General features: G+C 51.9%; 2 protein-coding genes across 5 annotated transcripts in view; one reads left to right on the forward strand and one right to left on the reverse strand.

Annotated features, from left to right (window-relative positions):
* The first annotated feature begins 4,517 nt into the window (after positions 1-4,517).
* LONP2 (lon peptidase 2, peroxisomal) lies at positions 4,518-56,665 on the forward strand. The gene is made up of 15 exons (XM_054570308.1): positions 4,518-4,855; positions 11,002-11,236; positions 12,584-12,715; positions 13,821-13,943; positions 16,152-16,315; positions 17,510-17,604; positions 20,572-20,830; positions 25,119-25,260; positions 29,759-29,909; positions 31,433-31,559; positions 34,915-35,048; positions 48,136-48,275; positions 49,478-49,685; positions 50,113-50,303; positions 56,261-56,665. Exons 1-15 carry the CDS (start codon positions 4,623-4,625, stop codon positions 56,480-56,482), a joined length of 2,556 nt encoding a protein of 851 aa, XP_054426283.1. The 5' UTR covers positions 4,518-4,622; the 3' UTR covers positions 56,483-56,665.
* Positions 56,666-60,330: 3,665 nt separating this feature from the next.
* The window catches only part of SIAH1 (siah E3 ubiquitin protein ligase 1), an 18,199-nt gene continuing 8,802 nt past the window's right edge, over positions 60,331-69,727 (reverse strand). For 2 of the 4 annotated variants that reach the window (XM_054570311.1, XM_054570312.1), the window contains exon 2: positions 60,331-62,280. In XM_054570311.1, coding sequence (XP_054426286.1) covers positions 61,430-62,278 — 849 coding nt within the window. In that variant the 5' untranslated portion in view covers positions 62,279-62,280 and the 3' untranslated portion in view covers positions 60,331-61,429. Of the gene's footprint in view, positions 62,281-64,373; positions 64,816-67,775; positions 67,813-69,727 lie in introns of those variants that run through there. The other 2 variants (XM_054570310.1, XM_054570309.1) reach the window with 2 other exon arrangements.

A 69,727-nucleotide genomic window follows, 5' to 3' on the forward strand; every position in this document is an offset into this window, starting at 1 on the left:
GGGACAAGAGTCTCTCAATTTTTTTATCCCTCCTCCTCCCTCCCCCCCCCTTTTTTTTTTAAAGCAAATCAGAGCCCAATTTGGCAGACTAAGTTTCTGGAATATCCCTATAGAGCATACAAGGTAGAGAGACTCCCCAGGAAGGCAGCAGGCCATGAGCTAGCCTTGCCATGCAATGACCAAAGTGGACCTTTCTGGGCTGATACAAAAGGAAAAAGGGAGAAGGAGGCATGTTAGGTAAGAGGGTGTCTGTCGCAAGCTCCTTGTGGAAGGCTCTGGAAAGAGGCCAGGTTTCTGGCTGCCGTGAACCAGCCTGGCTCACAGACACATTCAAGTAAAGTTGGCACAATCCCGTGGGGCGGGACCCGGGGCAGAGGGCCGTGTTTACCGCTGTCCAGTTTGCTCACTATGCAAAGCGTCGAGTGAGGGAACGGGGGTGGGGAGCCCGTGCAGCTGGCACATTCTAGACGGCAAGTCATGCACCCTGGCGCCAGGCTGTGCTCACAGACGCCTGTGTGTCGCTCACCCCTCGTTGCGACGGGTGAGCAAACGCAGTTATAACGTGAATGCTGCTCGACATTTGCTCTACGCTCTCAAGGAAAAGGAGAATGAAACAGCTGGACCTTCACGCATTTGCCAATGGCCTGAGTAGCTGTGCTGAGCAGTTTTCAAACAGCAAAAGATCAGCCCCTTGACTTTTTTGTGTTCTTCACACAGTGTTGGCGCCGGGCGCCGCATGCTGGTCCATGCCTCCTGCATTATGAACGTTGCCCGTATTTCTCAAGCCCAGATCATCAACAAAGTAATGATCAGACAAGGCCTGATTTGCAGCTTTCACTGATTTTGGCGGTGAAAATATCCCCGCCGTGACTGACTTTAAGTCCCGGCGTGACCGCGGAGTGCGCGCTGCGGGAGGGCGGCGCGGTCCGACTGCGGGGTCCACGGTGCAGATCCCAGTGGCATAAATAAGCCTCAAAAGTGCAAAACGAAGTAGAAATAAGTAGGAAGTGGTAAGTCTGGAGCATCCCCTTTGTCTTTGATCGAGGATATTGAGTATATGATTTAATTCTCCTGATGTTTGTATTTAACAATGGGGCTCTCAAAATCCCTGAGAATTTGACAGCCGGTCTCATGGACAGGCCCCAGTGAACCACCGTCGCATCCATCTGGAAAAAGCGGCACTTTTTAATAAATCTTCTCACCAGAGATATCTTTGTCCAATTCACTCCCATGTGCGTTATGGGCTCCTTTTGGCTGTGCGTGGGGGTCACTTTCCTGGCTCCCCTGAGACGCAGGTGGGAGCAAGACATAGCTGGACGTCTGGGAGAGGGCCTTGCCCACGGGGGCCTAGTGGCTGCAAATAAATGAGGCCGCAGGAGGGGACTACGGTGCCGGAAGAGGCCAAGCCACCCTGGGGACACCACCAGGCCACGAGCAAGCCAAAAGCATCACTTGAAGGCTACAGCAGACCCTCCGGTGGCAGTAGGGCCAACAGTGACCAGGGGACCAAAGACGTCATCTGGGAGAGCTGAGGGACCGTGGGCATGTGCCCAGGACCCTGAGTCTGCGACGGGGCCGCCGCTGAGCCCTGCTGCAGGGAGCTGCTTAAATGAGTAGATGTAACAAGATCTTAAAATGGTGAGCAGGCGTCAGCGTCAGCTTTCTCCTCACTAAACAGCAAGGTTCTCCGGAGGAAGGCCAGGTTCTTAGAGAGCAGCTCAGGAAGTTCAGTTTTCTCCCTCCTTTTAGCTACAGTCTGTTTCCTCAACGGGGTTTCTTTACACTCACCTGCCTTGGCAGGCAATGAGGCTGGCAAAGGTGGTCCCGAGAGCGAACACCAGGGAAAAGCAGAACAAGCGACAAGGACGGCGATGCAAACTGCGTCACGGCTGTTTGCACATCGCCAAGGGCGCATCTCGGCGCAGCGGGGGCTCAGCCCCCCGAAGCCTGGGCCGCCTCCCTCCCCTCTGAGGCCCAGCTCCGCCTCCGGACAGGCTGGGAGAGCTCCCTCCAGAGCGTCCCTCCGCAGTTCTTCAAAAGTTCCTCACAGGAGGCAGCCAGAGCGGAGGCTCATTCCCTCTGACTGGAGGCACAGCCATCACTGCAGGCAGCGTGGGGACCAGGGCGTGACAGGGAATCCACGCGAGGAACCACGCTGCCAGCCTGTGTCCTCCCCGCCCCCCAGGGGAACGAAGCCATGGCTGTGAACTTGGTTAGGACATGTGCTCTTTGCGCAGGACGAAATGGCCTGTGAACAGGAAGGGAAGCCCCAGAGCAAGGTAAACTGTGGCCCGTGTCCAAGGCCAGAAGGTGCCCAGGGCCACAGGACAGGGGCCCCCACCAGCCAGGCTCCAAAAGCGCGTGAGATGAGACCTTCCTCTTCCTGTACCCCTCCCGCCCAGGCAGTCCCCGCCCGTGCAGGTTAACCTCAGGCTGTTCGGGTTGCTTCCTCTGCTGCTTCCAGTGGCTTCTGGAGGCCATCGCTGGCCATTTGTTGACTGCTGAGCCCCTACATCCCAGGGCCTGGACCTCTCCTCTGTCCCAGGAACTGGGAGGCTCCTCCCCAACTTCATCCTGATCTCTGCCGAGAATATTCTCTCACCAGCTCCTTGCACAGCTGGTCCACGCTGGTCATTCAGGCCTCAGCTCAAACACTGTCTGCTCTGAGTAACCTTCCCAGACCTTCCCACCTGATCCTCCCTCCCCTCACTGTCTGCGAGAGCAGCTCCAGAAATTCAATTGCTACAGTTGCCTCACCTGCTACATACTTCCCTATGACATTTTCTTTACCTGCCACTCTCCAAAATTGCTATTTCTTTCTCCATTGGTTTATTTTCTGCCAACCTCACTGGAGTGTAAGCTCTTTGAAACCCAGGGGCCTTGTCTGTCTAGTTCGTGGATGGATTTGTGAGCCTGGAACAGCGCCAGCACATAGCAGGAGCGGAGAACATGCCTGATGGTCTCATGAGTGAAGAGATACAGAGCCTGGTGCAGGCAGGGAGCCACATGGACACTAAAGGCCACACATCTGGATTTTGATGTTGGCCCAAGTGGGCTGACATATCCCAGTGCAGAGATATAGGGACAAGGTTGAGAAAAAGTGTTCATCGAGCGACTTAAACATGGACCCATTCCCACTTCACACCTCCTGCGGTGTGGTCTGAAACTGTATTTTAAAAAAATAAATCCAGCAATTGTTATGGGAATAATACACTCATAAGGTTTGTTGATAGTGGAGGCGGCGGGGGTGTGTGCATTAAAAGCATTGACTATAAGTGTTTAAAAAATACACCGCAAAGTTTGTAAGGCGGTATTTGAAGTTCTTTGTTAAAACACTGGGCGCCTCAAAACTGCACCCCCCCCCGCATACCGTGGGAGAGGACTTAATGGAAAGGTCGGCCGCAGTGGTCCTGGGCCACACACATTCATCCCTGAGCCACCCCCAGCGTCTATCAGAGGGTGCATGGTATACACATCCAGAGAAATGATCGAGCGTCTTCGGCTGCCCCCGGACTTCCCTCTAAGCCCTCGAGGCTCGGTCCCCATCCAGGAGACTCCCTTGACAACTGCTGTCCTTCCCTTGTCCTGTCCAGCCCATCGGCTCGTCCTGCTGCTGCTACATTTGAACATGGCCTGACCTCTCAGCTCCTAGTCTTCCTCACTCTCACCTCTTTCCTGGACAGGTGCAACCACCTCCTCACTGGCATCTCTGTTTTTCATCTTAAACCCTTACATTCCATTCTTCACACAGCAGTCAAAGCGATCTTTTGAAAACATAAGCTGGGCGATGTTTTCCTGCAACTTGGAACCTCCAGAGCCTCCTGCACGTCTCCAGTCCCCCACCGGAGGGCATGCGACGCAGTGGTCTTCCTGCCAAAACTAGGTATGGTTGATCCAATCATGAGAAAACATCCGATAAACCCAAAAAGGAGGGACATTCTACAAAATAAGGGACCGAAACACTTTCGAAGTACCAAGGTTGTAAAAGGAAAAACAACGATGGAGGAAACATCACAACTAAGTGAAATGTGGGGTTCTCGGCCAGAAAACTAAAGGACAGTAGCCAGAAAACTGGCAAAATTTAAGTAAGGTCAACAGTAACGCTAAGCTCCTGGTTGTTATAATTAAACTACGATTTTGTAAGATGATTGCAGAGAAACTTGAGCGGAAGGTGCAGGAGACTTCGCTATTAGATTTTTCAACGCTTTTGCACATCTAAACTCAATTCCAATTAAAAGTTAAAAACATTTCCTTTTTTAAACTTCGTTTTATTGTATGTGTCGCCATTACCATTTAAATACGTCTCGAATAGCTATAATTTACACTCGCTTGTCCTTCGAACACAGCACGGGGGCTCGCCGCGCGAGCGAGTCCCACAAAGAAGCGGCGCGGGCAGGGAGATGGGGGGGCGTCTCACAGGTTTGCGCCCCTTTTCGCGTAATTACGGCGCGCGAGCGTCGGGCCGCGAGGGGGCAGCGCGGGACGGTGGCGCCTGCGCCGGGGGGCGGGCCGCGGCCGGGCCGGAAGTGCCGGCGGCCGCGAGCTCCGGGGCGGCCGCGCAGGCCGCGTAGAGCAGCGCGCGCCGCCCGGTGTGAAGTCCCCGGGTCCGAACGGCCGGCGCCATGTCGTCGGGAAGCCCCATCCAGATCCCCAGCCGCCTGCCGCTGCTGCTCACCCACGAGGGCGTGCTGCTGCCGGGCTCCACCATGCGCACCAGCGTGGACTCGGCCCGCAACCTGCAGCTGGTGCGGAGCCGCCTGCTCAAGGGCACGTCGCTGCAGAGCACAATCCTGGGCGTCATCCCCAACACGCCCGACCCGGCCAGCGACGCGCAGGACCTGCCGCCGCTGCACAGGTGGGCGCGCGGCCCTGCCCTGGCTCGGCGACCCCGGGGCGGCGCGGCGCGGCGCAGCTCCGCAGGGGGGAAGGGCGGCCTTCGCGGCCGGGTGCCGCCTCCTAATCTCTGAAGCCGGGGCGACAGGTGTCGGTCCGCGACCGCTCAGTGAGATATTTCCGGAGGCAGTGCAGCGCCACGGTGAACTGTCACTGCGAACCGTGTGATCGGCGTCCCGTGTCCTCGCACCGCCCCCAACCCAGGTCTTAACTTTCCAGGCCGCTCCTTTTCCCCACCTCCCTTCCCTTCCTCCCTGTCCCTTTGGACCTCTTGACTGAGACACTTGCTACCCCGCACATCTGTCCAATTTTTTCTGTCTCATCTTAAACCGCATCGGCCCTGCCGTTAACTTGCGGGCGACTGTCTTCCACACTCCCTGCCCGCCTCTCCTGTCTTCCCCTCTTCGTTTTCCTTCCGAAAAGGGCCTTTCCTGCCCCCAGGTCCCCTTGGCTCCTCTTCTGGCACTTGCTTCTCATCTCTGCTCCTTGTCGCTTAGCATTTCTCCGGCCCGGTGCTTCCCGAGAGAGCCCCCTACCCCTTGGCCCTAGTTGTGTGACTAAGAGTGGGAGACTTAACCTGTGCCTGTATTTTTCTTCGTCTGGTCTGTGCTTGCTAACGTCTGTCTCTTGGGTGTGCTGTGAAGATGAAGCGGAATAATGTGTGTCGTCTGCTCTGCAGTGCCTGGTAGGCAGTTGCACTGTGCAAGCTGCGACCACTAGGCACACCTGGCCGGGGCGAACTCGTGCAAATTGGGATCTGCAGTAGCCAGGTGTTCCGGTTTGCTGAGGACAGTCCTGGCTTTCTCACCGAAAGAGTCCTGCGTCCCAGACAAACCCCTCACCCTAAGTGTGCAGGACACTAGATTTTGAAAACTTAGTATGAAAAACGTTGATTACTAGAGGACTGCATTTTCTGTAGATTACGTACTGGAATGGTACTGTTTTGGCTCGTGGCACTGAAATCAGACTTAAGCATTTGGCCTGTTTCTTTTTCCTTTGTCATGTGAGCACTAGAACGGCCTGTGTGGCCTGCGTTGTGTTTCTGTTGGGCCACGCGCTGGTCCGGGGCTGGCGGGCAGCACAGGCCGGGGTGGCCTTCAAATGCGCGCCCGGCCCCCGCCTCCTGTCCTTCTCCCTCTTGAGAGGTTTCCGGGTGAGAGCCCCTTGTTACCTACAGTTGTCCTTGCTTACAATTACGGCCTCCTGACTCAGTGGATTTTGGGAGGGTTAAGAAAGCCTTATTTTTATCCAGAACCTCATGACTCTATACGTGTTTCAAAAAAGCGAGTCCATAGCTTTCTTCAAATTCTCAGAGGAGACTGGCACCTCTCCCCGCCCCTCCTAAAGCAAAACTGAACAAAATAAACCCCGAAAGACCCAGCAGCCCATTGTTTGTCTGCATTGCGAAAGCCTTGCTTTTCTCAACATTTTGGCTCCCGTGCCACCGGCTTTGGTGATTGCTGGAGTGAAATGGGACACTTTCCAAGGTGCAGCAAACCCTGATAAACTGTCCCGGAGGCGGGCGTTCCTGCCCCGCTCCCCAAGGCCCGGTTCACTTCTCCCACAACGTCCGCTTTCTGTGCCCGGGCACTGGGGCGCCTGTTGAGGCAGAGTGACCGTGATTCGATATCTTGTTTTCTCCCTGTCTTGCCCATATGCACGGTGATTACCCGCGGGCTCAGTGCAAACTTCAGGAGCAGAGTATGTTAGGTTGGAGTGACCGTTAGTTGGTATTATTCTGGCCAGATTTTGGAGGGTTTTTAGATTTCTTTTATGTTAAGTCCCTGTGAAAAGAAAAATAACTGAATGCTAAACTCTCCTGCTGGAAGCATTCGCTAAGATTCAAATGGCGCGAAACCCCCATCCTTGCTGTTCATGTTGCTGCCTTTGTTTTACATGAATAGCGATGTTAAAATTTAATCATTTAAATTAGGAAACACACATTGTAAGAATTCATAGCATTCCAGCATTATAGGGACTCACCAGACCACTTTTCCTGAAAATACCGTTTGCTGCCTGAAAGGTCTCTGTGGAAAGATCACATAGCATTGTTCAGTGTTGGCTTCCAACGTCTTTGTCTCTAATAGGATCTTAGAACACTCTTTACTTGAAAAAATAAAAAACTTCACTAGCACAAACACGGAGTTACCCATAACATTATTCTGTTTCTCTACACCATCGTTCCTGCACGAGTTACCTGCCCTTCCAGATGGCGGCCTCCAGGGGGCGGCCGGGGGCACTCTCTGCTCCCTCCTGTTCCTTCCCATCGCCCAGGTGAGGGAGTCTTCAAGGAACAGGAGAAGTTGGTTTATCCCCTGGGCGCCTTGCCACGCAGAGGAGCAGGGCCGGATGTTGACTTCCAGCACCAGCCCCTCTGCGGCTGCGGACGCAGGCGTCTGCCGCCTGGTGGGGTGCACGCGTGCCTGAGCGCGGCCTCCTCCGAGAAGGGGCTGTGGGTCACCCCCGAGGACTGGACGTGGGACCTGGGGCCCGTGCCACCGCAAGTCACCCTGCTTAACCGGGCTGTATTTTTAGTGGCTCCAGAGGGACCCATTGTTTTCTCAGTGAAAATGCATAATACTTTTTCACACGGCCTTTGCACGGGCCTTTCCCATGGGCCCTTCCACCCTCGCAGTCGTTGGGGCGCAGGCCGGTCTCTCCGCCCGTCTGCACTTGGCGGCGCCTTCACCTCTGAGGCGCGGGCTGTGTTTCCTTGGCATTGTCTCACAAACCCTGGATGCGTTGTACGTAGCAGGCGTACGGTTTATGACTTGGATCAGCGGTCTGTCTGTGTATGACTCCTGTTTCCCTGTTAGCGTTCTTAGGCATTCAAGAAATATTACCAAATAATCGCAGGACTTCAAATTTTCATCTTTTATGTTAACAAATGGGATTAGCCCTATTGAGATTTTCCTAAAGTTGTGTTTACCTGGAAGGAGATCCTGGTTAGGACTTCAAAAGATTCTCCAGACCTGGGGAGAGGACAGCGGTGGAGGCGCAGATGCTCGGGGTTGCGCTGCCCAGAGAGAGAGCTGTACTTATTTGCTGCATCAGCTTGGCTGGGCTTTGAAACCAAAATGTTGCTTTTCAGTCCTGGCTAACAAAGGACTCCCTATTTAGGAAGGTAACTGACTTGATATAAAGTGTACTATGTCTCCAAGTTGGAAGGAAAGTGGGTTAACTGAATACTTTGTCTACTTAATACCTACTCTGCTGTGTAGGCCCTGCCTATTCTGTACTGTGCTGTGCACACCGTGCGGGCGGGGCCGCCCCCCTTCCGGGGGTCTCGGCACCGTTTGCCGGCAGCCTGTGTCATTTCTCTGTGTCTGTCACAGTCATTCTCGCAGCATCTCAGACCTTGTCATTATCTTTACACTTGTTTTGGGATTTTGTGACCCATGATCTCTGATGTTGCTGCAGGAGCTGTTTTGGGGTGCCGTGAGCGGCACCCATGTAAGGCGGGGATGTGGCTGTCGGCCGCTCTTGAAGGGAGGGCACCGCCGGGCTCCTTGCTGGCTTAGTTCGGGAAGCTGCCACCGCTGCCCGGCCGCTGCCGCTGCCGCTGCCCGCACCAGAGATCATCGCTCCCCGAGGGCTCAGGAGGCGGCCAGCGTGCGTCAGCAATGCATATTTTCTCTTTTTCTCCTTTTTTGAGCTGCCCTTCGACACTCTGGGTGAGCCCTCCCCCCGCCCCTCCCCCCAGGCCTCCGGTTAGTTGCACCCTCTCTTCCTGCAGGACTCCCATGGAAGCTGTGTCTTTCACAGTTCTTCTCCCCGCCCCAACCCCTCTTTTTAAAAAATGTTCGTAGACTTGTTTTCTCAAAAGACTTACTGGCCCCTACATCCCTCTTCCCTAAGTCCGCCAGTCGGGAGGGTCACTGGGAACGGGGGGCGCGTGGGGAGCGGGGGCGCGGGCAGGCCTGTCCTGCCCCTGCTCTGGGGCTGGCGTCGCCGCCCTCAGCCAGGCCTGCGGAGCGCCCCGGTGCCCAGGGGACCTCAGAAAGGGCTCCCGGTGAGAACAGAGCTGGCGCTCGGAGGGAGACAAAGCCCCGTGGGATGGGAACGTCCACGAGGGCAAGCTAATATCTCATCAGGCCCTCGAGTCTGTTAGGGAAAAAACTAGAAAGCAGGGCAGGATTTTCTAATTCGCATGTACACACCGTCTTTTAGGACAGAATGCGGCTGCACGCCTCTCGGACGGCAGCGGGTGCGAACACCGTGCTTGTGGGCCCGGGCGACCGAAGCCCTGTGCGGCGCCCCTGGGGTACTCCCGGTATTGCAGGGTCCGCATCCGCACCCGCAGCGTCTCCGAGGGGTGCCTGCGTCACACCAGGGCCCAGCAGACAGCGGAATGGTCTAAATAATGTGGACACAAGCGTGGTCTTTTCTCAGCGCCTTTCCCCCAGATGCCTATCACCAGGTGTCGTTCCTGGCCCTCCGTTACTGCATGGACCATGGTTTCTTTAAAGGGGGGATGTTCGAATCAGCTGTGAGGACCAGTGAGTGCGCTGTCAAAGCCCTGCAGAGCTTGTCCTCTGAGGAGGAGGGCGCCTGCGCATCTCCCTTTCGCGGCCGGCGGAAGCACCGTGTTTGCTTCGCACGAACACTCACTTCAGCCTCTCCTGCCATCGGTGATGCAGCCCACATAAATCAGCTCATTTCCCCATCTGGAGGTTTGGCTTTACCTCACCTCTGTCCCTGGTGTCTATTCTGCAAACCCCGCGGCCAGGGAGCCGCTGTCCTGCCCGTGGCTGTTCCCTGTGGACAGAGTCGTGACCTGTCCGGCGCTGCCCCACCGTTCAGCAACACCGCCTGCAGTGACTGCAGGTCACAGCAGGTCCCTGGCTTCTAGCTGCCGCTGACATGCTCGCGCAGCCTGAGCTGGTTTCCGGGAGACAGGGGAGACCACCCCCGTAGCAGCCACGGCACAGATAACTGTAATAGGTCATTGCCCCGCCATTTCCAGTGTTTAAAGCCGGTAGCTTTTTTTCTCTCCACCAAATTATCTTCCTGCTTTTCTTGGTTTAAGCGGTTGTTTAAATCAGTTTTGATCACCTGTGCATGTGACAGGACTAGAAAAGCGGTGGGGAAGGATGTGCAGCCCAAGGTGACGCACAGGCTGCGGAAGGGAGTTAGGAGGCGGCGGGCCCGCACGCCGCCTGCGCAGGAGGGAGAGCTGCGCCAGAGCTGCGCCAGGGCCGCGCCGCCTGCACCGGCATGTGCCGCGCTCCATGGGAGGGGCGAGTGCCACGTCCTCGCGTTCCCGCTCTCCAGGGCGTTGGGAGCTCTGGTCCCTTTCGATCTTTTCTGAAATTACAGCCTCTCTTCTGGCTGAAGAGAATATACCGTTTCAGCTTGGGATCTGGGAGTGTCTTCTGAACATCGATCGTCCTATTTTGTATCGCTTTGGATGGGACATCCTTTCTGTGAATTAAGCTTGTATGTTACTTGGTCAGCATTGTATGTTTTGTAAGGAGCTAAAACTTAAGTATAATACACCTTTTTCAACTAGTATCGGGCGAGGGGACGGCCACGTTGGAAGGGCACTGGGCCTGCACCTTCTGGGACCCCTCGCTCCGTGGCCGTGTGGGCCTCGCTGCTTTGCCAGCTCAGGGAGACCCTCGGCATTCAGGAGCGCATTGGTTCATTCCCAGATGGGACGCCACTTCGTGTTAGGGGCTCTGTGGAAGTTTCACAGGGTGCGTAAAAGTCCTCGCTGGTAGCAAAGCTGGCGTTGGAATAGAAATTTCTTAGATTGGTTTCTGTCGTGCTGTTGATGCTTAAATCTATTTAAAACGGTAATATTTGTTCTGATGTAAGATTGCTTCATGCCTCCTTGGGAGAATTAAGCTTGTAATTGTCAACTACTTGTTTGTTTTTATGTTTAAATAATCCAAACGGGTAGAAGTTCCTCCCCGATTCCTGAGTGCGACGACGGCCCTGCCCCCAGCTGATGGCTGCGACCAGACAGACCGAGCCTCGGGCGCGGAGTTACACAGAGCAGCCCGTCCTCTGGGGCTGAGGGGAGCTGTCAGAAGAGGCAGCCGCTTCGGAGGCGAGCGTCTGCCTTCACACATCAGTAACATGGGCGCCCGGTGTGTGTTTCAGGATCGGGACGGCCGCCCTGGCCGTGCAGGTGGTGGGCAGCAACTGGCCGAAGCCTCACTACACGTTGCTCATCACGGGCCTGTGCCGCTTCCAGATCGTGCAGGTGCTGAAGGAGAAGCCGTACCCGGTCGCTGAGGTGGAGCAGCTGGACCGGCTGGAAGAGTTTCCCAACGCCCGCGCGGCGCGGGAGGAGCTCGGGGAGCTGTCCGAGCAGTTTTACAAGTATGCAGTGCAGGTGAGTTGGCTTTAGTTTCTCCCTTCAATTTCTTCGGCTCCTTTGCTGCCCTGAGAGAGGGTGAGTTTGTGGGACGGTGACGTCTTTAGGGCAGCCTACATTTAAATGGTTATAATGATATATTAGTTTCAATTCGCTTCTCTCCAGGATTACACCTAAGTCATTCTGGGATATATCAGCCAACCCTTTCCAAAATTTCTCCAGAAAGTATTTCTAGGATTTTCCTTACAACTTCCAGTGTCTCCAAACCAGATAGTTATTAAAAATAAATAACTTTAAAAATTAAAATAGCGCTGTCCATCACTAGACTATCTAGGCACCAACTTACATTTCGTTATCTTGGTTCAGATGTCAAGGTAGTTGCTGTTGTCACTCTGCGCAGCAGTGATGGTGGAAGGTGGAGCACGTGGCAGGCGGGTCAGGGGTTGGTGTCAAACGTGCTCCCACTGTCACTGACGTGGAAAAGGGACGTGTGGCAGACGGCTCGCTCAGTGGCAGGGAGGCTTCTGCCCAGAAGGGGCTGCCACTTCCCCTCGTGTTTATCGGTCAGGAGGCGGCTCACAGCCACGTGCGTATTCAGAGCAGGTGAGAAAGCCGTCCTGCTATGTGCCCCAAAGAAGGCAGGGGGGCCTTTGCCAGCAGCCCCAGTGACGACCACAGTGACCGACAGCTGCCTTGAGCTGAACACCCGTCCCTCCAAGACGCTTCTTGGGAGTTTTTCCCCCAAATCATTCACAGTCCGTGCTCAGGTCCTCACGAATCCAAACGCCCTACTAAAAAGCGGCGTTTCAGCCATCAACCGGTTAACACAATAGCATCCACCAGGTTCAGTTTCCAGAACTTGGTAATCATGCGGTGATTGTGTAAGAGAACGTTCTGTTCTTAAGAACAAGGGTCACGGGGTCTGCCGTTCACTCTGAAACGTTCCGCAGGCACAGCTTGGGCGTGTGGGAGTGTGCGGAAAGCAAGCCGCTGCGGCAGGGTGTTAATAAGTGGCGAACTTAGGGGAAGGACATAGAGTTTATTGTACCATTGCCACTTTTCAATACAGTTTAATTTTTTTATAAATAAAATTTAAAAGAAAATCACACAGATTTCTAAAGCTGTTGGTAAACATGAGTGCCCTCCGCTTTCCTTGAGCCATTTTGGGCCTTCATTCTGACGGACGTTCCAAAAGCCCCTCTCTCTTCCTCGGAGGCCTGTGCAGCCTCTGCCCTGTGACAACCGGCGCCCTTTCAAAAACACACACGCGCGCGTGTGCGCGCTGAGCCCAGACACGCCGCCTGGACGGCAGTCTGATTTTTGCAATTCAGAAATAACCCCAGACCTCTTTCCTCCCACTTGTAGTTGGTGGAAATGCTGGACATGTCCGTCCCCGCAGTGGCGAAGCTGAGACGCCTCTTGGACAGCCTGCCGCGGGAAGCGCTCCCGGACATCCTGACCTCCATCATCCGCACGAGCAACAAGGAGAAGCTGCAGGTACTGCGCCCGCCTTGAAGGCCGGCCTGCGTCGCCCTCTGTGTTTGGGTCTCGGTAGTAAGTCAGCTTGGACCTCAGGTGGCAGGTACTGGAGACTCAACAGAAGTAGTCACGCTGACTTGAAAAGTGAGGGCTTTGATTCCCGTGATCAGTGCTAGTGGTTTGTCACTTTATGGAAGAAGTTAAAGCAGAGAATAGTAACAAAGGTAGGCGTTTATTTTAAATATATAAGTCAGCTGTGTCTCACTATTTTTTAAGCACGTGGAGGCATGATCGTCCCACTGTATATGCTGTTTCTTACACAAACCACCATGAGGATTCACGGTCTGTAATTGTCTGTTTCTATTTCTTTGAAGTGAAATGAGTTTTAAAGACACTTGAAAAACAATACAAGTACAAAAGCTTAGATTTGCATTTTCCCCCAAACCATAAAAGTTCTCTTGCAAACTTATTTTCATGGTGTTCTTTAGTGGTGTGCTTTTTTGAATCTTCCTAGAACATTTACATGAGTTTTCATGGAAACCGCCCTCCTTACCTTTGTCAGTTTATTTAACACTTGAACCAGCCATTGCAACGGCAAGCGCAGCTAATGCAAACAGGCCGGGGCTGCCCGGGAACCCGGTCCAACCAGCCGGAGCTGGGAGGCGCGGGGCGTGCAGTCGGGGGAAGCCAGGCGGAGGGCGTGGCTCACACCGCCTGGTGGGGGGAGGCGGTTAAAATGCTGCTCATCTTTCGTGTGTGTAAAACTCTGAGATTTTGAACCTAGAATGTGTATAGACCTAATACCTAGACCCATTCTAGGCTACAAGAGAATAATTCTCAGAAAGAGTCGACATAAAATGCGTGTTTTGTTCTTGTCCTTGGAAGAGTGCAGTGGCTTCATTTTTAGATGAAACCTCAAGATACTCCTATCTCGTTCGCGTAGGTTCCTGCTATTCATGTCGAACACCCTTGCTGACTTACTTGAGTGAATTCAGTCGTGCCAGCTGCAGAGCCACTGTGACCGCTGACAGCTTGGCCGGCGCCCGGGCGAAGGGCTCGGGCTTGCTCTGGCCGCGCGTGTTTCTGAGCGAGCGAGCCTGCTAACGGCCGTGCGCGTCCTTAGATTTTAGATGCTGTGAGTCTGGAGGAACGGTTCAAGATGACCATACCGCTGCTCGTGCGACAAATCGAAGGCCTGAAGTTGCTGCAGAAAACCAGGAAACACAAGCAGGACGAGGATAAGCGGGCAAGTGCTCCTCACACCCCACGCCTTCAGGCTCCCAGTGGCCTTCGTGTGATGCCGGGTTTAGTGTTTTTGAAGAAAAAAAAAAGGGGGGGAGAATAAAGAAACAAACAGAGAAGAAACGTTCATTGTCTCCTACCACTGAAGCTACTGATAAAATTTTCAATTTTAGTATATTTCCCTCTAGTCCTTTTTCATGCCTGAATCTTTTTTCCCCCCTGGGCGTGTAAACACTTTCTCATTCTCTGGTTTTGTTTTGGTGATCATCAAAAAAGAACGACTTACTCAGCCATTTTCCTTTTTGCCAGACATGGTGTGTTTCCAGTGTTTTCTATAGTTGAAAGATTAGCCAATATCTACTGTGAGTGTCTGAGTATAGCTTTGTTACAGGAGGTGATGTTAAGGAAAGACTACAGGTCCTGTGGGTGGAGTTAAGGCCCGGAAGCCATGCCTGACGGGGTGGGCATGGGGAGGGGAGCTGGCAGGTGCTGCGGAGGCCAAGCGGTGGCCAAGAGGCACGTTAGCGTCAGCGCTCACACGGTGGAAGGGAGGCCTCCCTCCCTGGCGGGACCGGTGGAGAAGCAGGCAGCGGCCCAGCAGGTGGATGGGAAGGGGCGCACCCCATACCCCGGTGTGTGCCCCCCGACCCTGTGCTCTTCCAGGCAGGCCCACTGCCCTGAGTCACTGCTGGCAGGTGAGCAGGCCCTGGCCTCCGCTCTTCGTCTTATGCGGAAGGAAAGAGCAGGGCACGCGTTGGGAGGCAGGAAACTGCGGCTTTACTGTCAGTGACGTCACCATTGTTCAAAATTGCTGCCGAAAATTCTCAAACGAGGGGCGGTTATTTGAAATTAGAGGAAACACGGTAATATTTGGAGTTGGCCTAAATCGATGTCCCTGCCTGTTCCCGGTTCCCTGAGAGCTGAAAACTGTTCTCGTAGAGCCGGGGGTGGGGGAGGAGAGGTAGAGGGGCCGCATAAAAAGGCGTCTCTCTCAACAGGAAAGTAATTGATGTGCTTTATTTATTTATTTTAAATTTACCTATTTATTTTTCAGACAGAAGGGAAGGGAGGGAGAAAGAGAGAGAAACATCAGTGTATGGTTGCCTCTCACATACCATTGGGGACCTGGCCCACAACCCAGGCCTGTGCCCTGACCGGGAATTGAACCAGCAACCCTTGGGTTCACAGGCCGGTGCTCAGGCCTCTGAGCCACACCAGCCAGGGCTATTTCTAACCTCATTTTAAAACAAAGTATTTCGTTTTCAGTTTTTTATACTTTAAAATATTTTATTAATTTTTATCTGCTAACAACTTGTATAAGAATAAAAGTATATAATATTTTTCTTTTTATAAAATTACATTTTTGTTCACTGCTTTGTGTTTTTGACTTCTTATACTTGAATGCATTAAATGGAGAATTTCATAGGTTAAAAAAAAAATAAAATCAGAGGCTTTTGAATTAAATGCCAGTATAACGTTTTGCTCCAGTAACGGCTGGAGCTTGGTTACTATGTTAACGATTGAGAGTTTTAAGAGCACACAAAGGAAAGTTTAAAATGAGATTGTCTGATTGTCTCAAGTGCGGCTGTTGGATGGGCAAAGCCCGCATCAGCACAAAGGAGACAGAGGCCAACGTGGGACGTGCCCAGGAGGGAAACAACCAGCGAGGAAGGGGAGGGGCGGGGGAGCCCCCGGCCTGGGCTGGGGACGCAGAGCATCGCAGGAAGGGGGGCCGCGGGGGTGTGGTGCCTGGGAGGGAGAAGGCCAAGAGCAGAAAGGAGGAAGCCTTCTCTGTGTGTCCAAGGCACCGACTGGCGGTGGGAAGGTCAGAGACGCAGGAAGGTCGTAATGTGGAGGAGGGAGGGCACTGACCCAGCCGCCAAATGGCGGCCGCAACGTGTAGAACAGTGGCTGCGAGAGAGGTAGTCCCTGGACGTTTTCCTTATTTCTAGTGGCCAGTTTCCTGGTTCTTCCATGCAGTGTTGTAAGCAGGCGCCCAAGCGCCATGCCGCCTGGTCCTGGTCGACCGTTCACTTTCTGCCGCCGTCACGCCCGTGCGCACCGGGGTTACCAGCCTGAACGCCAGTTTTTGAAGAGTCAGGCGCTAGCCATAAAAATGTTGGCTCAGCACCTGGGGTAACCTCGCGTGCAGCTAGGAACTTGGTTTCCAATTTGCGTTGGCGTTCGGTTTTACTCTTCCTTTCTCCCATAGGTGATAGCGATTCGCCCCCTTCGGAGGATCATGCCCCTCCCAGGCACTTTAGAAGATGAGGAGGAGGAGGAAGATAATGATGATATTGTGATGCTAGAGAAAAAAATACGAACCTCCAATATGCCAGAGCAGGCCCACAAGGTCTGTGTCAAAGAGATCAAAAGGTAAGCCGTACGGGCCCTCCTGGCCTTCGTGCGTGCCGGTGCCTGCTAATGTTAAAAGGTGCTGTCCACGCAGCAGGTCTGCCACTGGGCTTGACAGGCTCAACGCTGAGTCATTTATCTTATACGCGCCGCTCTTTCTCCTTTCCTTCTCCTTAATGTGCCACAGCCACTCTGTCCCTCTTGCCTTCGCATGATCAGTTCTCAGCCCCCTGACTTGCCCGGTTCTCAGGCTGTAGCTGTGCCCTGGACTACGTTTCCCTCTTCGTCCCTCATCCCGAATCCACGCCTTAGAGTGCCCGCGCTGCCCCCAGGGCGCCGCGCCGGCCCCCCGCCCCCGCCCTCCCGTGATGCTGGCTGGGACCACGCAGCACCTCCCCCCACCCCCGCCACCCCCCTCTTCCCTGAGCGTCGGGTCAGATGCCAGCGCTACTGCCGCTGGTGTTCGCAGTCCCCGGGGGCGGGCTGTCCTTCGTGTGGACAGAGTGTGTGTTTACTTACTGTGTTCTTCACGTGCCACTGTGTTCTTTAGAGGACAGAAACTGTCTGTTTCTCTTTGCATGAGATAAAGTACAGGAAGACCCTGGGGACAGTGTGCGGGGTGATTACATTTTCTGGACACTCGTAACTATATTTGCTTTTATTAGTGAATTACAATAGACCCAGCTTCCTGAGATTCACAGTCAAGAACATCACTACATGTAGTTGGGGGACATTCCATGGTGACCTCCGTTGTGAACAGAACACATGAAGCACCACATACACCAAGGGAGTTGCATTTTGTGTTAAACAGCTGATGCTAGCGTGCTTTTGTGAGCAAACTTTGGCTCTGATATGAAAACGTATTTGTGCATGGTGAGGCACTTAAAAGTCTCACTGTGATAAAAAAAAATTGTGGATACGTGCAACGTGAGACTCGGTGAGGTACTCGCCCGATTCGGCCACATTTCAAGGACAGAATCAGACACGGGTTCCCCACCCTCCCCCCAGTTTGCAGGTATCGCATTAATTTTGTTTTGTAGTGTACCTTCCAAACAAAATACATGTTTTGTTAACTAGACTTTTAAAACTTTTACAGCTCTGTTTGACCAAATAGGTATGACATATCTGACCAAGAAATGGAGATAAGCCTGATTTTTCTGTTTTTGTGGAATTCTTGTCTCTTGAACACGTTTGCTATGTACTCTTTCCCCGCAGACTCAAAAAAATGCCGCAGTCAATGCCCGAATACGCCCTGACGAGAAACTATTTAGAACTCATGGTGGAGCTTCCGTGGAACAAGAGCACAACCGGTGAGGCCATGAACAGCAGCTCGGCCGCAGCCCGAGCGCCCGCCCGGGCTCCGCGGGTTTGGCTGCAGCACTCGCCCTTGGCTGTCTTCCTGTTACATTCGTTCTTGATGTAAACTGTTTAGAGACGGGACGTCTGTGTCCTAGGTCCTGAAAGTCCCTTGTGCCTGATTTTAGAGGAAGTAGAATTTTCTGTAACTGGTGAAGTACGTGTTTCTTGGCACCGATGGGTCCGGGCCGTCTTCCCGGAACTCCTGGGGCCCCAGGCCCCTCGGCTAGACCCGCAGAGGAAGGGGCGTGTCAGCTGCTTGGTGATGGCCCTGTCGCCTCCGTGTTGTGTGTGTTTGACAGGCATCTGTTTGTGTCGTTGGTGGATTTGCAACAGTTCCCTCTTGGGACGACAGGTATTTTCTCGGTAATATTGCCCTGTGTTGCAGGATTCATTTTAACTGATGACATAAGAGAAATGCAGGTGCATGTCGTGTAATGACCCGAGAGCATTAAAATGACAGGTTTGATTCGTGGCTGTTAGTAAGTTGCTTTCAGCTTCCTCCCCTCCCCACATGTCCTATTTATAAGGTGAAATTAATTACAGACCAGGAGTTTTTGCAAGGCCTATGCGGTGTAAGCGTAGAGATTTGGGGGCAAAATGTTTATTTGAACAGAACTCTGACTCCCATTCTTTACAAAAATAGCCAAGACAATGTAAAAACAGGGCAAAGCAATTACTATTTTTACAGCCAGGGAAGGGGGCCACCCTCGTGCCAGAGCTGAGCGCATTCTCTGCTGGCCGTGCCCCCACAGGGGGCCAGGCTCGTGGGCGCGTGAGCCCTCGGGAAGCACCCGTCACTGGGCGGCGGGTCAGCAGAGGGCGGGCGCTGGGGACAGTGGCCAGGACTGTGCTGAGCGCCTTGCGCAGCCCTGTGTGGACCCAGGTGCCGCTGCAGGCTGTGGGCGCAGCGAGGGGGCCGTGGAAATGCCTTCCGTCCTCCTGAGGGGCCGCCCGCCGGGGCCGGGGCCCTCGCTGGCCACGAGGGGGCAGCAGCGCTGGCGGATCTATGTTTTCTCACCTTCCCGCCTGAACAGAAGGAACCAGCTGGGACCGTTTCAAACTCCCAGTCGTAAATAGAAAAATATGTTCAAGTGAGTTTTAAAGATTTCACATGTAGCCACATGTATTATTCAAACTAGGAAGTGTGCATTCTGAATCGTTAGAAAGAATAATCAGAAAAAAATATGTATCCTGCACAGAAAAGAAGCAAAGCAGTAATTTATAGAGTATGGAAATTATCTCTTCTTACACGTTTGAAAGAACTTTTTAAAATTATTTTTACTCGGCTTATTTCTTGGAAGAAATTCCTTCACGGCGTTTTTCATTTTTTGTCTACATAGAATTTTATTTTTAATTTAATTTAGGAATGGCTGTTGTATTATAAAACTGCCTTTCTAGGCACAAAATGGCATTTTGATGAAAAGATTTTCTCCTCGGCCGTGGCGACTTAGTAAACGTGCCGATCACCTGCTGCCGACTGACGCCCTGTGCAGTGGGGACAAGCCCCGCAGGGACCTGGTATTGGTTGGCGGCGCAGCCTGGGGCTGGCCTGGGGCTGGCCTGGGGCTGGCTTTGGCGGTGGCCGCGCCGGGCCTCGGTGTCAGCCCTGTACACGCAGAGGGGACCTTCCACTCTTCCGTTTGCTCCTACGCAGTGTCTGGGTTCTGAACGGAGCGTAATCGCTCAGCCGGGACTCTCGCTGAGATCAGTCCTTCTACGATTAAATTCCATACATTGCTGCTTAGCCAGGGTTTTATAGACAGTCTCAGGAACTAAGCCGTTAGTTAAGGACACTTTTTTCCTGTATAAAGAACACAAGTCCCAGGCACCGGACGGGAAGGGTGGAGCTACGGACGTTCCTCTGGCTCCTCCCCTGCTTTCACTGGGGGTGGGGGCTGTGGCTGTGAGTTGCCCCGGCCGTCGCCTGCCGGGGCGTTTATTTGGGTTCCCTGACCTGGCGTCTCATCTGTGAGTATGGTAAGTGCAAAGCCGTCAGGCAGCCTGGTGAAAGCTGGTCGTCAGAAACAGCCCAACTCACACACTCCGGTGACGCTGGTGACACCGTCAGCAGTAGGACTTGGGCAAGTCTTTCTGTCTTAGTGTTGTGGTTCCCCCTCGCCCCCGCACTTCTGTTTATAGAAGGTTAACCGAAGGAAGGAGTTTCAGGTAAATGTGGAGATTTAGTTAAAAGGATTGCGCTGGGGAGAGTGCTTTGTAACTGTAAAGGCTTGTAGATGACCCAAATGCTTAGCCGTCGGGAATTAATGAGCGAGTGTGGACACTTTAAATGATGGAACATTATGTCGCCACTAAAATATTACTGAGAAGTACCTTTGTCACTGAAAGATGTTCATGATCTGTTCATGATATATTAAGTGAAAAAAACATTTTGTAAAACTTGAAGGCCTCCTAAAATTGCCACGTTGGGAAGCAGGTGCGAAGGATACGCAGAGAACCTGGAACAGCGCCTACCAAAGGGAAGGGAGCGGTGCCGTCTCGGGATGTGAGATCGTGGGCAGCCATTAATGTCATCAGGGTTTTTGGAATGAGCATGTATGACAGAAGTAATAAGGAAAAAGAACACTTAAAAAGGAACAAACGCCAGTACGAATAGAATATGTAGAAATTGTTCCTGTAGAAATAATGTGTATCTAGGAAATCATTCCAAATGCAGCCATGGGAGCATTAACTCCTGGCATCTTTGTGCAGCGCGTGCTATTTCTGTAGATACCGAATCTTCTCAGGCAGAAAACCCCACCAAGTTTGAGTCCTCTCTGAAGGTGTGTTTGGAGGGATCCAAGTCTCTCCTGTATCACATCTCTTTTCTAACAACATTCGGGCTCCGGCCAGCCTTGGAAGGAGCTTTTCCATTGGAAGCTCCCGTGGGCTCAGGTAGTGTCCATCGGCTCCCTCCCCAGACCGCCTGGACATCCGCGCGGCCCGGGCCCTCCTGGACAGCGACCACTACGCCATGGAGAAGCTGAAGAAGAGGGTGCTGGAGTACTTGGCCGTCAGGCAGCTGAAGAGCGACCTGAAGGGCCCCATCCTGTGCTTCGTCGGCCCCCCCGGTGTCGGGAAGACAAGCGTGGGCAGGTCCGTGGCCAAGACTCTCGGCCGAGAGTTCCACAGGATCGCGCTCGGCGGCGTGTGTGATCAGTCGGACATCCGGGGACACAGGTAGGGCCCTCGCCCACTGGGCCTGTTCCTCCCCTCCCCTCCTCCTGACTCGAGCTGCCCGAAGGCAAAGCGGGGCTTTCTGGCAGGGCTGTTGGGGGCACTGAGCGGGGGCGGTGGGGGCGGGCTGGGAGCCTCGCCGTCTTGGACGCTCACTGGCGCGCAGTTACAAATGCGTTGTGACTAGGGGTCCCAGCGTCCTCACAGCGTTCGGGCCCAGTGGCCTTCCATGACTGATCCATGACCAGAGCTCCTCGAGTTTAAAGAGCCAGGGCAGCGTGGTGAGGGCAGGGAGGGGGCGTAGGAGATCCCTGACAGCAAGTTCCTGTCGTGTGCAGCTAAATGTGCGCTTAGGGAGGCTGCTTTCCAGGGGGGATCTGAGGAGAAAGGTTGGGGTCGTCGTTCAGGTTTATCCTTGCGTTACTGACGTGCTCTCTGTAAAAATAGGTCGGCCGGTAAGGACCGAGCTGATTGATCTGACGTGCTGGCGTCGGAGTTGCACGTTAGCTCGCTGTTCCCTGCTGCTCAGGTTGGATGGCCCTGGGCGACGGCACGGACCCCGCCTCCCCGTCGCAGGGGCAGAGCAGCGGCAGGCTATGCAGCAACGTGCCTGCCGTGCGTGCGGTGACGTGTGTCATGCTGCAGTGCATGCTTCCCGAGGAGCGCGGTGTGTTGTTCACCTGGGACTGTGTAGTGATATGTGCCAACTCATGCACAATTTAAACTTTTTAGAAGAAACTGCTTAACTTCCAAAGTAATTAAACCGAACATAAAAGTTCTGTCCTCAAGATCAGACCCTCAGTCATATGGGTGTCAAGGAAACCCAGGTCCGAAGCGGTGGCTCCCACTGGTGGGCGAGTGCAGGCAGTGAGCAGCTGCCCATGGCCAAGGGCAGTTTAAATCCATGGTTTTGGGGCGTGGATGTGGAGACACTTGGGCTGTGGGGAAAACCTGATGCTTTTATGACATCTTATTTTCCATTTGTCTATTCAAAGATCACAGGCCTTAGGCCGGGATAGGAAACTTCAGAAAGTTGCATGAAAAATGGTTCTTTTTAGTCTTTTTTATTTGCTTATTTACACTTCTTATGCATGAAAGAAAACTCATTCCAAGATTTTAATAAAGAAGCGATAAGGGCTGCAGGCTAGTCAGGGAGTGGATTCGGAGCATCTCTTCGGCAAGTTCAAAGGGTCTTTTTGTCACCTAGCCGGTCTTATTCTCACTTGCGCCACTAGAGGCTGTAGTTGGCTTTTGTAAAGAAATGGGCATCTCTGGACCAATTTTGGAGAAGGTGGATCCGGGGCCTGAATCTTCTTGATTTAGTTGCGGAGCTTTGGGGAGGTTTCCCTCGTCCGAGTGACTTGGTTCAGGCACTCGGGGTTGTTCGGTGTGTGTGTCCGTCTGTGGCCCCTCCGTGGTGTTGTACACGTGCGATGGCTGTCAGGGAACGAGATGGTGCAGTTGTTGTCATGTGAAATTAGTGCCCTGGGTGTGTGACACGTAGGTGATTTGACCTTTCTTTCCACACTGGGGCTGACGATGCAGCGAGGCTCTGAAGGTGGCCCCTCAGCGCCCGGCCCAGGGCGGGGTCCACAGGAACCAGCCTCAACTGTTATTTTAGTTCTAAATGCTCAGGCAGACAAGTTTCAATTTACATGTTTCAATACACCTATTTATAAAATTCAGTCTGATTTGAAATTGTACCCCAAATCTCCTGCTCTCAGCATGGTGATTTAATTTGCGTGGCGAAATCGTGGGGAGATGCATGTGCAGGAGGCCTGTTGGGGGGCGGCGTGGGATGGCGTGGTCCTCGGCACGGCCTAGGAACACCGGCTGGTGTACAGAGGTCTCGGCCTTAAATCTACCGATGCTGAGAGAGAAAACCGTGCTCACTTTTTTTCACACAAATATGCTTTCGTGTATGGATCGTTAAGAGAACTGAATCTCAAGAAAATGAGGAATTGTTTTGTGAAAGAAGGTTCGGTATGTGCCTAAGACACGTAAACACAGCTTGTTAGATGTGTGCGGCGGGACAGAGCCTGGGCTCGCTGCCAGGTAAAAAGCGCATGGGTTTCTCCGGGTCACACCAGTGATGTTACACCCCGCTAGTCGGCGCTCCCAGCTGCCACGGCTCGGCACGGGGTGCCATCCAGCATGATGGCCGCCTGCCCTCTGCGTCCCCATGTCATCGTCATGGATGCGTGGGAAGGATTTGCCTTTTCCTTTGAACCCTGCGGGCAGCAGGCAGGGTGGTGAGGGGCGGAGAGCCGGGAGCCTGCGGTGCAGGGGAAGGGGGTGGGGTCACAGCACCACCGTGGGGTGGGGCACGTGGGGGCAAGCAGTCCCAGCGACTCTTGGGCACTGGGGAACCGCCCGGGTCGTGGCATTTAAGCATAGGTCAAGCGCTGCCTAGTGGCGTTCAGGCGGAGTTTTGTTTTTCCTCCTCTGAGCAGGGCTACTGTTCCGCGGTTTTAAAATAGCTGAGGACGGACAGAGCTGCTTTATGTCGTGTTCTCCTTGTCCCCTGACTTGCCCCTCGCTTTCCTTGTTTTCCCAGGCGTGGGGCCCCCGCCTTTGCCCCAAGTGCCTGCCCCTGTGAAGGAAGCTGCTACCACGATGAATTAGGGGTTGGTTTCACCGGTAACCAAAGAGTTAAATGATAATGATGGGGGAGAGGAAAGAAAAAAGGAAGACTTGGTTTACATTTAAATCTTACACTGGGAAAATAATAGCGATCTGACTGATCTGACTAAACATCGGTGGTGTTTTTGTCCCTATTTTGAGTGGCTTAAAGGAAGAATAGTCACGTTTATGCACCATCGTAACTAATGTAATTTTTCAGTCTTCTCGACATTTCTCATTTGGGTTTCTCTCCATTGGGGTTTTTCCGTCCACTTTTATAAACCACAGAGGCTCTGCTACCATCTATCAGTTTTGACAACTTATATTTTTCTATTTAAGTATTATAGTTAAGTACTGTAAGTCAGTTTATAGAAATTAAATACACAATAACTTCTTTTAGGATGAAGTTTTATGAAATCATGTCTGCACAAGAATCTGTTTTTCATTAGTTGTTCCTTGATGAAATATACCAATTGTTGTGCTAGGTCTCAAGTTGGTATCAACTCTTTGGGAATAGTTTACCAGCTGTACATCAGATAATAAAATTATACCATTGCAAGGAATCCTGAGTGTATAAAGAGCATAGCTCGGTGGAGTGGAGGTGTGTCCTGTCTTACACAGCTCCCGTGGCCTCACTCCGTGCTGCTTGGGCACAGAGCTGAGCGTGGCGGGGGCCCCGGCGTGCTTTGCGCATTCGAGGGAGATTAAAATGTGATTATGTTTTGCAAGTGTCGCTATGTTTTCATCATATTCTTATTCCAAAGGGACATATAAAATATATTGTGTCCTCAGTCAGCGAACTGTGCGCTGCCACAGCTCCTGGCATGAGACGAGCACGTTGCAGGTGCTGCCCGTGGCTCGTGGGCTCTGTGGTAGCAGCTGGCCTCTCGCCTTCACCTCGGGGCTGGTGGCGCAGGGCGGGGCGGGGCGCGGTCCCCACGGCACCGAGGGTGCTTGGTGCTGTGAACAGGCGTTTCGAAGCGTTGCTTCTATGAGCCTGAAGTAGGGCTGGGCCCCAGCCTTGGGTGTCCTGGTTCCTGCTTTTGGACTTTTCCCAGGAATCCAGAGGCGGGCTTTCGGTGGCTGTCACCGATGGGAACGACAGCCCGCGTTTCTCCAAAGCCCGCCTCGCGCCTGTTCTGTTCTCCCACGATCCCCGTAGAGTCCATGAGGTTGTCCCTGTTGTTGTCCCTGTTTCACAGATGAGGAGACGGAGGCTTGCGACAAGTCGTTTGTCCAAAGCAGCATGCAGAGGCTTGTATGACCATGACAGCGAGGACGGGTGCCGGTGTCGTTGGTGTGCTGTTCTTGATGGATGGGGCAGGGTGCAGGGGGGCGCTCTGAGAAACCACGGGCGGCAGCGTGCGATTAAATCGTAGGGACAGAACACCTTGGGGTCTCCGGGAGTGAGAATCATAGCTATGTAACGTAAATGCCATGTTTTTCCTCTTCACTAAGTGGCCGAAGCAGATACAGTTGTCCCGGTGCCGTGGGCACTTCCCGCGGACCTCAGGCATCCCCAGTCTGATGAGGTTTGGGCGCGTCTCAGGGCTCTGCCTCGTGGCTGTGACGGCCGCCGGCCCCGGCCCCGCCCCCCGCCGGCCCCGCCCCGCGCCGGCCCCGGCCCCGCCCCCCGCCGGCCCCTGCTCACGCTCGCCCCGCCCCGCAGGCGCACCTACGTGGGCAGCATGCCCGGCCGCATCATCAACGGCCTGAAGACGGTCGCGGTGAACAACCCGGTGTTCCTGCTGGATGAGGTTGACAAGCTGGGGAAGAGCCTGCAGGGCGACCCTGCGGCGGCGCTGCTGGAGGTAAGCCTGGGAGCTCCTGCCCGCGGTGTCGGCAGGGGCGCGAGTGGGAGTCCCACGTGTGGCGCTGTGGGTGCAGGCGCGGGAAGAACTGCGGGGTACGGGCTACAGTCGGAAGCAGCGTGTTAAATGTAAGTGCCTCAGAGATTTCTCTTTCTAATTCTGATTTTTTCCTTTTTTTTTTTTAATCAAATAGCGTATCCGAATTTTATGCCTGTGTATTGTTGAGAGACCAGTAATCTTGTGGGGTTATGACAAAAAAGAGCCTGCACGGTTCCCTCCCCCGGCCCGCGCACGCGCCTTCCGCTCCGGCCCCCGGGCCCCCCAGGACGCCGAGGCGACCGCGCTGCTCACCGCGGCCCGGCGGCCCGGCGGCGGCTTGATTTCGCATTTTTGTCCCTGTCTCCCAGTAGAAATGTTACCCTGATTTTAACTCATTATTTCCATGTGTATAATTGCTTTTCACACCTGAGTCATACGGTAAAATCACTTTTCATTCTCTGTCTTCCTGTCTGTGATTCTGTACATGTTTTTAAAACCTTTTTAGAATTAATCGTCTCGCCGCTCTTGCGTACTGTCACCGCTCGTCTGATTTGTGTTCCGAGACAGCCGGACACCATGCGCCCGCGGGACGGGTCTCCTGTAAGCCGCCCGGTCTGAGCCAGGGCCCGCGGTCTCTCTCCGTGGCCCGCCCGCCTCTTTCTCTCTGTGTCCGCCCGTTTTCCTGGCCTGATTCCGCCGCTGCTTCCTGAGAAAGCGTGCGTGGGTGGTAAATGGTTTTCAGTTGCGCATATCTGGCCGTGTTTTTCTGTTTCCCTCTTATCTGATGGGTAGTTTGACTGTGGTAACGAACCCGAAAGTTCCTCGTGGGGTGGTTGGGGGAGTCACTGCTGTGAACTTGCGGCCCGGCAGCCCCCAGGCCTTCTTCCCTCTCCTGCTGCCCTGCAGGAGGCCCTGTCCGGGAATCCCACCTGGAGCCCGGGTCCCAGCCCGGGCCCCTGTCCTGTCTCTGCAGGGACCCACGCTGGATTGGTAGTAAAATAAAATAAAAAGCAACGACGACAACAAAAACAGGCACCTGAGAGAAATACAGATGGTCGCAGTGACTTGTCTTCAGGGTCTGCTGCTTCCTTCTGCCGCTGGAACTGCTGTTAGACCTTGCAGTGAATTGTTTTCCTTTGTAGACCCTTGGACTAGGTTATGCACTATCATTCCATAATTCCTTTTATCTTCTACTTGCTACCGAGGAAATATGTTAATAATTATACTGCTGCTTTGCAAAAACTTCCAAATGGCCTTCCTTCCTCTCCCCATTCCTGTCAGCAGAGTACATGGGTCTCTTGCTCAGCCTGAAGTTTTCATTTAAGCTACCATATTTCTCAACTTTCAGATCTCTATTTGTTTCTTTTTTTTGTAATTCCTCTCTCTTACGGATCTTCTGTTAGAGCATGATCCCCGTAGTTTCCTGTAATTCTTTAGGCATGGTTTCCTGTGGTTTTTGTTTTTTAATTGGGGTGAAATACACGTGACATAAAATTTGCCCTCTTAACCATTTGAAGGTTACAGTGCTATTAGGTTCATTCACGGTGTCACACAACCAGTCTCCAAAACGTCCTCGCTGTGCAAAGCTGAGACTCCGCCCTCGGTGCCCAGCAACGCCCCGGTCCCCTCAGCCCGGCGGCTGCCTTCCTCGCGCCCCTTTTTCCGTCCCTAAATTGGCTAATCTCTGTTAATTCCTCTGAGTAGAATGGTGGTATTTGTCTTTCCATAACTGGTTTATCTCACTTTGCATAACGTCTTTAGGTTCATCCATGTAGTAGCATTTGTTTTTTGAACATATTGATAACAGCTGACTGATACTCTGTGTAGAAGTCTCCATCTGGGCTTTGTGTTTCTTCCTGTGTCTTGTAATTTCTTCGTTGTAACTGAACGTGTTAAGTGTTGTCATTATACTTTAATAATAGAATCAGGTCCTTGCCCTGGTATTTAGTGTTGTTTCTATGTGTTCAGTGATATCCCTGCTCGCGTTCTGTGGGGTCTGTAGTCTCTGTCACGTGCGGCCACCAAAGCTGCTCGCTTTGTTTAGTGGTCACCTCTTGATCTGACACTAATTTACTTCCGTGCCCGGAGCAGTGGGCCGCCGCCCTTTGCCAAGGGGCTGTGTGCACGTGCGCTGAGCTCTGCCGTTACCGCTAGGGCAGACGGTTCACAGCTCCGCCTTAGCCCTCGCTTCCTGCTCCCACGCAGCCTCAGTGCCTGCCGGAGGCGAGCTGCCAGGGTCTCCTCAGACCTGTCCCGGTCACGCCGACAGCCCTGCCTGATTGCATGACCTTCTAGATTTCTCAGGAACATTTCAGAGCTTTTGAAAGGCCCGCATGAGTATCTCGTCCCCCAGTTCTTCCTTTTAAGGTTTGTGATCAGCGGGCATCGCTGCCTGAGGCAGCTGAAATGGTAAACAGCTGCTGCCGCTTGGTTTTGACCAGTGCCGCAGGCCTAGGCCTGCTCACCCAGGGCCCTCTGAGTGCGGTCAGACACGCGAAAATCCCGAGAGGAGAGCTTTTCCTAGGAACTGCCCCGCAGGTCGGACATTGGCAGTTCCCCGGAGGTGGCGCTTTGGGAGCTGCGATCCCGGCCTGGCCCTACAGGGGCTGCTAGGCCCCTGCTCGGCACAGCAACGGAGACTGTGAGGCTGTTGGTTTTGAAGGCTGCCGTGAACTTGGGAGAAGGGCATGGGTGTAAATATAGCAAAGCTTTGCTATATTTACTGAAACTCAGCCGTTTTTCTTAAATAAACACTCCTCAGATTGTTGCAAGTTAATTTCTAGACTTGACAGAGCTGATCTTGACAGTCTTTGCTAGTGTCCTCGCTGCTGTGGCGGAGGAGCGGGTTTTCAGAATCCCGACGCCGCTGCCCTGCAGGGGCTCCTCCCCCCGCGCAGCTACAACTCTGCGCTGAAAAGGCTTGATTGCTTTCTTCCGGCCCTTCCGTTTTGATTTATCTGTCGTTCAGGTGGGATATATTTTCAGGTGGTCTTTTTCAAGGATTTGTTTATAGATTATATTTTGAAGCCTAAAGTTGCTAAGGTTTCATTGTTGCCTACACCAGAAATCTACACATATTTAGTTCACTAACCCAGCAGTAAAAAATTTTGAAAATATATTGTGTGTGTGTAAATATATATATAATAAGGACAGACCAAACTCCTCAGGCTGCCCTAACAAAATACCATAGACTGGGTAACTTGAAACACACACACACACACACACACACACACTCTCTCTCTCTCTCTCTCTCTCTCTCTCTCTCTCTCTCTCTCTCACACACTCACACACAGAAATGTCTCGTCTCACAGTTCTGGAGACTTAAAACACACACACACACTCTCTCTCTCTCTCTCTCTCTCTCACGCTCACACACACAGTCCTGGAGGCAGGAAGTCCAAGGCCAAGGTGCTGGCAGGTGTGATTTCTCCCCACGTCCCCTCACTATAGTACCACTGAGCTTATAATATGTACTTACATATATGACCCACACAGAATAAATTTTAAGAGGTAAGATAATTATGTTTTTATTGAAAACAGTGTATTCTAATTAGATAAGTAAAATTGGGAATGGTGACTATTTTGGTCACTTTACTTCCTTTTTGAATATGTATGTGAACCCTATTTATATCTGTGCTAGTTTAGTGAAAGTGGCAATGTGTGACAAGTTAGAACACATGGGAGGCTCTGGAACCTTCTCTAGAGCCCTGGGCAGGCCTCTCCTCAAGCAAGTCCCTGTGGCTCGGAGCGTGGGAGCAGTAATCCCGACGAGACACAGTTACTCAGCGTCTTAGGAGTCTTAATTGGTAAATTACCTGATCTAGCCACTTAAAGTGTTTTCGGTGGATACTGATATCCTGCTCATTATGCACAGGAAAGCTTTGCTTTAGGCATTTTTAAGCATGCTGTATCAGAATATGGTGGCAGGGTCCGTGTTACTAGCTTACTCTCATTTGGAATTTTCCTTTCAGTTGAAAACTTGATACCAGACTCTCTGATAATGTTGGAGGAGGAATATGCTAATTGCTATTTTACCTGTTACCTAAGAATTTCCAAACGCTGAGCACATTCACTTTACACGCCCCAGCAGTTGGAGAGGGCGTGTGACAAAGAGGGAAGCTGGTTCCGCAGGGTTGGTGACTGGTTATGGCTATGCAGTCAGTCAGCCATTAGTAAAGAGACCTAAGAGTAAAATCAAAAGGGTAATTTTTGCCTTGTGCTTTTCTGTTTTCGAAATCATTGACATTGAACATGTTTCGTCTTTAAAAACAGTATTTAGAATGTGGGGAAGGTAAGGAGCGATGCTCAGGTTTCAGCGCCGCCCCCACGTCGCCCAGACCAGCTGAGCTGAGCCGAGCTGAGCACAAGGACCAGCCGCGCCAGATAGTCCTGTGTTGTCCACCGTGCCGCTTTCTGCTGGGACGGCTGCGTTTGCTTAATGCTTCCTGTTCTCCCGTAGGTGTTGGACCCGGAACAAAACCATAACTTCACAGATCATTATCTCAATGTGGCCTTTGACCTTTCCCAAGTCCTTTTCATAGCGACTGCCAACACCACAGCTACTATCCCCCCAGCCTTGTTGGACAGGATGGAGATCATTCAGGTGCCAGGTACTGGATTCACAAATAAAATCACTATTGGATGTCTCTTGCGTTTCCAAACATAACCCCTGAAAATTGGTTGAGCTGTGGAGTTTTGAGTAGAAAATTGATTTGCCAACGTAAGATCTTCTCAAGTTCTGAGAGTTGTGTTTGTTTGCTGTAACCTAATAAGAGTATCAGGAATGAGTTTTGCACAATAATTTCAGATTGAACTTAGCATTAAAGAATGAACATGTTTTATTTATAAAATTTTTCTTTGAAGCAATTTCTAAAATTGTAGACAAAATAATTTTTTTCAAAGTCTCTAAAAACCAAAACCAGATTTTTGCATAGTCAGTGTAGCTTCCTATTTATCAGATTTTGAAGTTTTTACCATCTCTGAGAAAGTGTAATCATCTGTTCTCCTTAAGTAAGAGGGGGGTCATGAAGAGTAGCTGAACTTTCTCACTACTACCTCGGGCCTTTTATCTCTCAGGGCAGTGTGCTTTCTTCCCTCTTTTTCGCTAGATCAGCCAAGTAGTTTGTGTGTGTGTGTGTGTGTGTGTGTGTGTTTTCCCCGTGTTTCCTCTTTCGTTGGAGCGTGCAAAAAGCCCTTTAGTTACTAACAGTGAATAAATCCTAGTATTTTCCCCTTACTTTATTTGTTCAGAATTATTTTTCCCTAGAAGACGTCTGATGTCAGGGTATTTGTTAAAATGAAAATAGAATAAGTCAGGAAACCCAAGTGCCTGGAAATCCCAAATTAAGGCAGAAAATTCACAAGATACACTGATGGGAAAGATAGATACACGCTGGCACTGTCTTCCTGCAGGTATGGTTAGCTCATCCTTGACCTTCTCTGCTGCTTCGTGGGTTTGTTTTTTTTTCCCCTACTCAGAAGATGTCTTATCAGTTCATCATTTTAATTTTTGCTTGTTCAGTGGAAAGAGGGCAGTTATTTAGGGGAGTTTTGTTTTACTGGTTTAAAAACAAAGTAAATCTATACTCACTGAGGCTTTTAAATAAGTAAGAACGTAAAATCTTTTAAATATATAAATTATATATACACAATTCCAGCATATAAAGGGAAGAAACTTTTATAGGGACATCCTCGTTCTGGGGTTATTTTGTTGCTAAAATTTATGTGGGGCTTTTCCCTTGGAACCCACTGCTTATTTAATTAAAGTCTCATTATGTTCTAAGTATTTTCAGATATGTATCAAATTATCCTAAGGAAAAGGGATGTATTTCCGATTAAGTAATAAAATAAAAACTCAAATTTGAGCTATGGAGATAATTATCTCTAAGGTTTGAGATTTTTTTCCTCTTCTTTCAGAGAGATGTTATTTAATCAGGAGACTTTGAAATACTGTGCTGAATAAATGCTTGTTTTGCTTAGGGAAAAGCTGGGCATTCTAACAGTTGTTGATAGAAGAGTAAGTTTCTTTATTCTGATTATATAATCTCCATAGAAGTAATACTTAAACTTACTCTAAAAAAGCTGGGAACTGGGCGCCACGTGAGCAATTGCAAATCAAGGTCCCCCTTCCCAGGGTACACCCAGGAGGAGAAGATCGAGATCGCGCACAGGCACTTGATCCCCAAGCAGCTGGAGCAGCACGGGCTGACGCCTCAGCAGATCCAGATCCCGCAGGTGACAACTCTGGACATCATCACCAGGTGGGTCAGCCCTCCCGGCCCCTGGGCGTACGAGTCCGGCAGAGCAGCCCGCGGGTTCCCAGCACGCGTGTCTGTGGCCATTGGTTCTCGCTGGGCTCTGCGTTAGGCTAGCACTGAGAGTCTTCCCAGCAGAGGACACTGCCTGAGCCAGAATGTCGACCTTTCCACAATAGCAGTGCAGGGTATTAATCTGATAAATTAAGAGCCAAAATCATGGAAAATGTTGAGACACCTTTTATGGCCCAGGATCTTAAAAGTTAGATTCCCTTAATATGTGAGATACTGCTTTCAGGCATCTGCTTTAAGTTATTCAGATTTTCTTTTCTCCTCTTTGAGAGATTTTTTAAGTCCTTAGAGTTTTCATCTTCAGAATCAACACTGGAACAACAGAAGGTACTTTCCCAAGCAGCTGCCAAGTGCTCACGCCTGTGGCAGGTAGCACAGCAGCTCTCTGAGGCTGTTGCGCAGTCTAATTTATAAACCAGGCATTTGAATGGAAAGCGTGCCCACTGAGAATGTGCACCCGCAGCAGCCTCTCTGAGCTCTCCTGGCTCAGCGTTGCAGGCCCGTTGCGTCACCCGGCCCACGGGGTCACCCTGCCAAGTGCTCCGCAGGCGGCCCTCCCCAGGCGGCCCTCCCCAGTAACTGCCGTGCTTTGACTTCAAGTTGGACGGCCAGACTGCTTTGTGATCTAAGCCAGCCTTCTTTGGAAGTCTGTTTAAATTTATATACAAAACAGTAAGACCAAATCTGACCTGGGAGTTCCTTTCCTTCACTTGAGATTTACTGTGTGGGCGATGTCAGGAGAAATAAATCAGGTGATTTACATGCCAGAGTCTTCCAGCAATAGCTTTATTCCCGATAATACCCCTGGTGCCTTTGGGTGACTTTCAAGAAGTCACTTAACCTTTTGAGAGCTTCCCCATCTGCAAAATTTGAGTGACGGAGTAAAATATCCATGGCGTGTGGGTCTAAGTAATGACTCGAAGAGTAATCACTTTGTATTTCCCAGACGTTGCCTGGAGAACTATTTCTTCCCTATTGTTAGCTCAAAACATCAGGTATTAAAAGCTGTGGACATCAGGAAACTTCTCTTCGCAGTTCTAGTATTTTTTAAAAACAGCCCAGGTATTTGCTCTGCCAGGCTCATTTTAGATACTTAGTGAGTTACCAAACTTAGGACATGGCTTTTTTTCCTGGGATGTGGTTTTCATCCTTCCGCGTGCCGCCGTCGTAGACCCGTAACTCTCAGGAGGAGGGAGCTGGGCCGCCTTCCGGCCGCCTGTCCTCCCAGGGTGCGTGGCCGCCGGCTGCCTGCCGGCCGCTCCGAGGAGCCGAGATGCGGTGCCCTAGTCCTGCCCTACGCCTGCGCCTGGGATCTAGAGCTCCTTCCCGCACAGCGCTCGGGCATCACGAACAGTGTCCACACAGCCCTCGGGCGTCACAAAGTGTCGTCTCTGGCCCACATCCCGTGAACACTCTCCTTTTATGACTGATGATTCCTGCCTCGCTTACCAGTCCCCTTGACCCAGCCTCAGGGTTCGAACCTTCCGGGGTCGCCGGGGTAGTTGCCTGTGTCAGAGGACCACTGGTTTTCTTACTCTGTGTAATTTTATGCCGTAACTCCACGTTCTTAGCTTCTTCAGGCTCTTCTTCCTGTTGCACGTATAGTTACGTAACATCTTCAGTCCCTTTTCCTGTGAGTTTCTGCCGAGCTCGGCCTGTACCACCCTGTTTTCACAGGGTCGCATTTTTTTCAAGCTCAAATGTGGCAGTTGGCGATTTGTGTGTGTTGTACGGCGGCGGCAGCCGCCCGGGAAGCGCGCGGCTTTTGTTCCGTCTTGCTGATCGCGGAGGACAGTAGTTCTGCGTCCTCCGGGAGTCGGCGCCGCCTGGGCTCCTTCACGTCGGAGTCACGATGAGGGAAGGAGCCCGCTCGCACCTGGCCGGCGACGCTTCCCTTCCGGCGTGGACGCGGTCTGCCTCCTTCCGGTCAGCTGTGAATCGTTATTGGGTTTTTTTTTTAAGAGAGAAGAAGGGAGGGAGAGAGGGAAACATCCATGGGCAGGATTTCGAGCGCCCCTCATGGGGACCTGGCCCGCAACCCAGGCCTGTGCCCTGACCGGGAATCAAACCGGGCGACCTTTTGGTTCGCAGGCTGAGGCTTGATCCACTGAGCCACCCCAGTCAGGGCAGGTTCCTACCCATTCTGTTCAGAACGCCTTACAGAAGGGTATTTTATCGTGGCCGTCGTATGTGTGGCTGTCAGCCGGGTCCGTGCGCCCCGAACTGCCGCTGCCATTCCGCGTGCCGGCGCGACTCCCCCGGGCGCTCCTCCGCTCCTCCCTCGTCGGTCTGGACCGCTTCCGCGGAGCAGCGCGCGGGGCTGCCTGGGGAGTCACCTCGGGGTTTCGGTTTTGTTTTTGTGTTGGTTTGCTTTTTAGACGCCTCCTGTTTTCCTCCCCACTGGGGTTACGCGTGACTGTGTAATGGGGACTTTAACCGCAGAGCCTCCTGCCCTTTTGAGGGAATTGAGTTTGAGTGTTCGGCCAAGAGTTTGTACTGGTTTTTTCTCCGAGCCTTAAGAACCCGCTTCCCTAACGTCTAGGATGTAGGCCCGCCTGCTGGTCACACCCCGTTCTTTACACAAGCTCCACCCAGTGTCTCAGGCTGCCCTGCAAACCCCTAGAGTCCTGCGGGGCCTACGTGGCTGTGCCGCGAGTCGCGGGGGCGGGGCCGTGGATCTGGGATCCGGGCCGCGCGGTGGGAGATGGCGCTGCGCACGCGCACGGAGGGACCTCTGCGCGGAATCATGGCGCTCGCGGCCCTCGACCTGCCTCCCTCGCGGGTCTCTGCGGTGGAAACACGCGGAGCAGTGGCGACTGGCACACTGTCTAGTAAAAACCAGATTTCGGTCTCAGGTTATTTTTTGCTTGAGCGGAAAAAGGTTTCTGGTTTTGGGGTTTTTTTCAGCCATACTTGAAGCGTCAGAAATGTATCTGGCATCTTCTTACATTGACGGGTCTTGTTTAAGACAGCGCTCGCGCATCCTGCAAGAGGAGAAGGTGTGTTATGTGCGGCCAGCCTGGCTGCGGAGAACCTGGGGCTTGGCTGTTAACCCAGGGTAGCCGCTCCGCAGAGTCTGCGCGAAGGGGGCGTTGTAGCCGAAAAGACACCTGCGTGTTGAGGCAGTAACAATGCTTTTATCCGGAGTTTCTAAATGTGAGGGACTTGGTACTCAAGAGCAAGTAATGAACTTGCAACTGTGCAGTTGACACACTTGGTGTAAATGCCAGTCACCCTATTTTTACTGGGGGTCTCTAACCAAAAATAAAACTCTGCTCCCTGATGACAGGTACACGCGAGAGGCGGGGGTTCGCTCCCTGGACCGGAAGTTGGGCGCCCTCTGTCGCGCCGTGGCGGTGAAGGTCGCCGAAGGACAGCACAAGGAAGCCAAGCTGGAGCGCTCAGACGGCGCGGAGGCCGAAGGTCCGTGACGTGGCGCGGCTGCGCGGTCTGCGGTGGGCGGGGTGCGGGCGGGGTTCCGGAAGCTCGGTGGGTCCCACGTGGCCTGGCGTTTCACCGAGAGGAATCTCCCGCGCAGGTAGCGCGGACTCACACTGGGGGCTGGTGCTTTAAGGCAGCGATTTTCAACCTTTCTCGTCTCGCGGCGCATGAGCTAAAATTCTGCAGCACCTCAAAAAATAGGTATTTCTTGCCAACCAGACAAAAGAATAGGTCTAATTTGATTGATTTACAAAGAAAATAATAGTGATAGTAATTACCAACCCTTTTTGCTCCAAAGTGACTTTTTATAAAATCAAGTGCCTATACTTGTAGATAAGCATTTCTAGGACCAAGAATACACCCATCAGACCCAACCTTATTATGCAAAGAGACTGATAAGATGCAGCGCGTGGTGATGTGACCTGTATGTTTGTGGTTCGAGGCAGGGCGCTCCCACCGGGCGGCCGTTGTTGCTTTGTCTCTTGCCGTGTTTTTTTATTTGACCGTCTAAGGTCAGTGCGCCCGACGGAACAGCCAGGCAGCGCGCGTTGTAACGTCCTGGCGGCCCAGCGCGAGCACATCGCAGGCGGCCTGAGGGGCGCGGGGCGCCGGGCCCCGGGTATGCGGTGGTGGTGCGCCTCGCGCGCAGGTTCCGGGGTCTCGTTTTTCCCTCCTTGCTGTTGAGTCGTTTGATACTTACAGCGCGGAAAGTTGCTGCGGCAGGAAGGGCACCCGTGCTGCCTGCCCAGGGAGACGGGACAGGTCTCTGTCCTCTGCAGTAGCTACATAGGTAATGAAGGGGCTTTTCTCACACCTTTTCTCTGATAACTACACGACTTAAATGTAAACTAAATTTTTTTTTTCTTTAAAGAATAATGTAGAGGTGGTGGCGGGGAAGGAAAGGGGGGAAGGGTTCTATTATCGGAATTAGTCAAACGTGGACTTTTTCGGCACCCAGCTAAGATCTTTTGACTTCCTGCCCCAGGCCTGTGTGGAGTCTCAGTGATGCAGCCACTCCCGTTGCCCAAACGCAAACGTGACTCCAGTCGCAGGGAACTGGGAGAATCTCCCACAGCAAAGCGATTTATCAGGTGGTCTACTCCGTCCGTAGGTCTTTCTAGAAAGGAGTCCGGCGAGTGTGGTTAAGGAACCATGATTTGTGGTCGGCTCAGTGGAACAGATGGACTTCAACATCTTCCCTGGGTTTCATTCTGTTGCATTTAACAGCATTGTCAAAAAAAAGTAGCCGTTCCCAGAGTCGCTCCTGGTGCGATGATTCACCCTGCCCCCTGCGCCCTTGGGTTCCTCCCCAGGGGGCGCTGCCGCCCCTCTTCTGCTGCCTGGGAGCTGGCAGCGCCCCGATCTCGAGCTCTGATTGTTTCTTACACACACTCCCATGTTTGTCTGTAGTCCACACCTCACCCACGTTTTCAAGACTAACCTCAAATTTCCGAGCCTTTGTAGGATTTTGCTGCTGACCCCCTGCCCCACAGACTTCCAGGCCCCCCTTTCTTGTTAGGTCCTCTGCATGCCCTGCTGTTTTCCAGAACGTTGTCGGCCTGTGCGGTCAGCTCTTATCTTTCTTATTCTCTTTGTTCTCATGGGTTTTTCCTTTTTTGTATTTCTTGTCATTTTAAGTAGGACTTGGAGAGGAAGTTTAAAGATAAACACAGGCTCAGACCATCATTTCTTGAAAATCTGTGTTTTTAAAGACTGCCCTCCATGGGTGGTAGCCTACCAAGAATGGAATGGGGGGGGGGGGGCTGCCAAGAAGGGGTTGGAGAAGGGCCTGGGGGCATGAACTGCCACTCGCACCGCGACCCATGGAGATGCCGTGCGCCGCGCAGGGGCTGCGTCAGCAGCACCGTGACGATGGCAGCGCAGGGGGGCAGGTAGGGACGAGGCTTACTGGGGGCACAGCTTCATAAGGTAGGCAAGTAATGTACACCTGAAACTAACATAATACTGCATATCCGCTATAATTAAAAATACATTTTAAAAATATTTCTGAGAGCCAAAATAAACCCAGTAAGGGTGGACACACTGGTATTAGCTGACAGCAAGAATGGCGCGCTGTCTCTCTGTGTCCCTTTGTTCCCTCTCTAATTGGAAGGCCTGCATCCTGGAGTTTCCCCTTCTTTGCTCTCAGGACACTCCCTGTGCCGAGCCCTCAGCCCCTGAGCTGGTGTCCTTTGTCCTCGTCTGTGACGTCCTAGAGAGGCAGGGTGTGAAGTGAGTCTGTCTAGATTAGCACATTTTGGAAATTGTGCGCAGGATTCAGATCGGGTGTTTTTGATGATAAACCTGTCAGAGGGATTTGATGTCGCCGGAAATGTGTCATCGTTTGCAACGTTTACTGTTCACACATGCCTGCCAGTGTGCTTCCAGTAGGGCCCGTGACCACAGTAGCCGTTTAAAGATAGCCCAGAAGTATTCAAAAATTTGCTCAAACAGCTTGTGCACTTTGGGAGAACATACAGTTTTTCGAGGTAACATATATTGGATTCTTTTTTTTTAATCCGTGATCACAGAAAAAAATCCTAAAGGATAACATAAGTAGATGTGGGTAGCGGGTAGCTACCTGGGACATTCAGATGAATAATTAGGATAAATGCTTGTCTCTTGAGGATGATTTTGGTTGTAGCTTTTTTTAGAAGCACGTGGACTCCAAGAGGTTTTGATGTTGTAAGGTGCCCTTGAGTTACTGTAAATGACTCTGCTCCAGATTTTAGTCAGATAATCGCAAGGTATCCTGAATGTGGTGTTCCTGACCTCAACCAATCCAAAAGAAAAACTCCACAGGAAGGTCTACGAGAGGATTTTGTGCCACAAAGTTCAGATGGCGCTAGCACAGTAACTGAAAGTTTCTCATCAAGAAATGCATTCTTTAAAATTAGAGTATAAAATAAAGGAGTTGTTTTAGAAATTTCAAGCAGTGCAGTGAGGGAGTTATTTTTAATGTTAAAAATATTGCTGGACTCAGAGTGACTGCCAGGAAAAGAGTCATTTCAGGCCACGGGCTTCCAAACAGGCAGAAACCTCCCTGTGTCAGAGGAATTTTCTGGAGGGGGCCCAGAAACGCTGGTGCGCGAACAGTTTGTCTTTGTGTTTGTGGGGTCTTCGCTGGCAGTTAAGCGGAACAAACAACAACGGGGTTTAAAAGGCAGGTGGGAAAATAGAAAGATGATAGTGGACCCGTCAGAGGACGAATGTTTGCAGAGCGGGTCACTCACTGTAAATAAGGGAATCCCTCCGTGACAGCGGGGTGGCCTCTGCTCTGTGTGCCGGCAGCCGCTTCGGAGTTGCCCTTCTCCTTTCTGAGAAGTCATCGGCTGGGCTGAGGGATGAGCCGTGTGGCCAAAGTCTGACTTTGCTTTGTGCCTGCCCTTCGCCGGGGGCGACGCCCCGTGTGTCCCACGTCGCAAACTTGGAAGCTCCTCTGTGGGAGTCAGGTCACGTCCACTTGTTCAGGTGCTCAGGTACCATATGTGCCCATCAATGTCTAGGAAGGGTTTTTCCTTAAAAAGCATCCTCGGTGAAGGGTTTGTATCGGAACCAACCCTTATAAGGTTTCTGAGAATACAGTGCATCTCTATTTTTTAAAAAATAAGTGTTTACTAGAGAAGCCACATTAAACTTAATGAATCTCAAGATGTTAATTTCTTACTATTCTCCTAGAGGTCACTTGAAAATTTGGCTAGGAAAAAAAGAGGGACAGAATAAACACAAACTTAACCATCATTCATGAGGTGTCTTAGATGTTTTTATGGGTAAGCTTTATACATACCGTTTAAAGCAGCACTGTGAAGCGGGTTTGCTAGGCAATCTCAGACAAATAGGTACAGGAAAAATGGGTTGAAGAGCTCACTTAATGGTGGGGGAGCAGGCGCACGGGGCCGAGGAGGGAGTGTCCTGGGGCAGCATTGCGCGCAGTCTCGGCAGTGACCGTGTCTGAGGCGGCCTCGCACCCGGGGCCAGGTCCTCCAGCTGCGTCCTCCTTCGAGATGCCTTGGCCATTGTAGGTGCTTCAAATATCTGTGTCACTTTTATAACCAACGTGTCAATTTCTACCAGGAAACAAGTAAGTAAAACCTCCTGACAGTTTGATTGGGATCGCATCGAATCTATAGATCAGTTTGGGGAAAATTGACAATTTGGTATTACCGGCTCTTCTGATTAATGACTAGCTTTGTTTATTTAAATCTTAATAAATGTTTTTAAGCATTTTAATAGTTTTCAGTGGTGAGCTTTTGCATATTTTTTTCTTTAGATATATTCTTAGTTTGATATTTGTGTGTATATTCTTGTAAATGATAGTTTTAATTATTTTCTAATTTCTTTTGTTGCTAGTATATGGGAATGCTACATTAGCCTATATCCGGCACACTTGTCAGATTATTAATTCTAACTGTAGATTCTTTTGAACTTTCTGTAAACACCACTAATCAGCACAAATGCAAATAACGTCAGTTTTTACACTTTCCTTTCTGACTGTTATACCTTGTGTTTCATTTCTTCCCCACCATACTAGCGGGGACCTCCAGGAAAATGCAGAAATAATGGTGACAGCCAAAGCAAGCAAAAAAAGGCCCATGAACCCTGTGTTTGGTCCCTTCGGGCCACCACTCAGCACCTCATAGAATGTCGTACAGTCTCAGCTGAATGGTGTCCTTAGTGGCTGTCTAGTGTGAGCCTGATTTGACCTGTACGTTCCTCCCCAGCATTCCCCAGTAAACGCCGCCTACCCGTGCGACTGTGGACAGACACATCATGGCGCGTGTGGCTGTTTCCCAGTGCCACGCTAGGGAAGGGCCAGGCAGTGGCTGGCGGGAGCCTGGAGCGGTAGGGTAGGGTGGCCCTGGAGATGCACGCCTGCGCTCAGGATGGGTTCCCGGGCCCTGCCGCCACCAGACCCGGCCAACCCCGGGCCGGCTGGACCGCCCTTCTCACTCCGGGACGGCTTCTGAAACTCGGCGGGGGTCTCCGCTTGACTCCTTCGCACTGTGACATGCATGCTTCTCTGATATGTTTCCCTCATGCCGGGACGCAAAGAAGGCAGCTGTTATAGCCTTCGTTTTTTGGTGTGTCCTTTCCAGACAACTGCGCAGTTGAACATGCAGCAGCGCGAGGTACCCGCACGTTCCAGCTAGCGGGAATCTCCCCCTCCACCACGCTCTGGCTGTTTGCCGCGTGAGGAGCGGTGTCCTGCCACTCCAGCCAGTGTGCTCGGGGCCACGCGGCCTCGCCGGGGGAGAGGGCCGCAGCCCGGTGTGCGTGGTTGTGCGTTCCTCGCTGTGCCTCCCTCTCACTGTCAGCTGTCAGCCGGCTCCTCTCAGCTGTCCTAGCCCAGTGCTCCGCGGGGCTCTCTCAGCCTGCTTTGTTGTGGCTTCCTGCCGTTACTTCGTCACGTCCCTTCTCAAGCCTGCGAGGTGCTATTTTAAGTGCCGCTCCTTCCTAACCAAAACAGGAAGCTGTTCCTGCGGGAGAATCCAGCGCTTTGATCCTTCCTCGGGTCTGCTGTCGTGAATGCGTTTCTTGTATTAACAGAAAGCAGTTCATACTGCGTGTTTAGGGAGTTCTCAGCTCTGAGTCCCTGTCGGCTGAATTCTTTTGTCTTGGAGCAGCCTTGTACTGCTCGCAGGGTCTGTCTCTTTCTTTTATATTTTCTGTTAGCCCCTCAGTGCTGCGCCGCACGTCACCCCAGAACTTGGTAGGTCAGAGCGCTTCAGGAGCCGTTCCCACCCTTCCGGCTTGTTGGGCCCGGGCCCAGGGCCACTGAGCCAGGCGGCTCTGCTCAGGCCCTTGGGACGGTGCAGTCGAGGGTCAGCCCGCTGCGGGCTCAGCGCAGGCTCCCCCTCCCAGTCACTGACAGGCCTGTTTGTGGAGCTTAGCCCCGTGCTGACCGCTGGCCCCGTCTCCAGTTCCGCGCCCCTGGAGCTCTCCGTAGGCTCAGCACCGGGCCGCTGGTCATGAGAAAGGGCACCAGACAGGTCTTGACTACCAGGAGGTTGGGGTCATCGGGGACCGTCTTGAAGGCTGGCTCTCACAGACTTTTTGTGTGTGCGCTTCTTTTAGAGAAGGTTTCCCAGCATTCCATTTCTGTGAAAGCAGCCCCCAGGTCCAAGAGTTGAAAGGGCTTGTTTAGCGCCCTTAAGAAAGCCTGTGGCTGGGCCGTTCCGGGGGCGGAGCTCCAGCGCTGCAGGACCAACCGAGGAGAGCAACGTTGCTGGCTCGGTGGGCCTTCAGGGGAGAGCTCAGTAAGACCCACAGGCAGCTGAGCGCTGCTTTAGCAATGACTGCAATAGCCTGTATTTGTCAGCTTTCACTGTGGATTTTGTTGCTGTTCTCATTTAGTTTTTGGACATAAAACCTGTGTTAGCTGTTTTTAGTTAAGCAAGGATAATTGGGAATTTTCTCTTACTTGGTTCCAGTTACATAAAAAGTCCTCAAACATTTTAACCTAAATCCTTTATCTTCCTTTCTGGCTACAGTTAAAACAAAAAAAGGGAGACTAATTTGTGTGTGTGCCTCTGAACCCAAAAACCACAGACCAGCTGCTTTGGCTGTTCATGCTGGATGGTTAAAGCGCTCAGAAGTCGAGAGTGTTAGTGCCTGAGGAAGTGCTGTGTCTGGGGGCGAGAGGACTTGAACACAGTGTGACAAGTCACACTTTTAATAGCATCATGGGGGCTGGACTCAAAGTGGCCTACATAATCCTAATCTTCAGGCAGCATAACTGTGAAGTTTTTTATTTATCCCTACAGAATGTACAAATTTAAGAGGCTATAGCAGCTCAACAGCCATCACAGTGTAAGACGTACTGTTATTGGAAGGGCTTCCCTCAGCCAGCACCGAAGTCTGTGCTGCTGACCAGCCATCCCTCAGACTCAAGCTCATTACTTAAGAGCCCAGTCGCACAGGTACAGTGTAGACGTTTCGGTTTCCAGTTTCGTGTTCAGCATTTGAAGACTTGCCTCATCTGTTCTGCTGGCCTTCCTTCCCTTTGATTGTATTAGTGGCTCCGGATAAATAAAGTCCCCAAATCCCAGGACCCCAGGTGGACCGCTGAGGAACGTGGGCGCCGGCTCAGGGGCCGGTGCCACTGCGCCTGGCTTGCCGGTTCCAAAGCTCCGGGGTCTGCAGGGTCTGGTACAGCAAATTGAGATTATAAAAAGAAATTGCACCTAGAGATAAGACTTTCTGTAATAAATTACTTGCATTTGTAGAGATATTAGGCAGCATGTTGTGTCCAAACACCCAAAGTCAAGCGGCGTTCTCATGTGGAGGTGACGGTAGCGCACTGGTGTCCTCGGCACTTCCCCGACGCGCGCCGACTGCGCCCTCAGCAGTGCTGCCCCGCGTGACAGAGCAACCTGCCGGGGGACCAGAGGCAGCTGCACGCGGGGCAGGCGACGCCCCCCTGGCCTGCCACTGCCCGCCGGTGCGTCGGAGGGAGAGGCGGAGGCCGCGGCTGTCCCTGTCACCTGTCATCAAAACCAGCCTTTGAAGCTGCAAGACAGTAAAATGATGCAGTCCTTTTTTTTTATATTACAGATGGTCTCTGCATTTTAACTGCTAATCAAAATAATTCTCCAAGACTATTTTCTGAATCTCTACTACAGGAAAAGAGATTTATTAGCACACCACCACCCCCCCACTGGAAGGCAGCTGCAAGTTGGGGTCCCGTGTCTTGGGCCTCGTGTAACACCAGCTCGTTTCCTCAGTGGGTCAGCCAGAGCTTACCGGGCACTCCCCACGTGCCGGGTCTTGGGGGTCTGGGAAGATGACGGACGGGAACCCACGAGTATGCAGCCTGTTGGGGCAGGTAGATGCAGAAACAAGCGATTGTTAGGTGTGGGCGAAATGCTCGTTCTGCAGCGCTGTGGGGGCACCAGACTGACCGTGGGAGTGTTGTTGTATTTACTATATAATGGATGTTGTAGGGTTTGTAGGCTGAGACAGAGTGATCATCTGCTTACAACTCCAAGTTAATTTGAATGGGTAAGTAGATGGAAAACATGTTTTCCAGGTACTCTTTTTTGATGTTTTTTATTTGCACAAATAGTAACTATTATTAAAATTGAGAAATGGCTCACAGTCATAATCTACATCTGTGGCTGAATAGTTAATATGTAGTAGAAATGTTTAGTAGGTAGACTTGAAAGAAATTGTACTTGGTACTATTAAGGCTGTTTCATCATCCCCCCAAACATGAAGAAAATATTGGCAGAAAGACTTCAAAAAATTTCTTGCCGGTATGAAGGTTTTTCTGGGCACCCGCTCCTCCGGCTTCTCCATCACAGCCTGTTCCCTTAAAGACAGACCCCGAATGCGCGGGCCCCCCCCCGCCACCTTGGCCGCCCTGCCCAGGTCCCGGTCCCCGGTGCCCTCAGCACACTTTCTCTGGCTGGGAGCGTGGCTTTTCTGGAAAAGATTAGCCTGAAACTGACAGTGCAAATTATACAGTTGAGAAGGTTTGGGTTTTTTCTGATTTGTTTTGAAGATACTTTGTTTTTCCCTTTCTGCCTTCCCAAGAGGAGCCTCTCAGATCCATTGTATCTGCGGTCAGTGTGCTCTGAAGCACACACACTTGTATTCTCCTGTAAGAAGTGACAAAGCCACTGGTAATCTCAGCACGCCGTGCACTTTTTATACTTGTCTCGGTTTGGGAAAAAATTTAAACTTCATCATTTTTACAACTGCAGCCATACCAGTCTTTCTCTTCCTACCTAAACGGGGTCTGTAGCCACGTATACGAATCCTTGTGTGCTGACAAGCTAAGCTGTAAACAGTGTTCTCCTGCATCGGTTCGCGCACAACCTCTGCAGAATAGCTGCCAGTGCACCCGCAGCGCCCCTCTTGCACCTGGCATGCAGACAGCGCTCTGCAGACTGTCCGCAGGAGCCGGTGTGGTCGGATTCAACCCCCGCGAAAGGGGGTTTAATCATTTAGTAATAATTCTGTTACATAATTAATTTTCACCAATGAAAAATGTTGTTTGCTTGCCAAAGTCAGCATTGTTAAAAACCAAATAATTTTTTGACAAATTGAAGTTGGGATTAAGTATTTCGGCAATTTGTCAGTTGTCCACAGATGTTATTACGATGTAAGAATTTAAACAGCCCAAACTGAGTCTAATGCAGGAGACCACAGTGAATACCTGTTCCATGTGAGGCACTAGATGAAGTGGGACACATAGGTGACAGGTCCTCTGGTCCGACGTCGCCTCACAGACAAGGAGTCTGGGGCCCAGCGCTTGCCCGAGAAGGCACTCCCTAAATATCAGTTCAGGCGCAGCCTGGGGGCCGGTCCGCCCGCCCTCCGGCCCTGCAGGTGTGTGCGGGCAGCGGCAGGCCAGAAACGCGGGTCGGCGCTGCGTGTGGTCTGTCTCCAGTACAGCTCTAAGAAGTTAGGGATTGGTTTGCTTTGCAATAAAATGACAGAAGTGATTTAGAAAGACAGACCTATAAGTCGTGAGTAAAATGGATAGTAGGAGAGCTACGTAAAGAAACCAAATTATGGAAAAATACAGAAGAAAATTGAGAGAAATAAACTTTAAAAAATAAAAGTTAGGAGAATGTCCATTAAAACAACAACAAGAAGAAACCAAATTAGTATGCTGTTGTGATAACTCAGGCAGGAACGATAATTGTCATTTATAAAATTCTTGCTATATGCTAAGTCTTCTAAGCCCTTTACATTTACTCACTTTTTAAAAGATTTTATTTTTAGAGAGGGGGAAGGGAAGGAGAAAGAGGGAGAGAAACATTGATGGGCAAGAGAAACATCATTCGGTTGCCTCTCAATCTAAGAGAATTAAATACTTAAGAATAAATCTCACCGAGGAGATGGGAGACTTCTGTGCTGAAAACTACAAAACGTTGCTGGAAAGGAGTTTAAAAATGAGCGGAAAAATACCGTGTTGACGGATTGGAAGACTTAACATTGCTACGATCTCCAGATAGAATGCAACCTCTTCCAAAACTTCAGCAGCCTTTTCCAGAGAAGTGGAAAGAAAGGTTGATCTTCTACTTTATATGGAGTTGGAGTGGGTCCCAAATAGCCAAAACAGTCTTGAAAAAGAACAACAAAGTGGAAGATTCACACCTCCTGGCTTTGAACTTCCCACAAAGCTGCGGCAATTAAGACAGGGCATGTGGCCCCCGGGACAGCCAGCCGAGCATAGGAATGAAGGCACAGCCCTGAGGTCACCTGGCTTCTCACAGGGCGCCGGTGCTCCCCGTGGGGAAGGACAGGCTCTTCAGCAAACGGTGCTGGGAAGACCGGACCCTCGCCTTCCCCATAAACAGGAATTAACTGGCAGCTGCTCAGTGGCCTGCCTTAGCCAATCCCAGCCACGGAGCAACCCATTACTCTGAGCTGCTCCTGTGCCCCCGCGGCCCCTCCCGCGCCCCCCCCACGTGCTCTCACACCCCTCCTCCCGTCATTTCACGTTGTTTCACAAGAACTTCCTCTTGGTGCTGGAGCACAGCTCACTCCCCCCGGGTCCTCCGCTGAATGTGTGGCCTGGCTGTCGTGGGCTGCACCGACCACTGAGGGTAGGATGGGGCTGCCGCCTGGACTTTGCCCTTGGGGTGGGTGGCACCTGCACGGGGACCGCTGGCTCTGCTGTTAGCACCGGCAGGCCCTCAGGGTGCTGGCAGGTGGCGTCCCTGAGAGGCCGCACCAGTCTGTCCATCCGCAGGAGCCGCAGCGCCTGAGACCTCTTCCCGTCCTCGGCCTTGCTCTGTCGCGTCTGAAGCTCATTCCCCAGAGCCTTTGCTTCGGCAGTCACGACATGGGTCCTACTTCGAGTTAAACCTCTCTGTTCCTCAGTGGTACGATAGTTTTTTCCATGACGACTATCCACGGGTGGAGGGCCACTGTTTTAGCCCAGGAGCAGGACCTAGAAGAAGAACATGCCACAATTCCAGCAGGAAGATTTGTGGGACACACTCCACAGTACGTTGGGAGGTAAAACTTTCTTCACGGTCTGGCCTGCCTGGCCCGAAAATGCCTGTGTTGCTTGAATGTTGGTCTGGGCGAGGCCGGCAGTGCGCCCTAGGGCCTCTGCCCCTCCTGGCCGGGGCACGTGGCGCTAGCTGAGTGGTCCCTGAAGGCGTGTGCAGGGGCCTCGGGGCAGCCGTGTCCTGGGCCCGTCCTGAGGGGCGTCTCTGGGAGATGGCGCTGTGCTTGCTGTTTAGGGCTTTGCTGAGGACCCCCTGTGGCGTCCTGTGTGCCTCCCCTCACCCCGCCTGCCTTCCACAAGCCCCTGGAGGAGCCTCCAGCCCGTGCCAGCCCGTCTTTGCGGGCCGGCTGCCCCGCTTCCTCGACTTGAGCTTCAGCTCTGTAGGCTTGTGTTCTGAGGATGGAACGTTTGGAAGCGCAGGTTGGTGCTAAGGTTATTGAATTTCTCATGGCACAGCTGATAGGCCTAAAGCCTGGAGTGAGCTGTCGTTTTGTATGCAGTCAGGTCTAGTTGCATTAGAAATCACTCTCCCACCCCCACCCCTGCCGCTCAAAGCTCCGAATTCATGGCTCCCAGGGGGGCCGGTGTCCTAAAGCTCAGGTTACGTAACGGGGTTGGCTTTCACACACCTGCCTTCCCTTCCTCCCGCGATAGTGGAACCCAGGCTGGCAACAGGAAGTAGGTCTCAGAAAAGCCCGACCCAAAGCCTAGCCGGCTGCCCCTCCCCAGCATGGGCTGAGGTCTCACGGAGCTTCCTCCTCAGGGCCCGGTAACCGGAGACAGGGCGCTTTCCTGTCTGGGCATTGATTTAAGGAGGCCACAGCACCTGCGCTCTGTGCTGCTCCCAGCGCGACGGGTGGCCGCAGGGGCCCGGGGAGCACCTCGCCACACGGCCCTCGGCCTCTGCCGCCGCTTAGGTGAGCAGCAAGCAGCCTCCTCCCACAAGCTGCTGGGCAGCCCAGTGCTTTGAGAAGCTGGAAGGATCAGGGAAGACTTTCTAGAATCTGGCTGAGCCAACCTTGGAAAGGTTGGGGACGTGACTCAGAACAGGACTCACTCTCGCAGAGTCCTGCAGAGAGGAGGAGCCCGCAGGGGCCCACGCTCCGCTTGGGGTCGCGTCGCCAGCCGCACACAGCGGGAAGGCTGGCCTGCTGCCGCTGTCGTCCGTGTCCCTGTGGTTCAGTCGCCAGGAGGAGCCCTGCCCCTGAAGGTCACACCAAGGCTGCCGCGCACGGGCATCATCTAGGGACACTCCTGGATGTGTCCAGTTATCAGTGGACTCTAAAGTTAGGGTCTAATATTATCTCACACAGTCACTAAGCAGTTTGGAAAGGAAGGGAGTCAGTGAAAAGCAGCAGTTCTTTAACTTGATGAGATGGCAGAATGGAAGAGTCATCGCAAAACCAAAATATATTTAGATGTGCACTGTGAGGTAACCGTAATTATATGTTGTATACTAACAAGTACAGTAACCGTTTCCCGAAGGAAGGGGGTATGTAACGGGGAATGGAAGGAAGAGGCTGTCTTAAAGCACTTCACGGGGCAGCACCAGGGCTAGAGGGCAGGACCAGGTGTCATGCCCTCTCACGCGGGCATTGCCAGCGGGCACCGGCCACCTTGGAGCCGGCCGTGTGTTTCCAGACGAGGACTGCTCACGCAGGTTCCGTCCCTTCGCGGTCCACATTGCCTCTCGGGAAACGGGGCACCAGTCGGGCTCCTCCGAAGAGGGGCGTGGACGCTTGGGCCGCCAGCCTCGCAGGGCGGTGCCAGGTGGCCTGCTGCACTTGACCCTCGACGCCTGGCCTCCGCGGGCCGCTGGTGGAACAGCGCCAGGCGTGCAAACGTAGTGTTTACGAAGGAGGCAGGTGGGGTCGCTGCCCTCCTGGAGCTCACACTGGTGTGGGGGGCAGGTGGCAAACAGTGCGAGGCACTGCGTGTGCAAGGCGAGGCGTCACGCCCCCCCCCACCCCAACCAGGGGCTCTGGTGGGACCGACTCCTCCCGAGTTGCGGGCACAGGGCCTAACCGTGGGGGTCCTCTGCGCTTCTGCCTGACACCCACCGCGCAGCTCTGGGTTCCTAAACACAGCTCTCTCTCTCAGGGTGCAGAGAGCACGTCTTGGACACCAAGCCTGAGTCTATCAGTGATGCGGCCGACCTTGGCCTGCCACCTGAAATGCCGATTCTGATTGATTTCCACGCACTCAAGGACATCCTGGGGCCGCCGATGTACGAGATGGAGGTGAGCGGTCTCCTTTTCCGTTGATCATCTGCCCCGCCCCCCGCCCGCACCACCACCTCCTCTGCTGGCGGCCTAGTGGGCGGGTGAGGTGCAGAATCGGGTGTTTTGGGAGGCTGAACTTTGTCTCCATCTCGGAAACCCATTTTCTCCGTGGCACCGAGTGCCAGTGCCTCATGCGAGAACACGGCTTTTGCAGACAGTCCAGGGCCTGACCCTCCTCCTTCTCCGGAAGCCCAGGGTGACGTGTTCCCTGCCGCAGACAGGGCCCCGTGCAGGGCTCTGGGGATAAAGCTGCAGTGCCGTTGCCCCCCACATCTGATGTCCGCGAGTCGTCTTGGTCCCCAGAGCTGGTCACTTTCCTGCCCCAGGGATCTGTGACACGCATGGAGCCCCACAGCTTCAATAGCTGCCTTCCATGATTTTGAGAACATTTTAAAATCAGGATAACTCACCACCTAGGCCCCTTGGAAAAGGTGCAAACATCCGCAACCCCGCCCTTCCCCAGAGCCACAGGCCACAGCCCTGCCGCCCCCAAGACAGGTCCCCCAAGGGGAGGTCCTGCCTCGTGTGAGCGCTGGTGGGCGCGCTGCACTCAGTTCTCGGACACGGGTACTTCGGTAGGATGAGAAAGGTCTCCTGCTGCCTCTGTTTCCCTGACTTGGCTGTGCTTGTGTATGTGGCTCATCTCCTAGGCCTGTGGCCTAGGTGAGTGGCCTGATTTGTTTTAAATGCCCGCGAGGCGGCGCTGCAGGCCTCTGAGCACGAGGGAGGGGCCTGGGACACGGGGAAGGACTCGTGTCCCTGCGGCAGGAGCAGAGCCAGGAGCCCCTGGAGCTCACGAGGCCTCCTGACCATGTGTGGAAAGCGGGTCTGTGCTTCCTGGGACTGAGCCACGGCGACCGAACAAAGGCAGGGTCTGAGCACTCAGACCCACGCGGCCTTGCAACAGCCACCCGACCGACAGGACGGTGGGTCGGTTCCCGGAAAGCCAGGAGAGCTGTGAGCAGCCGTGGCTCCCACGCCGGGAGGAAAACCGCTGTGACGGCTGCCAGAGGGGAGTCCAGCGTCGCTCCTGGAGGGAGGCCGTCCTCAGGGGGCGGTGCTGGGGCCCCGGCCCTGGGAGCTCAGGTCCTCGGAGGCGCCGGGCCAGCCGGGGGTGCCTTCACTCTTGCTGACCAGGCGCCCCCGCTTCCTCTGCGCAGGTGTCGGAGCGCCTGAGCCAGCCGGGGGTGGCCATAGGCCTGGCGTGGACCCCCCTGGGCGGGGAGATCATGTTCGTGGAGGCCAGCCGCATGGATGGCGAGGGCCAGCTAACTCTGACCGGCCAGCTGGGGGACGTCATGAAGGAGTCCGCCCACCTCGCTATCAGCTGGCTCCGCAGCAACGCCAAGAAGTACCACCTGACCAATGGTGAGTGGCGGGGTGTCGGTGGGGGGCGGGGGGGGACGCATTGTGCGCTGAGCGAGCGGGAGCCTGCAGGTCCTGCCCGGGAGGCCCCAGACCACGGGGTGTCGGGGGGACCGAGGCGGGCTCGCAGCAACCACGGCCCCTCGCTGAAGGGCGGGCCTGCGCGGGGCCCCGTGGAAGTGCGGGCTCCCGCCTCAGGCCTGTCTGCAGAGGGCCGAGCAGGACGCTGACTCCAGGGCTGTGCCTCGTTTCCAGTCCTCCTCGGGGTGGAAGGAAACCCTTCCCCATCACCCCTGGGTCGTGCTGCCCCTTAGTATTTGGAAGGAGTGGTCCTTTACCCAGAACATTTCTCTCTCCGATTTTCTTTTTTAGGAGTAGAAGAAAACAGGTTTAATTTTTCAACATTAAACTCCTTTTTTCCTTTTTAAAGCTTCTGGAAGTTTTGATCTTCTTGACAACACAGACATCCATCTGCACTTCCCAGCTGGAGCTGTCACGAAGGATGGGCCATCTGCAGGGGTTACCATAGTAACCTGCCTCGCCTCCCTCTTCAGTGGGCGGCTGGTCCGCTCCGACGTCGCCATGACGGGGGAGATCACGCTGCGAGGCCTTGTGCTCCCGGTGAGTGTGGCAGCCTGGCCAGGCGGCCTTCTCATCCGTTACTTGCACGTCTTAAGTAGCCAGTGCTTGTAAATGTAAAACAGCGGTTTGCCTCCTTCCTGTGAACACCTTAGTTTTAAATATATCAACCAGTTTTATAGCTGTGATTCATATTTTAAATTTCGATCAAATTTAAAAAAAGCATTTCCCCATGTTTAAGACTTGCTGAGGGAGAAGATACCAGTCTGGTCACCAGCAACACCAGCCGCGCCACTGCAGGTCGGCGGCTTGGCTCAGAGGCAGGTGCGCAGTGGGCAGCGCGGGTGTGGGACAGGCTTCCAATGGGACAGGCTCCCAATGGGACAGGCTCCTTGGAAGCCATAAGCCCAGCTCTCGCCTTCGGGGTTCCTGGGCGACGCCTGTCCTGCGGTAGATTGTCAGGTGCTGGAGCGGGTTGTTGGTAGAAGAGCAGCATAAACTGGAAACTGGTGAAGACTAACCATGTCTAATTGCTACATTTTGAAAAAATTCTATGCATCTGGGTCCATACCTTAAACTACGTATAAAAACACTGATAAAATCCACGTATGTGGGGGATGTTTAGGGTGTCCAGTCATTAGTTACCTGTGCCGGTCGGCAGCAAAATTTTGGCAGGTTCACAGCCAAATGAGAGGCAAAGAGAATGTTCTCTGTTCTGAGACAGTCTTCATTCTAGGAGGTGACCGTAAGGGGTCACAGGGTCAGCGGCGAAGGCCCCTGCTCTCAGTGCCCCTAGGCGGGAAGTCCCCAGAAAGTCCCGTCATCAGCCCTGCTCACTAGTCGGGAGGTCTGCGCCCAGAAGGGACAGCTGCTCTCCCCTTCACCTGGCCAGGGGCTGTCGGGGGGCGGGGGGTGACAGGAGTGGCCGATACCAGCCACGCCACTGCAAGCAGACGAGCAAGGGCTTCACGGAGCTCCTGTGGCCCTGGTCAAGGTGGGGGACTCACCAGGGAGTGAAGGGGACACCCTCGAAAATACGTGGGGAGTCAAAGCCGGTGTTCAGCCTCCTTGAGGAGGAGAGACGCGTCTGGCTGCTGAAGCGCAGCTGCAGCTGAGACAGCCCAGCAGAGCAACCCTGGGAGGGGCCCCGGCTCGGCCTGGCGGGAGCCCAGGAGCCCAGCAAGGGGACGGGAAACGAAACCCGGGCGTGTGTAGAGATCTCTGACCAGCGGCCGTCCCCAGCCCACCCTGGGGGGGACACGCAGCACCACGGGCGGACCTGCTGCACCGGAGAGAGAGAACGGCTTAGGAGCAGAGGGTAGGGCGGAGCTCTTGGACAGAAACTGTGGCTTTAGAACTAGTCCGAGAACTATTCAGAGAAAATCATGGAAACACAACCTGGCAGATCCAGCGTCTGACCAAGAGGAGTCTGGGCGGAGAGAACGGGCTAGAGAAGACCAACCCAGAAGGGACGGGGCGCCTCCCCAGGGGTGCGCCGCCGGGAAGGGCCTGCGCGAGCAGCGGGGAGGCCGCATGCTGTGGCGTGAGCCGAGGAGAGCGCTTTCTCAGCAGTCCGGTGTGCGGGACCCTCAAGGCCCTGCGTGGATTCTGGGCCACCTGGCTTTGCACGCGCAGCCTTACTGTCCGTCAGGTGCCCGCAGACATTTCTATGCCTACGGGGAACCGGCGAGTCTGACAGGGTCAGCAGCTGCCTTGAACGTGCACTTGGGCGCCTGAAGGAAACCCTGGGCGGAGGCGGGGGCGCAGCGCCCTGTTCTCGGGGCTGCAGTGGAGAGCCACGCGTCCCCTCCTGCCGTGGAACGCGCCCAACGGCCACGTTCGTCCTGCTCCCTGTCCTGTGGGTCAGGGAACCAGAAGATGCTCAGCCGGGCTCCGGCTCAGGGTCCCTTGGCTTAGGGTGCCAGCCTGGTCGCAGGCACCTGACCGGTGCCCACCTCCAGGCTTCCCTGTTGGTTGCTCGGCTGCGTCCCAGGCATGAGACCCAGCAGCCAGGTCCCGGAAGAGCCCTCCTCTGCATGACTTGACCTTGGCAGTCAGGCATCACTGCCACTGTCCTCTTGAGTCACCAACCTGGTCCCGTTCAAGGGCATGGGAGTGATACTCACACTGCTGTTCGTCTTCCCAGTTTTTGTGTTTCTGCCCAATCCCTGCCCCTTTTTCACCCGGCCCCCAACCCCCTGCCCTTTGACAGTTGTCAGCCTGTCTGTGTACCTGTGAGTCTGTTTTGTTTGCTAGTTTATTTTGTTCATTAGATTCCACATGTAAGTGAGATCTTATGGTATTTGTCTTTCTCCAGTTGGCTTATTTCACTTAGCATAATGCTCTCCAGGTCCATCCTTGTTGTCACAGAAGGTAAGGTTTCCTTGTTTGTGGCTGAGTAGTATTCCATTGTGTAAATGTACCACAGCTTTTTTTATCCACTCCTCTACTGCTGGGCACTTGGGCTGCTTCCAGGTCTGGGCTGTTGTAAGTAATTCTGCAATGGGAACACTGCAGTGAGCATAGGGTGCTTATGTACTTTTGAATTAGCGTTTTGGGCTTCTTCAGATACACTCCTGGCAGTGGTTTCGCTGGGTCATAAAGCAGTTCTCAATTTTTTGAGAAAACGACATACTGCTTTTCAAGGTGACTACCAGCCTGCATCCCCACCAACAGCGCACAGTGGTTCCCTTTTCTCCACGTCCTCGCCGGCACTTGTTTATTGATGGCAGCGTTCTGGCAAGCATGAAGGGGTGGCTTGTTGCGGTTTTAATGTGCGTTTCTCTGATGATTAGTCACATTGAGCATCTTTTCATATGCCTGTTGGCCATCTGTATGTCCTCTTTGGAGAAGTGTGTATTTAGGTCTTTTGTCCAGTTTTTCATTGGACTGTTTCTTTTGTTGATGTTGAGTCATGTGAGTTCTTTATAAATTTTGGATATTAACTCCTTATCAGATGCATCATTGGTGAATATGTTCTCCCACTCAGTGGGGGTTGTCTTTTCATTTTGTTGGCTTCCTTTGCTGTGCAAAACCATTTTAGTTTGACATAGTTCCCTTTGTTTTACTTTTTTTCCTTTTGTTTCCCTTGCCTGAGGTGTTACATTAGAAAAAATATTGCTATGAGAAATGTCCAGAATTTTACTGCCCATGTTTTCTTCTGTGATTTTTATAGGCTTGAGTTTAACATTTTAGGGCTATAATCCATTTTGAGTTTATTCTTCTGTATGGTGTAAGAAGGTGATCTAGTTTGATTTTGCCACGTATCTGTTTAACTTTCCCAACACCATTTATTGAATTGACCAGCCATTATCAACCTGTGTGCAACAAGAATTTAAATGCAATACCTATTTAAAGAGGGGCACAGACCTCCTTTCTCTTAGATGGTCAAATAAAAAATAATGACAACAGCCAACACAACAGTAGCCATTCGGTGTGAATGAATCAAAATTATACCTATTTTTTGTGTCATACTGGTAAAAAAAATTTCGGTGTGCCCGAGAACTTCAGGAATTAGTGTGTGTGCCGTCAGATGATGAAGGCTGAAAACTGCTGGCGTAGACCGTCTTTAGCCCGTTGCGTGTTCTTGCCTCCTTTGTCAAACAGCAGTTGACTGTGACAGCGTGGGCTGGCTTCTGGGCTCCGCTCCGTTCCGCCGCCGTGCGCGCCTGTTTTTATGCCGGTGCCAGGCTGTTTGGGTTGCTGTGGCCTTGTTAGCTGTCAGGTAGTGTGATAGCTCCAGCTCTGTTCTTCTCAGGCTCACTGTTGCTATGCAGGGCCTTTTGTGGTTCCACATAAATTTTTGGAATATTTGTCCTAGTTCTGTGAAATACTTGATTTGTACCTTGATAGGAATTGTGTTAAATCTGTAGATTGCTTTGGGTAGTATAGACATTTTAATGATGTTAATTCTTCCTATCAGTGTATGCTTTTACTTATTTGTAACTTCTTCAATTCCTTTCTTTAATGTCTTCATTTTCTGAATACAGGTCTTTACGTCCTTGGTTAAATTTGTTCCTGGGTTTGTTTTTTAGTTTAAATTTTTTTGATGCATTGTTTTCTTAGTTTCCCTGATAGTTCATTATTGATGTATAAAAATGCAACTTATTTCTGGATATTTATTTTGTATCCTGCTACTTCAATGAATTCATCTATCAGTTCTAGTAGTTTTTGGTGGAATCTTTGGTGTTCTCTGTATACAGTATCATGTCATCTGCAAGTAGTGACAGTTTTACTTCCTCCTTTCCCATTTGGATGCCTTTTACTGCTTCTTGCCTGGTTGCTGCGGCCAGGACTTCCGGTGCTCTGTTGAATAAGAGGTGGAAGCAGACATCCCTGTCTTGTTCCTGATCTTAAGGGAAACACCGTTTCTGCCCGTTGAGTATGCTGTTGGCGGTGGGTGGGTTTGTCACATGTGGCCTTTGTCACATTGAGGTTTGCCTCCTATAGTCCCACTTTGTGAGAGTTTTCATCATAAGTCAGTGCCGGCTTTTATCAAATGCTTTTTTCTGCATCTATTGATATAATTGTGATTTTTAGCTTTCATTTTATTTATGTGGTGTATCACATTTGATTTGTGGATATTGTACCAACCTTGCATTCCCAGAATCCCACTTGATCATGGTATGTGATCTTTTTGAGGTACTGCTGGATTTAGTTTGCTGGATTTTGTTGAGGATTTTAGCATTTATGTTCATCAGGGATACTGGCCTGAAATTTTCTTTCTTTGTAGTGTCTTTATCTGGTTTAGTATTAGGCTGATGCTGGCCTTAAAAACGAGCTGGGGAGCCTTCCCTCCTCTTGAGTTTTTTGGAGCAGTTTGAGAAGGAGAGGTGTTAGTTCTTCCTTGAGTGTTTGGTAAAATTCACCTGTGAGGTTGTCCAGTCCAGGACTTTTGTTTGTTTGGAGTTTCTTTTTATTATTGTTCAATTTCAGTAGTTGTGATGTTTGTCCAGATTCTCTGATTCTTCCTGATTGTTTTGGAAGATTGTATGTTTCTAGGAATTTATCTACTTCGTCAACGTTGTCCAATTTTTTGGCACATAGTTTGTAGTATTTTTTTACAATCCTTTTTATTTCTTTGGTTTCAGTTGCTACTTCTCCTTTCATTTCTAATTGTATTTATTTGGGTCCTCTTTCTTTTTATCTTGAGTCTGGTTTAAGGTTCAATCTTCTTTATCTTTTCAAAGAACCAAATCTTGGTTTCATTGGTCTTTGTATTGTATTTTGAGACTCTATTCCGTTGATATCTGCTCTGATCTTTACTATTTCCTTCCTTCTACTTTGGGTTTTGTTTGTTCTTTTCCTAGTTCCTTTCCTTGTAATGTTAGATTGTTTGAGACTCCTGTCTTGAAGTAGGCCTGCAGTGTTAGGGCTTTCCCTCTGATGACTGCTATCCCTGTGTCCCACAGGTTTTGGGTTGTCTGTTCATTTTCATTTGTTTCAAGGTATCTTGTGGTTTCTTCCTTGATCTCGTTAATCCATTCATTGCTTAGTAACAAGTTATTTAGCCTCTGTGTTGTGGTGTGTTCTTCAGTTTTCATGGACATCTTTTAAAACCACGAGCGCCTAGGTCATCTGGGGACATGTTTTCTTGATCAGGCGGTGCACCGGCCCTGGTTCTGAACCTGCGCAGGAGGAAGCAATGCTGGCGCGCAGCCGAGCTCTGCAGGCACAGTGCTTGTGGTCACAATAGTGCAAAGTGTTCTCCAGATCAAGCCATAGTCTAGCTTGTTGTGACTACAGAATGGAGTGTAAATGTAGCCCTTGACGACAGGAAAGCGAACTGGGGACAGAAGAGGGGCTGCCTGTCAGAAACTGAGACTCTTCTCCTGTTCACAGGATTCAGTGACACTGACTGAAACAAGTTCACTACACACGCACCTTTTTAGTGTCTTTCCTAGCTCATGGTGTAACAAAACGGAAGGTGATCCAGATGCTCTGAAGCAGCAGTGAAGGGCAGCCACAGCCTTAGTAACCTGTGTCCTTTTCTCCCCCAGGTGGGCGGGATCAAGGACAAAGTGCTGGCAGCACACAGAGCGGGCCTGAAGCGGGTCATCATCCCTCAGAGGAACGAGAAGGACCTCGAGGAAATCCCAAGCAACGTGCGCCAGGATTTAAGCTTCGTCACAGCAAGCTGCCTGGACGAAGTCCTCAACGCGGCCTTCGATGGCGGCTTTGCGGTCAAGAGCAGCCCTGGTCTCTTAAACAGCAAGCTGTAGGCTCAGCGCAGCTTCCCAGGAGTTTGAAGTGCCCAGAGGTACTGACGAGGGTGACTCCCACACCTGTCAGGGAAGCAAGGTGTCCCTTAATGCGCGGACATAATCACAGCAGTCACGAACCTCGCTCACAGGTTGGCTAGTGTTTATTACAGAAACAGATTTAATAAACTGATGCAAATTAAATTCTTCTCTTGTCTTTCATGGGATGGCTACTGTCCTTGTAGAGGTGTAAAGAGCACTGGCTCGCAGCAGGGGCCAGAACAGAAGCCCCTGTATTACCTGAGAACTTGCTAGAAATGTCAACTCTCCAGCCCGACCAGGAGCCCTCGGGGTGATTCAGCTGCACAATCAAGGCTGAGAACAGCTGGTAGAGACAGTGACCTTGGTAGATTCCTCTGTGGATGTCGCTGAGTCTGGAACAAACAGCTGATCACTAGGAAGGAGACTGGGCAAAGGCGGGAACAGAGCCAACAACCAGCCGTGGTGGGGAAGGCAGCACTCGGGCGAGGGGAGCGCCGCAGGCGCCCACGCACGGGGCGCAGGCCCCTCCTGGGCTGGGGGAGGGTGCGCCTGGTGCCAAGTCAGGCAGCACAGCGGCTCGGCCCGCACCCGAAATGTGCCCACCCTGCGTGCCGCTGTCGTAGGATGAAGTCCACTCCCCACAGGGAGGCCACCAACCATCGTAGGACAGGGCCCACGCTTGCCGCCCGGCCGCCTCCCCTTCTGCTGCTCGTCTGCCTGTGCCGACTCCCAGGTGTGTGCCGCCTCCACTCCTGTGCCTCGGGCAGCACGTGGGCACCTGGGAGGTCAGGCTGGGGAGCCCCCTGAGCGCAGCTGCTCTGACCTGTCAGGCGCAGGCTGCGGTGCAGACCCAGTGTAAGGACACAGGTTAGATTAAAACGCAGTGTGGGAAACGCCACGCGCTCCGTAGCGGCTGTTCCAGCCAACAGTGGTTCAGGCGCTTCCACAACGTAAGGACAGATCTGTAAGGACACTTAGAAATTTCCTGGACAAGAAAGGGGTCTGCCAGTGACGCAAAGACCTGCCAGTAAAATCCAAATGTGCCCCAGGGGACAGGCTCAGCCCTGGGGCTCACTGCGGGCAGCACCCCACGGACCCGGCAACCTCGGCTGTCTCTGCAGCCCCCCAGGGGAGAAGAGGAACTGCCGTGCGGCCCAGCAACCAGGGTGGGCCGCCCACACCCAGGCTCCGCCGCAGCCACCCCGGGAAGCAGCCCGGCAGGCCTTCCTCTGCGGGCGCCCACCCAAGACCGCACTGCACGCGGCCTCTAACCTCCAGCCTTCGCTGCTCTGCCGCTGTTCCCAGTCTTAGAAGTCGAAACTTTTGTGTTCACTTTCCTTTCTTAACCATTAATGTGCATCCACACCTTTTCCCTCGCTTCAGCCTGAAAGCGACAGACAGTAACTCCCATCCTCTGTCGCCCCCAAACCCTGTCAGCACTCGCAGCCTCTGGGCCTTGTGAGCATGCGCGTGGCCGGGCAAGGAGGGGACACAAAGATGCCAGCGGTGCCCTTGGCGACAGGCCTCCACAGCACCGTCCCTGGCTGTCTCTCTTTTATAACCTACATAAATGGCCACAGGACTCCACCCCTGGCCGTCCCCTCGGTCAGCCCCGCGCCCTGATCTCTCGCGGACCCTCACGCACCAGCACAGACGGGCCCCATGTCTGCACAGTGTGAGCCGGTAGTTTGTTAATTTGGGTGGTTCTCCCGCTCAGGAAGCTGAAGGGAATAGAATGCCATTAGAAAGGTCACTGCAGACGTCCCTGCATACGTCCCTGCATATAGCTCTTGAGCTCTGGGGTGGCTCAGGGGGGTGGAGACAAGACAGATTTCAAGTCACACATGTTACAAAGTCACAGCAGGAAAAAAGCTTGTCCCCAGCTGCCATTAACATACTACACTGGCACGTGATTCAACTCAACAACAAATTCAAGTTTATAAAAGCAGGAGAACCAAGTTAAAGGGTATCCCCTCCCCCTCTCCTCTACAATCCCCTGAAAGAAAACCAGGCACCAAAAGAAGGGGCGGGAGCATTAATAGAAAACAACACCGATTATCACAAAGATGAATTCATAACAAAAGAGACCTCAAATCAAATCTCAAAGGACCACAAAATATGCCTCTAGGGCTCTTCATCCCTGTAGGCCAAGAATCTGAAGACAACTTCGAAGAAATATAGTTAACAACTATTAAACCGTCAACTTTAGCTGTCAAACACAAAATTTACCATCTTAGTTTGCATAAATTAGCAAAATACGAAAACAACCAGAAGAAAAATCCTTCCCGCCATTGTGTCCATGGAAACTTCCAGAAAGCAATGCTGAAAGTGTATAGACCTTAAAACAATAAAGAATACCAAGAATGTCAGAAAACATAGCAATGTTCACAGGTTAGTTATAAATAGCCAAAAGTTCACCTGGGCAAAACGGGCAAATATCCAACATCAGACAGTTCTCACAAAATGTACGCAGAATGGAGTTTTTCCAAGATTAAAGTGATAACATGCTCAGAGGCCTGTGTGAGGATGAGAAGGGGTCACATAATTACACAACCCAAAATCACACGACTTCAAACCAACTGTGTGAGCGCAGGCAAGTACACGGAAAGGACCAGAAAAACGGCCATCACCGGGCGGGTGAGCTACAGGTCTCTACTGTGTGTGCCATTTTCTAACTTCCCACGTCTATATACAGAGCACGTTTTTTAAGTATTTTAAAAACAAAGTAATCAACCTCTCTCCAGAAATAACCAGTAGAGCTGACCTTTGAACAAAGCAGGGGTCAGGGGTGCGGACTCCCGCAGGGTAACCCCTATGGCTCCTGCTGACCGAAAGCCTTCCGGACAACCCATGTGTTACAAACTCTATCCTTGCAATAAAGCGGGGAAAAAGGTGAAAACCCTGAGAAAGCGCGCACACCTCCTGTGCCGCCCACTGAAGGCGCCGCACACGCCGCGGGCCGCGCCGCTCAGGCCCTGCCCGAGGGAGGCCGGAGGCTTGGTGAGGGCGACACGGCTTTCCCGGACAGACCTGGACGAGCGTTTGCGGCCGGCCCCGTTTCCTCTCACCACAAACTCGGTCGCACAAGCCCAAGGCTCGCGTAGAGGAGATGACAGAGTCCTCTTTGTTGACGATGGGTGACAGGAGTGACCTCCGCGATCCAGAGCTGGGCGTGGTGGCTTGGCGGGGTCCTCAGGAATTCCAGCTGGCTTTCCAGTTAGGGAGCCACGGAAGCCACGCGTAGGAAAGGGACCTCGGTCACCCAGAAGGCAGTTTCTGCCGCTGGCCGGCTGCACCAGGGTGACGAGCGACCGTCGGCTCTCCGGTGCCCGTCAGCAGCGTGTGGAGAGCGCTGCCGTTTGCTGGATGCTTATTGTGTGCACGGCGCCGTGGCGGGGATCCCAGCTCTCCCGGGGGAGCCGCCCGAGGCGGCCCCCCTCAGGGCCCCGCCGTGCACACCAGGGAACGGCGGCTCACGCCGCTGGCGCGTGCCCTCGGCTGGGGCTGCTGGGTGGGTCCGCAGCAGGCTGGCATCCGAGCCCAGGCTCGTCATCCCGAGGCTGTGAGACAGTAACTCATTTTTGTTCTCTTTTTGAAGAGGAAAAAAGTGATCAGCATTTTATCGGTCTCCGAAGAGCTCTGAGAATGGAAACGTGAGCGAGAGGGCGGCAAGGCCGGCAGCCCAGAGAGGCCGGCGCTCTGCCGGGCAGAAGGCACCGGGCTCCCACGCGGCGCAGCGCTCCGCTGCAAGCACAGGGCAGCACAGAACTTGGGATTCCAGTCAAACTTGGAGCTGAAGCAGACACAAGAGTTCTTTAATTTGCCAGATATTCTTTTAATGAGAATTATAAAAGACCACAAACATTTTTTTTTGCAAACTGCCTTTTTTAAAACAAATGATTTGCTTTTAATTACAAATACTGTGTAAGACAATGCCTTCTTTTGCAAAACCAATAAATATGAGAACAAATTTTAAACATGTGATTTGTCCAAAATATTTGAAAAAAAGCCTGATATTTTTTTTAGTGTTTTAAAAAAATCATATATCCTAACCTTTCAAAGAGTAAGTTTAAAGATCTGACTCAACTGGAGGGGGGGAAGAAGAAAGAAAGGCAGACTGACCACCTCATAGCTGCTTTAAATAGCTTCTTGTGATTCTTCCGGCGTCGCCTTTCCTTTCTGGGACTCTTCACAAAAACAGCTGAATTTAAAGTATTTCTAATTAACTGATTAATGGGGAGAAAAAAATATTATGGAACACACATGTATAAACTTTACCATAAACAATTATGCATATCAAAAAGACACTAACGTTAAAAAGGTACAAAAAAAAAAAAAAAACCTGGGAAAAGCCTGAATTACAGAAAAGAAAGTCAAATTTATTTAATGAAAAACTAGAATTAATAAAAATTAGCAAATACACACACAAAAAAATATACACACACAGCAGCACTATGTATTGACTCAAAAAGGGGGAAGCAGCGGCCCAAGGCCACCCAACATGGCTTGTCAGTTAAAGGAAAAAACCCAAACACACGCTCACGCACACACACGCACACACGCACACGCACACAGGCCAAAACAAAAAACAAAACCCAGTATTCTTCAACAGTACACTCAATCTACAACAAACACAAATTCAGAATTATTTTACAATGCTTCCTTTCTTAATACAAAAGATGCCCATCTTGGGGGTATATATATATATATATATTTTTCAGTGGTTTACTGTTGACTTATTTTAAATATATTAGTGTTACTACATGCAACTGTCTCCTGTATTTAACAGCCTTTCCTTTTATTCGCCTTCACATGACTGGCTCCACCTGCCCAGAGTTCCAGAGTGGCAGGCAGAAGGGGGCCTGCTCTCTGTGAAATTGAATGCAATGGTTCTAAACACTGGCCAGAAAATGTTTGATTGCCATTTCAACACATGGAAATAGTTACATTGATGCCTAAATTGCCATTTTCTGCAAAAAGCTGTGCAATGCTGGTGTCAAAGACTAGACAGTCGCTATTCATAATGGCGGTTGCAATTCCCTCATGAATAGACCGAGGAGTGGCTTCCCAAGTCAATCGCCGCCTGTGACCATTTAGCTCAAGTCGATAAGCAAAATTTTCAGCTTGCTTGCGTGTCCCTATCAGCTGCACGATTGCAAAGAACTGCTGGTGGCCGTCGTACTTCTCCTGTTTCTCCAGGACCAGCATGAAGTGGAAGCCGAAGCAGGACTGCATCATCACCCAGTCCACGGCCCCGGGGAGGTTGATGTCCGTGGCGAGGAACACGATGTCCTCCCCCTGCAGCGTCGTGATGGACTTGTGCTGGTGCATCAGGTGCGGCATGACCGCGTCCAGGGAGCCCTGCCACTTGCAGGACGCGCCGGGGCACGGGCAGGAGTAAGGCCGAAACTCGCAGAGCTCCTCGTGGTCCGCTTTTTCTGTGTGCGGCAGAGTTATTTCACACCCGGAGGAGGCATATTTACAGGGGAAAAGTACCGAATTGGCCACTTTCTCCATAGCCAAGTTGCGGATGGATCCCAAGGGGCCCCGGCAGGTTGGACAGCATGTGAGCTTTGGGCGACAGTTGCTACAGACAAGATGGCCGCTCTGGCACTGGAGAATGGGTGGCAACACATAGTCGAAGCAGACAGGACACTCAAAAAGACTGGCCAAGTCATTGTTGGAGGCAGTGGTGCCTGTCAGGGCGGGCACCCTCTGGGACGGTGTGCACTTGGAGGTCCCAGTAGGCAACGCTGTTGCAGTCTGGCGGCTCATTTCTGTAATAAAAGCATAAATATAAATAAAAAGAGGAAGGAGAAAAGCAGTTATAGTTGTAACTTATTTTACTAAGTTATACTCGTTTTATGCAAATGTTACTGAGCAAAACAATAAAGGAAAATAAACAGGGTTAAAAAAAATCATTAAAATATGCATTTTGATCACTAGGAGTTATACACTGGATGAAATAGCTCTACAAAATGTTCCAGAACACATCAGAATTCACTTTCTTAAAAAAAAAAAAAAAAGCCTCCAAGGACCCTGAGACACGCTGTGAGGAGCGGAAGCTCAGCCCTCTTGCTTTCGACTGGACTTTCTCCTCCCTCGGCATTCGGTTCCCCAGCTCAGCCTGTTCTTCCCCCTCCTGAGTCAGCTGCTGACAGCAACAGGGAGTCAGAAGCGACCCGAACAGTCACCAAGGTGCTGGCTCTGATGAACTCCTAAGGATGGCCAGTCGTTTGCCCGAGAGGTGCCCCTGGGGAGCGGAGAGGGTCAGAAGGGCCAAGTGCACCCATCCACCCATCTTCGTCTCTCCCGCCTTTCCCCAGAACGTCAGCATCGGCCGGCTGTCTGTCTTGATTCCCACCGACAGGCGCCCCTGGAAGGTGAGGGGCTAGAGGACAGAGGAGGGGCTATCCTCGAAGTTTCTAGTCTGATATTCACAGAAAGTGAATCATTCTATTCTTCCCCTCCACAATATAGATCAGATATAATTTGCCAAGGGGAAGGTTAGGAAAAGAAGGTAAATAAAAATAAAAGCACCAGAGAGACACACACAACACTGGACGGGGGGTGCGGGGGAGGACCCCTTGCACCCCTAGGCTCACCACCGCTGCCGAGACATTTGCCAGCGCAGCAAGACGTGTCAGGGAGCAATGCTACCTGGCAGCAATAGCCGGCAATGTGACTACCTTTCAGGCTGCATGAAAAATAAAACAGCACCTTTCCCCAGGAATCTACCTGTGTCTTCGGGTCAGGGGCAAAATACCAGCCTGGTGGCCTACGAGTGTAGTCCCATAGCTATATAAGCCGTGTGTCTATAAAATGTAATGCCTCAAATTTAATGTTTGCTCAATTATAATTGTTATTCTGTTGCAAAGAACTTAATTTTGAAAACCAACACTGGCCACCAATAGGACATGCCGCTGCCACCTGGCTCTACGTCGCTCGGGAGCAGACACTTTCAAGTGCAGCCGAGGGCACGAGCCAGGGCGATCGGGCCGCACCGAGGAGGAGCCAGCACAGCCCCAGGCCACGCTCGGCGCACACACTGCCCTCGGGACAGCCCCCCTCAGGGCTTACGCCCGAAGCCCCCTGCGTGCGGGCGCCCCGGCTTCCTCTGTTCCAGGCTCCCCAGGAGACTCCTCCTGCACGTGACCCACACATTTTAGGTCATTTGTCAAACAACGGGGTTAGCACTGCCAAACGCCCTGTCTGCTGCATGCCGATTCCATGGTCCCTCACCTAAGTCAGCAGCATAGCGATGGGAGGGGGGGGCATTCTAAGCCACCAATGCCTTTCATATCACTAAACTGAAAAAGCTAATCCCATCCAGAGTCAATAAACTCAGTTTGCATTCAACATAATGTAACTATTAAGTAAGAAAAACACTACTGTTTAATTTCTTGGCCTAACAAAATAGTTATACATTTAACAATAGTTCAGGTTCATGTTACAATTTATCTTTATTATCTTCCAAACACTGTAAAAAGTACGATTTAAATTCCTATTCAAAGTGTGAAAACATGTGAAACACGGTGGGTATTTCTTGCAAATGAAGGTACATTCACAAGATAGCTGTTGCTAGAACCTCCCAGAGCTCTGAAGGTGGAACCCAGCTGCGCAGTTCAAACAGAAGGGCAGCCGACTCCAGGCAGCCCCACAGTCGGCAGCTCGGACTCCGGTGCCCACGGAAAACTGCGGAAGTCGCGAGGTGACCTTAAGTTTGATTTAAGTGCAAATCGAAAGAAACGCCCCTGCGAGTTGGATTCCGCTGCAGCCCGTCCCCGACCCAGCCGGCTCCCGCCGCTCACAGCTCCCCGTCCCGGCTCCCGGGCCGGCGGAAGCCAGCCAGCCCCTTCAATGCCAGTACCTTTTCTCTTCCTCGTCCCAGCGGCTGGCAGACACGTGAGCCAGGCGCCCCTCCAGGAGCACAGCGGAGCTGAGGCCGACTTCCCGGTCATGGGAAGCCAAGCAGCGCGCAGCCCTTCCCCCAGAAGCAGAGACAGGCGGCAGCAGAGGCCCCTCCTGAACGGTTTCTGCTCCTGAGCATGTCGCGGTCAAGCTGTCAAGGCGCGCAGGACGTGCCCTGCTCCGTCCACCCCATTCCCTCCTCAGAAGTGCCGGAGACAGAGGCAGCGAGAGGAAGCCTCCTCTGCCCCACCGGGAGTGGATCGCACCTCCCCGAGCTCAGATTCGACTGCGTCTCCAAAAACGGGCGCCATCGCTGAACTGCCCAGCCGTTTGGCCTCCCCACATCCACGAGCCAGGCCCCGCCAGCTCGGGGGCAGGGCGGCTGCAGGGGCGCAGGGGCGGCACCCTGGGAAGGCGGCGCGCTCGGAGCCGCTCAGGAGCGACTGCAGGCTCCGGCCACGGGAGAGCCCTTCCGGGCCCAGGGCCGGGCCGCTGCAGCTGGAGAAGCCGGCTGCACCAGCGGCCGCTGGCGCCTCGCTCGGGCGCGGCCGGAGGCTCTGCGGGGCGGGAACGGGGCGGGGCGGGAACGGGGCGGGGCGGGACAGGAAGGGGGGATGGCTGGGGGGGGTGACCGGGGCGGGGCGCCCCGAGCTCAGCCCCGCCCCCAGCCCCACCCCCAGCGTGAGGCCGCTCCCAGGCACGCACAGCCCGCCGCCGGACTCTGACCCAGCCCAGCGGGGAAAAGCCGGCCGCGCTGCACCGCCACCGGCTTAGAGTTAGGCGGAGCACGCTGTGTGTCGGCCGAAGTACTCGGGCATCGACGATTTCGGGTGGTTTCGACCTGACCTCAGGCTGCCCGCAGGGGATGCCACGGCCACACCAGCACCCTTCTCCCCACCCCACTCAGGGGCTGCTTCCCAGGCGTCCTCACGGTCGCTCACGTCTCCATCTCTACCGCCAGCACCCCATTTGGAACCCCCCCCCCGCCCCGTCGCTCCAGAAACACTGCAGTGAGAAGTAGCACACCCTCCCCCCCTTAAACTCCCACTACTGCCTCCACGAAGCAATGACATTCCCTTCCCACTCCGGGAAAGCCAGCCTACACGGCCTCGTGAAACAGAGTGGCTCGTCTGGTCTCTACACAGGCGTGAGCCTCGCCCCAGCCCAGTCCTGGGCCTCGGGCTTGCATTGCGCCAGCAGCGCGCTCGGGCGCAACCTGCCATTACATCAGGCCCCGGGCAGCCTCCGAGCCGGGCAGGAGCTGGCAGCCGGGTGGAGCCCTCGGCAGGAGAGCGCAGATCACTCACTCTCAGCCTCAGATCTTACCTCTAACCACTGCCCACCCCAGTAGCTGTGCGTTTAGTCCTCGACCTTCTTCTACTACTAGGCTATACAAAACATCATTAGGAGTAGAATATAATTGAAAATACATTGTTGACAAAAATAAATTGCTATTACTTACGTTTTACTTTTTAATACCGATCTGTTCTAGATAGGTCTCAGGTTTCTAGGACAGAAGTATTCAGGCAGAGAAACTCTTTCCAAAAAGAATTAAGGCAGAACCCAAATGTACAAAACAAGTAAAGGAGACGCCTGACTCCACAAGCTAAAAGAATTTCATCTGTTCCCCAAACTTCCAAAGGACCTCCAAGGAGCCTTCCCGCACGGACCAACCATTAATCTATGGACAAACTTCTCAACAAGCGAGTCCTAACACTAGAAGCAGAGTGTTTCCGAGCCTCCTGCACTTGAATTCAAACCCGGTCTCCACCTCCAACCCCTGCTCAGCTGCGGCACCGGACATTTACAGCCCGTGGGCATTCTGTCTGGATTAAGGGAGAGGGTAACTTACCTATGTCACAGGACATACATATTCCAGATTATCTAACTATTTGCCCAACAGGTCCAAAAGTTACTTGCCTGAGGTCATCAACTAGTTAGAGACCTAGAATGAGTGGGTTCCAGAGACACAATCCAGCATGTAAAGGTGACCAAACATGTCTGCCAAAGATCAACTGCCATTTAACTAATTTTTATACAGTAAACCTTAGAAGAATTCCTCCATTAGGTATAATACTTATCTACAGTGGTTTTACAAGGAGCTGAAAATTTCAAAAAAACTGCAATACACTAAGACAAGTCCATAGAATCCCAGGTAAGCAAAATTCAAAATTTTGCAAGAGTGTACTAATTGCCTACACTTTCTAAAAACTGCATCTAAAGTCCAGGTTGGTGTGAAGTTTAAATAGATTTTAACCTACACAAAAACATTTTAGAAACAGCCTTTAATGTTGTCTTAGCAAGTTCAGGGCATTTAACCATTGCTCTGACATAGCAACATACAGTAGAAATGGCTGGACTTAAACTTTTATTCTCAATTTCATGTGGGAACTTGTTTCCTTTAATTAAATGGCTGACAAAGAATTTGTCTGATTAGTCATAACCGCGTTCCTGGCTACTCTAAATGAACACATAATGTTGTGCTTAGCATTTTCTTCTGGTTTACAAATGTTACAACAGAAGGCAAATAATGCCCCCCTCAAAGATGTCCACATCCTGACCCCTGCCACTGAGCCTGTGAAAATGTGACATTCCAGCCGCAGCAGGAATCTAATAGTTACCAACAAAATCTGAAATGGAGAAAGAGCCAGACATGGCAACGGATCACAATGTGTCACCCTAAAGCAGTTTACAAACAGAGCACAGGCAGCAGGCCCAGGGGCGGGGCGGGAGCGCTCTGCCCCGGAAAATGACCAGTGAGGGAGCTGGGTGGTTTCAGCTCCATTGCCTTCAAAAGGGACAATAAAGAAACTTTTTTATCAAGATTAGTCTGACTGAGAAATGTGAAAACAGTCAAAATAAGAAGTAAAACTTGAACTCTTAATTTAGTAAAACAGATAGACTACAAATACCATTATCCTTTTTATTTCTCCAAAAATTAGTCCTAGAAATGACATATTTACTGTAAAGTAGAAAGAAGTACAGGTTCCTGTTATAAATTGCACTCTGTTTTAGAAACCAAGGGGTTAAATGAAACTACTCCATTCAAAACATTTAAGGGCTTCTCTCCTTTCCTCAACTGCTTTATGTAAAAAAAAAAAAAAAAGTACTTTCTACATTTGACATTGTGATGGGTATTATGTAGAAAATGTTTGTTAAATTTAATGTTAAAAATTGCTTCTATTTTAAGATCTACTTTTCACACACTGACAGAATTTAGGCGGGTCTCACTGAAAATTCAACAGCTTAAAACACCAAGTTAAAAGGCAAACTTTGTTATTAAACAATAATGCTAAGAAAAAAACCTATCTTCCGTTTCCAGAACTGTAGCAAAGTGATAAGAAAAATTTTTTAATCGTACTTATCTTCCCAAAAGCTCCCTTCTCCCGCAGGTCCATCCGAAAGCTCTGCAGCTACAGAAGGGAAGTTAGTGCCCAGCGAGGCCCGGCGGAGGCGCAGCCCGCGGCGTGGGGGGCGGGGGGCGGGGGCGGTGCGGGGGGGGGCGCGCAAACCCTAACGCAGGTCCCGCGCCGCGGCCTTGGCGGCCTTGGCTTTCTCGCCGACTGAACCGCTGTGCTCTGACGCTTCCGCCGCAGGTAACAAGCATATGCGCGGAGAGCACAGCTTAATCCAAGCCCGTTGGGCACTATACTAGCTGGGTACTGAACCCCACTAATGGCAGAGGCGCAGCAGCAGATGCCTGTAAAGCGTCCGGTCAAAAAAAGCAGTCGAAACACAGAAGAGTCAAGGTTAGAGACTAAGAAAGAGAAACTTGCCTAAAGTAAAAGAAACCCCAACCCTGAAAGACTGAGCGGCTCCCCAGAGGAGAAGGAAGCAGCGCCCAGGCCACAGCGGCCCCCAGCCGCCCTCGCGCGGACCGCCCGCTCGGGGCGCAGTAACACGCGCACTCCGACTTAGGTCGGGGTGCGCGCCCCGGGCTCCCGCGCGCCCCGCCGCCGGCGAGGCCCCGCAGCGGCGACAGTCAGCAGGACGGAGGCGGTGACGAGCACAGGCGAGAGAAAAGGCGGGGCCGGGGGGCGTCTCGGAAGTCAGGGGTGGGTGAAAGAAGATATATAAAAACTCACATGTGCATCAGTAATAGAATAAACTATGCTTTATTGTATTCTTACAGAAAACTTGTATTATTTCTGTAATCAGAAAAACTGAAAAGGCAACAGGTAGACACGTTTAGACACACAAGATCTCAGGGAATATAGTACCCATGAACTCTTACAAAAATGACTTGATGGAAAAAAAATCAAACCAATCAAGGGATGAATCAAAATTAGTAATTTAGAAATGGTGATTCAGCTGTAAAAAGATTAGTCAACAGTGACTCTACTTAAATACAGAACTAAGACTAAACTACAGGTATTATAATTACAAACTAGGACATAAATATTATAAACCTTGGCAAGGTACAAATAATTATAAAATAATAAACAATCATAAGATAATGAAATAGTAAAAATAAAATGGCACAACCATGTGGAATCCACTAAGAGGCCAAGTAAGCGCAGGTCATGGCTTGGCAAACATGGAAGTTAAAATAAATTCAGAAAAAGATCTTACACCTTCACACTAGTTAGACTTTGAATCAAAGACCTAAGTGTAAAATATAAGACTATAAAAACTCCTAGAAGTCAACATAGGAGAAAATCGAGATGGCCTTGAATTTGGCAATGACGTTTAGAAATACCACCAAAGACATGAACCAGGAAAGAAACAATCGATAAGTTGGACTTAATTAAAATTAAAAATCTCTGCTCTGCAAAGTACACTGTCAAGAGGATGAGAAGACAAACCACAAACTGGTAGAATATAATTGCAAACAGCATGTTTGATAAAGAACTACCATATTTTGCCAGGTATAATTATGCACATTTTGCCCAAATTTTTGAGGGAAAATAAGAGTGCACATTATACATGCATATTATATATTACATGCCATGGGTATAACTATCCCATGTATAATGCACATAAAACGTGGGTGCACATTATACATGGGCGTGCATTACACAGCAAAACACAGTATTATCCAAAATATACAAAGAAATCTTCAGCCAACATGTTTCCTCTGTTTTGTAAAGTTCTGTACATAGGCCTCATAAAGTAGGTTGCGTCTCCAGTCTGCAGATGAGCAAACTAAAAATCAGAAAATTTCTCTTGACCGGTGTGGCTTAGTTGGTTGGAGCATCAACCAGTAACAGAAAGGTTGTGGGTTTGGTCCCAGGCAGGGCAAGGTGCATGTGGGAGGCAGCTGATCAATGTTTACCTCTCTCCCTCCCTCCCCTCCTGTCTCTCTGAAAATAA

The sequence above is a fragment of the Pteronotus mesoamericanus genome, unplaced genomic scaffold (assembly GCF_021234165.1).
Source record: "Pteronotus mesoamericanus isolate MK-2021 breed Mesoamerican mustached bat unplaced genomic scaffold, CSHL_Meso_final contig_202, whole genome shotgun sequence".
Taxonomy (NCBI): Eukaryota; Metazoa; Chordata; class Mammalia; order Chiroptera; family Mormoopidae; genus Pteronotus; species Pteronotus mesoamericanus.

Excerpts from the sequence above, each read along its gene's own strand:
- LONP2 (XM_054570308.1), top strand. The coding sequence starts at position 4,623 with ATGTCGTCGGGAAGCCCCATCCAGATCCCCAGCCGCCTGCCGCTGCTG. Across the intron at positions 11,237-12,583 it reads TTTACAAGTATGCAGTGCAG|TTGGTGGAAATGCTGGACAT; the intron begins GTGAGTTGGCTT and ends TCCCACTTGTAG. Across the intron at positions 31,560-34,914 it reads ACTCTGGACATCATCACCAG|GTACACGCGAGAGGCGGGGG; the intron begins GTGGGTCAGCCC and ends CCCTGATGACAG.